The sequence below is a fragment of the Thalia democratica genome, chromosome 1, assembly GCF_965202585.1.
Source record: "Thalia democratica chromosome 1, ktThaDemo2.hap1.1, whole genome shotgun sequence".
Taxonomy (NCBI): Eukaryota; Metazoa; Chordata; class Thaliacea; order Salpida; family Salpidae; genus Thalia; species Thalia democratica.
Genome location: NC_139165.1, coordinates 47662398 through 47734486, shown reverse-complemented (window position 1 = coordinate 47734486; position 72089 = coordinate 47662398). Strand labels below are relative to the sequence as shown.

Below are 72089 nucleotides of genomic sequence, written 5' to 3'. Positions count from 1 at the left end.
AGCTCTATTTTCAGCTAAAATCGAATAAGCTATGGAAAAGTGAAGTTTATATTCATTTACAGTACTTAAATAAGTCACCGATTAATATTTATATATCCGATTTGGCAATACTTTACAAAATCTATGTAATCCAATTCCTGATATTAGTAGTTTTTATAACAATTAAATAGTATTATATATTCTCGTAAACATCTCTAGAAATTAAAAATTACCACATACTTTCTGGTAGCAAACCAAGTATTGCTATTTTTAAACTTTATAATTTAAAAATGCTTCTGATCATTAAGTTTAAATTAATACTTGATTCATTTCAAACAGTCAAAAAAATCATTGTATGTAATTTGTTCAGGTATAACCATTAATGGAAACGATTCTGTCTTAAATAATGAACTAATTTTGGTATGAAGACATAAAAAACTTTGTTGAAACCATAAAATATTTTGTATAAAACAGAAATAAAAATCTATTAATAACAATAAACTTTTAAATAAAGCCGAAAATGTTTTATTTTCTATCTGAACAAGAATTTCTAAAAACTTATCTTATACGATAAACTTATAAATTACATGCATAGAACATTGTTTTTTTAAATAGAACTTTGATTCTTTAGACTTATTTGTTTTCTTTTACTTGAAAAAAATAAAAAGATGGTTGTAATCTTTCTTTTCAGAGAAAATTAACGATTTTTTTCGATGCAGTTCAGTGTTTCTTTTTAATAAATTTTACTAATCATTTGCAAACCGTTATGGAAGTTAATATAACCTACAGTTTATTACACATCACTATTCATTATTTATCAGGAGTAAAAAGATATTTTTAAAATCATAGTTTTTTTTTAAAGTTTTACAGATACAATTGTATAATAACAATACCATTTATAAAAAAAAAGTTTTAAATTTAAAACTATTTCCTTGTCTTTTTTTTTTGTAAAATGCCTATAAAGAAGAAAATTTGATCATTGTATTTTACGGGTCTAGATAAATTAAAACATAAAAAATCAAAAAGAATTAAGTTAGATTGGCAATATGACAAGGTTTTAAAGAATATACTCTTTAAAGAATATGGGTTGTTTATAAAATAAAGTTTTCGATTTCAAAAATGCCGAACACGTTGAATATAAATACTTAGTTAGTTTATTTTGTTTGCATAAGTAAGTTATTTAAAATGAGTTCTTCAAATAGTTCAAATGTGTTTCGGTTGGTTTTTTTTTAACTGTCACAACTTACAATAAAAATCTAAGAGTACTGGGTAACTAAATTAATTTTTCATAACTATTTTTTAGTAGAAGTTAAATCAATTAATATTTTTGTCTAAACAAAAGACTTCTAAACATTTGATAAGTAGAGGTAACGCGAAGCCCGCAGGTCAGATCTAGCCCGCCAAGTAAAACACCTGCTTACGATTTAGCTTGAAAACAACTTGAAAAATAAAACTCAAACTTACTTTAAATATTCTTTAGTTTGAAATTAAATACATATTTATGCCACTGAATTATTTTTCCATTAAAGTTATACTATTATCTAGCTATTTTTTTATTTTTTGGAGTATAATACTCAAGCTTACACCAATTTTTCTAACAATCTCGGCCCGCGAAATTTTGCTATAGAAAATCTGGTCGACCGACTTAAACGTTACCCAACCCTAGTCTAGTAATTTAATTTTTGATAAAAAAATATATTTGCAATAAAGCATCAAAAAAGTTTATAACTTCTAACTACTGCTAAATATTAAGAATTTTATAGTTTTCTTAAATAATTCAAACTCTACCTCACATAACATGAACAACATTATATACTTTTTGCCTAATGTGTTTTAAATAAGTCATTTTTTAATGTAGTCGAACATTAAGTGTGCTAAGTTTACTGATGGAAATTAATAATTTTGTTGTAAATGTTTTCGGAAAACTAAATAAACCAATCTTTTACCTTTTTACAAACTCTGTACTTTTTAGCAATAATATTTTATAATTTTTGAAAGCTTAAATAAAGTTATACAATGAGTAAGATCTGCTTTAAATGAAAAATGTTCGCTAATAATAGAATACTATATTTAAGAAGTATAAGAGAGATTTTAGTATTATGAATCTTAAATGTAAATTGAACACAAAAGGTTAAGAGATCGATAATAATTTTAAGTAAAGATAAACTTCAATAGTATAGTATTTTGTTTTACCTATGATAAAAAAACCTAAAACCTAATTTAAATCATCAAACTATAAAATGAGCACAAAAAAGTGTATAAATAGACTTTAACTTTTTTTAATTAGCTGAACCCTTTCTAGACTTTTAGTAATTTATTTTAATTGTTTGCTAAGAAAAATAATTTATTCTATTAAAACTTATTAAATACTAAGTTAACCACAAACACAGAAGAAATTATAAACAACTAACTTAAAATGTAAGTAGCCAAGCCTAGTTTTGGCAAGTATTTATTAAAAATCTAATTACGATAAATTTTAAAACAACCTAAAAGTTAGTAATTTGTTAGACACCACAGGTTTCTTCTGTGTTATTGTTTTTGCAGCGCCTGTATAAAAGTGTCCTTAAACAAAATAATCCGTACTGAAGAGATTGACCTAGTATCGCAGCACCAAAGCCCATGCCGATACCAATTCCTGCAGCCAACGAAGGATTTTTTGCGTAGTTCAGGAAAGAATAAACTCTAGAAGTGACTCCGCAAACATGCAGTAGATACGTGAACAATATGTACACAAGTCCGTAAAGTATGTTGTAGACAAAAGTAACCAAGTAGACTGGAGTTTTGATGAGAAACAAATCGATAACGACCAACAGTAGAATGACACCGTGAATGTGAACGTTGTTCGGAGTTGCCAAGTAGTCTGCACTTTTAAATGGTGCAAGGAGAGTCCAAAATATTACGGATACTATCATTGAGCTGTTGAAAGCAGCATACTGTAGAAGCAAAATTATTTTGTGATACCATTGACACTCTGGCTCTGCTAATATAAAACAGCTTATTAAACTGATAATATTCTTAAACTATTAAAAAAAAATTCCTAAAAAATATACTTTTTTTCTCCGTTAAATGTAGTTCGAGAAACAGTAATTTGAACAAAATTTTTATTTAAAAAAACAGGTAAATATAAACTGACCCTTGACTTTTCCATTCTTTTGTGTTATAAAACCATGCAGGGTCACAGCAAATGAAAGGAAGAAGTACAAGCTCACGAGCACCACGTTCCAGTGGGTGAAATACCAAATGTACTCGTTTTTTGTTGAATAAACCTCAATATTCACTATCATCCACGCTATCATGTACAGCAGTGACACAAACCGGTAAAAATAGTAAGCTTTTCGACTACTTGACCACTAAAATAAACACGTATTTATATTATCGTATTCCAGTTTAAATGTTGTTGTTGTATTTAAATTAGTTACTAGTTTATGAAAAAGTATATATACTTTTTAAATCAAAGTAGTTGTTTTTCACTACTTTTAAAATGTTTATATTCTTACAACAAATTTATAATGATGGTTTTAAATGGCTGTTACTAAACATTTAGGTAAGCTATTAAAAGAATAATAAATGAAGCTTATTCAAAAACTAAACATTTACAAAACTAACAACGCCTTTATAACTTGCTTAGTAATTTTTTTTTATTTAGTTTAAGCAGTAAAAAAATCAATATAAAATTTTAATTTGTATCAAAAGTACAAGAAAGTTTAATATTTATCTATTTCAAAAAACATTTTGTAGAAAATTAAGTAAACAAAAGCTAATTATACTTACATATTTTTATTAAAAATGTGGTTTTAAAAACAAATTAAACTAAAACTAAAATTTTTGCAGCTTTAAAGAAAAATGTTTTATTTTAGTATTCCAAAGAATTTTTAATATCTTTATAAAAAGTTAGCTTAACAAACAAGTGTAATTTAATTTATTTATTTAAAAATCTACTCAAAACTCGCTTTTATCGTTTATAATAGTATATTTGTTTACACTATTACAGTTTTCTATGCTGAAAAGAATTAGTTTTAGTAGTATTTTTTTTTCGTTTTAGACTTAAAGTAAAGTATATATAATTTTCATTTTTAAACCTTAAATTCTGTTTTTTTTTTGTATTAACAAAATCAGTATTATATTTTACAAAAAGTCTTTAATTAATTAAATTTTTATAAGTTTAAAAATCACTTTTACAAAACAAATAAACTCAATTCTTATTTATTAATTCAAACCTGAAAAGTGTAAAAGTCTTCTGTGCATTCTACATTAAGAAAAAGCTTTGATCTTGAAAATTCATCTTTGCATAAGTTATAAGACATATCTTTCTTTATCTATAAAAACTATGCTTTATTATGCTGCGACCACCTGGTTAATAAAAATATGTTTTCACGTAACTTTTTGTATCTGTTAACATTTTACATGCTATTTTTAAACAAAAGTTATAATTTTAAATAAATTTAAGATTAAATAATGTTAAGTAGAAGTAGTATATAAGTTTGTACAATTTAAATTCACTAGGTTGGTAGTTTAAATTTTTTCATTGTTGATAAATTTCTACTAAATGTTATTTTTAAAACAGTAAGTTTAGATTATGCTAATCTAAAATTTTTTTTTTGCTTTGAATGATATTTTTTGATAAATATTAAGTTTAATAACAAAAATAATAAATATTTTTAAATCTAAATTTATCTGACTAGTATTTTTTTGTAAAAATTAACTGCCTAAAAGTGTTTAATTTAATAAAAAATATATTCTAGTAACTCCAATTTCAACCTTATAAACAAAAATTACTTCTCAACTAAGTATAATAAAACATTTTAGCGATAACTACACGCCAATCGTTAGTAAAAAATCTAAACAAAAAGAACTCAGTTAAACTGTTACAAACTCAAAAGCTGTAAAGCTAAGCGTCACTAAATATGAGTAAGGCATATTGTAAAACAACCACGTGCTAATGTTTTCTTTTAATGATAAAAGTATATGCATAAAAACAAACTTTGTTTCGTTCTATTGGTAATATCGCTTTAAAAAATACCATATAAGGTAAGTATTTAAATTAAATTAACTGTTTAAATATATCTATTTCTTAACATTTATTCATAATTTAATTATTAATAACAAAAACTAACCTATTTAATAGTATTTTTTAATTAAAAAATTCCTTTAATATATATTTATTCCATATTGTAAAATAAAATTACATGCCAGCACTGCTGCTTATTAGTTTAAATAAAATAACTTGTGCTCTTGAAAAAAAAAACAGTCAAATAAGAGAAAAGCGTATGGAGTTTAATTGTTTATGTCATGCTACAGTAATTTACTACATTCATTATGTCACGAAAAGCTTTTATGCAGCTTATTAGTCTACTTAATTGTTTTGTCTTAAGACTTACGTGAAACTTTTGTTCTTTTGTTACAAAAACGTTTTTCATGTTTTACTTTTAACGGGTAAAAGTTGTGAAAATGTTTAAATTTGTAGTTATACTATTATAGCAAACATAGTTTATACAAGTAGGTTTCTTCGTCTTTAATAAACTAATCGTACATTTTTTGAATCACAAGTATTTCACTTTAATAACCAAAAAGTTGAACATTATTTACTGGGAAGCATAATTGAAAAGTTTACTTAAGTTTCAAAAAAAAAATCCTCTAGCTAAGATGTTATTTACCAAACCAAAAAAATCTAGGTCAACAACTAACACATAATAAATAGCTAGAAGCAAAATTAGAACATTTTGTAACAACAAAACCGCAAAAATTTAAGTTTTTTAAGGAAAATTAAAAAAGTGAGATACTATAGTAAATAAATAATTTATAAACACTAAGAATTTTTTTAAAATCTGACCCAACTGTGAAAACTACGGTATAAGTTAGGCTTAATGTCTTTACTGAAGGACATTGTATGTTTGTCAAAATAAAAATAGATTTAATTCAAGATGAAACTTCCACAGAAATACTTAATCAAAGAAAGTTTATAAGAAAACTAAACTTTAATTATAAACACAAAAAATCTGTATTGTATAGTTAGACACTGTTTCATAAAAAATAAAATACAAGTACAAACTCTAAAATTTTCTAGTGCTTATAATGTAAGGTTTTCAGAAGGACTTATCAAGTTAAAATGCTTAGAGACTACATATAAAGCTTATAGATAATAATAAAACAAGCAAACACAAACACCCAACGCAACGCGTGGTAATTTTTGTAGGAGTTTAGAGAAAAAAGCAAAAATTCCCCTACGTTAAAACCTTTTTAAGGTAGTTTAAGATTTTTTTTTTGGTGCTCCAACTGTGTTAAACCGTTAACAAAAAAATTTGTTTTTTAAAAAACGAGAACACTATACTTAAGAAAATTTAAATTAACAATATCGTTATTGATCAACTAATCTTTAAATTCTTTCAAAAAAAGTATTGTCAGGCAGGGTTTCCACTAAAATAAAAAAAAATATTTGAAAGCAAAAATTACAGGCAAATTTATTGAAATAAGTTTTAAAAGACTTTCAATTTTGACAGTGGGATGCTTTAAAGTGGAAGCCAAATTTTTATATAAAGAAGGGTCCGATTTTCAAGCAAAGGTGTTACCCCTAATATGTGCTGAATCATCAATTAAGTTTTTTTTTAATATTTATAACATTACCTAACCCACCTTACCCAAACATACTAAAAACTAATTAAAACATAGAATTTTTATTTATATTTTTGTGCTGACTCAGAAAATATTGGGGGATTTCCGTCACATCAACAAAATAACTCTTCTTCATATACAATTAGTTTTTTTACCGATACGCTTGAGTGAGTTAGTTATTTTTTTCCTTACTTTTTAACCCTTACCCAAAACGCGTTTTCTAAACCTAAAATGTTGATGTACCACTAGGCAAAAATAAAATCCAGGGAAACTCATTGTTTTTTAAGATTTAAAAAAAATTATCTAGGGAAATTCAGTGTTTTGTTGAAAAAATGCAACTATCCAAGGAAATAGGAACCCTGATAAGACTTCCCTTTCTCCGCACAAATATAAACTTTAAAACCCTTTTAAGAACTACCCTTAAAATTATTAGTAGTAGAAAAAAACTTTTAATACATAAAAAAATACAAAAGCATAAAATCTTTAAAAAAATCTTTTAAGCACAATCAAAAAAAAATTCAAGCATTTTGAATCACATTCATGATTAATCTAATAGTCTGGTGTTGGTAAACTTTAAAGGTTTTCTACTTCTGACAATTTGTTTTTTGAAATGAAAGTTCCATTTTTTTAAAAACTGTTCATTTAATCTAGCTGGTTAAGTTTTGCAGTTATACAATCTACAAAAAAGTATGATACAACTTTGTTCAAAAAAATCATACTTTACTATACATTTTACACATTATAACTAGCACAAGAAAAAAAATATTTAACATATTCACTTTAAAGAAAACTCAGTAACTCTTATTTTGTAAACTAAAACTATATTTTACTTTTTAATGTTAAAGCTCGAAAATAGTTATAAAAATATTCTTGATTTTTTTTTAATTTCACCACTCTAATAAAACTATCTATGAACCTTAACTTTTTAAATCAAAGAAACAGAAAAATTACACACTTTATTACTTTTGTATTAAACTTTGTTTTAATTAATGAATTTTTAATTAGTCTGAGTTGACATACAAACTACAAACATAACTTTAATTATACTAAGGGATGTTTATTATTTATCCCAGAAGTATAAAAAAATCTGGTATAAAACCAAGACATTTTTTTTGTGAATGTGTCGACCACTGGGTTTCGATCTTACAACGTTCAACTGATTAACTCAGAAAGCCGTCATTGGGACCCCTACGCCATAAGAACACAAAACCTTAACTTAAGTTTAAATCATATTCTTTCTTATCTGGCCTTAATTTACAACTTAAGACAACAACTTGTTTTAATCGTTTCTAAAAGTTTTTAAAAGAAAATTCATTGTAGTTTTACCTGTATACTCTTTGCAGTAAAAAAAATTTTTTTTTTTAAATCTTAAAAGTAACACTTAGCTATAATAATTTACTTTGATACTAAACATATAGAAACACAATTAATTTATTTTGTTTAAAACTATTTTTGTAGTATCTGTTTACAAAAATACTGTTGTAAAACTTGATTTGTCATTTTAAATCAGGGTTTCCCAAACAAATAAAGAAACTAAGAAATCTATGGCCTTCTACAGCAAAATTTCTCCAGAAACTACCATTAAAACTACCTTAGACGTTTTTTTTTTCTTTTCTGTTCATCATCAACTCCAGAATATATAGTGTAAATTTCAAACTATGACCTAGTGGCCCTCTCTTTGGCCCCTCTGCAGCTTATGGCCCACTTAATTTCTGTAGTGGGCAACTTGGCCCAGTATGGGAAATCCTTTTTAAATGCTTTAGCTTCAAACTAAGTTTAAAATCAAATAAAAATTTTCATTCAAAATTCAAAAGATTCATTAAATACAGGGCTTACAAAGGTTTTTTGTTTTTTTTTTTTCCTACTTTTTTAATTTTTACTAGTTTTTTGAAAAGGTCCATTTTTAGTACATAACTAAACTTTAGGTTACAAAGTGCCTTAAATAGTATTTAAATATTGAAAATATACTGTAATGCTATTTCAAATATGTTTTATTATATTTTAAAAAATTCCAAACGATAGCAAAATTTTGTTAATTTAAATGTAAAAATTGCTTAAAATTTCAAGATTTTTTAGGTTTTTATGTGATTTTTGTTCATTTTTAAATGTTTTGCTAGTTTATTTTTTTAAAGTTTTCTCAAATTCCAGGTTATTCTTGGTTTTTTTTTGCACAAATTTTCAAGTTCCTATTATTTTTAAAACCCTGTAAAAATAGTTTTCTGTTTGTTTTAGCTTTTTCCGGTGTTTCCTCGTAAAAATTTATATTCTAAGACACAAGCTGTGGTCTTAAAATAAAAGATTTGCTAACAAAAAAAATTGTATGCAAAGTGTTTTTATAAAAATTATTGAGCAGGTTTTTGCTCAGAAAACTTATAGAATAAAAAATTTATATTAAAACTTATACAAAACGATAGCATTTAAATTTTAAATATTTAAGTTTTAATTTTAAGCATTTAAATTTTAAATATTTAAGTTTTAATTTTAAATTTTAAATTTTTTATAGTTTTTAGCTTTAAGTGATTTACAAGTATATTAGACTACTTAAATTTAAACTGCATTTATTTAAAATGTTATTACAAAGATTAAATTACAAAATATATTTTGAGTATAGAAAACTATATTAGTAATTATATAACACTTGATTTTAATTTAATGTGTTAGAATTAAAACTTAAAGTTTAAAAATTGTCCAAAAATGTTCATATTCAATAATAGACCAAGTTTTTTTTAATATAAAAATGTAAAAGATCATGGATAAACACCGCTTTCGCGCTTGTCGTTTTGTCGAAGTAGGATTTTAAAAAGCCGGCTTAGTTCGGCTTCGACCGCGGTCGACCGGACTCGCCTTCCAGCTTCCTGGCACCACTGACGAGCGAACTGGTCAGATCTCTGCGGTTTTTGCACGGCACCGGACAGCTGGGCGTAATAACAGACATCCCGCTTTTTGAGGCATCAATTTGATAAGTGATGGCGAACGGACTTTTGGAGCTTTCTTATTCGCCGACTTGCTGCTATTTTTATTTTCCGAGCTTCAAATCGCCAATCAATGGCTTATTTTCTTTTTTTTTCAAGTTTTAACTTCTGCTACGACTTTGCCGTTTGTGAGCTTTTCCGCCAACCCGTGCCTTTTGATTCAACTGAGAACACATTACGGAAATTGCCTTTTTCAGAGCTTCGACTTCCGACTTTACTCGCTTGCTCGAACATCACACCATATCGCTCGGACTTTCAAGGGCCGACGCGATTGCACCGGACAACACAAGAGCTTTTGTACTTTACGAGTTTTAGGTCCCTATCTCAGGGTGAACCAATTTCAGGGCCACCGTCTGTTGCCAAGAAAAGATAACTCTACCCAGGACTCGCGCCAGAGTCTCCGAGTTCATCTGCGTCTCAGCGCTAGGCACCGTGAGGCGCCTTTCTCCGTGTCAAGGTTCAGAAATGCTAACCAGATTTCCTTTCGGCCAACGGGAGCAATGCGAGCACCACTCCGCTTCAGAACGCCGTTCGGCTATGACTTTGGGTTGACTGTTGTTGAAATAAAGTCTTTCTCTACTTCGGACTTTAATTTTCACGTTTGGATATTTCCTTATAGTTTCACATTTTAATTGAATTTACAAGTTAATTTCAGAAAGTATTTACACTTTTTGTAGTTTTAGCAATTTTTTTGGTTTAATTATATATTTTAAATAGATTATTAAAAAGTTACTTTTACTTGTTAAATTCCCAGTAAGTTCCAAATCTGAACTTCTGTGCTAAATTTTATGAAAAAAATTGCATTGAAATGCAGTCTATACGCTAAAATATGCACAGAGTGCGTGAAGTTTTATTTTTTAAATGGTCGAAACCAATAAAAGTAGTTTTATACCTATCATACTCTAAAATAAAAATATAAATATTCAAAATTTATGTTTTTCTTTAGTCTTTTTAATTTGTTTAAGTACTCTGTATCTCCTGAGTTACAAATACAAGCTAAAACATAATTTCTGCATCTAAGACTAAGTGATGAAAGTAAAAAGAACATTCAAGTACTATAATGCATTCTTAAGTTTTATTAATTAAATTGTGTCTTTTACATTAACCGTATTTCGATGGTATAGTTTTTTAAAACACTTTTTACCCGAAAAAAATGTTTTTGAGCTGCTGGTTAAGGTACTTTGATCTTATCTTATACTTGATTGAATTATAAAACTACCTTATTAAATTTAAAATTATTAAAATTATAAGCTTTTAAATTATGTGCCTATTTAGGTTACAGCCATATATAGTTTGAAAAAGAGTTAACTAAAGTACTTGTGTTGCAAAACCAGCTTGAACCATTAAAAACGGAGAAATCCTTGGATTAGCGTTAGAGCTCACAAAAAATGTTTCTTTATACTACAGTTATTTTTTTCTACTACAATTATTTAATAAACAATAATAAATACAGCCTATCGAAGTACTGAAATCTCTTAAATATTATTGTTCAAAACACGTTTGTAAAACTGTTCATTTTGTTAATACAATAAACTATACCTACACAACAGCTAATAGAATTTTTATAAGCGTTTTAAATTTTTTTCCCATTTATATGCTATACTTTATTTATTAAAAACATATAAAAAAGTTAGAAGCATTTGTTTTGATATAAAAATTATTAATATTAATATTTAACATTAGAAATCAAACCAAAAAAATGTCACTCTAAAATCAAACGAACTAGTTATTTTTGGTTTATTAAAAGTTAAAATTTAAAAAGTGAGACAACTTGAACAAGATTATTTTAACAAACAGTAAACAAATAAATACTTTTTATACCGTTGTAATGAAACTATTAAATTTTTCCATTATAATTGTCGAAATTATTGTTGACTAAATAAAATCGTAAATTTAAAAACAAAATTAAGATTTTAAAAACTATTTAATCACAAAACCATAAAGATTTTGCAACTCCTACTGCTGTTTTGGAACTTTCTTCTTTATTAAGAAATTTAGAAATTTTTGAAGACACTTCGATAGTCAATTACATCCAAAAGTAATTAAAAATAATAGTTACGAAACCATATACCTAAACAAAATATTTCAAACAAGTAAACAATCACATCAATTTATAATTGTAATAATATTACGTTATGCACCCGAATATTAAATTCCAAAAGAATGTTTTTACTTAAAGTTTCAAATAGAATAATCTTAAAGGCAACAGTTATTATGAAGGATAAATATTGTAAAATTAAGATGATTTGGATAATTAAACAACAATTTTTTTAAATTTTTTTTAAGTCTGTAATGATTTTTTTTTATTGTTCATAGTACAGTTATTATGCTTTTTTGAAGAAAACTTATTAATATTTTACTTACTAACTGCCTATTGAAATATTTTGTAACAATTTTTTTTCACGTATTTAAATTTTTTTTTATTTGATTTAAACTTTTTTTTTTGTAATTTATATGTTTTAGCAATTATATATTTTTTTTATTTGATAAAGTGTCGTACCTTGTTTTTCAATTATCAGTTTAAAATGTACTGATCTTATTTTTATTAATAGGTTTTAGATAAAAAATAATACATAAAAGTAATATATGATTTTCAAACTATCTGAACAGTATTGAAACAAGTATAGTAAATAAAAAATACTACTAGTATATCATTTGGGTAGAACTACTTTAAGAGAAAACTAAAAAGTTGTTTTTAGAACTTGCTATTGTGTTTCAATATAGTATCTTTTTTAAAGGTATTTGGCTCAAGATCTATTTGATTCATACTATAAAAAAAATAGTTACACTTGATTAAAGTGTTGTTTAAAAGTATCTGTAAATTACGAAGATATTAAAAATTAAAAAACTTAAACTTTAGAAACAACTGGGTGAATAGTCTTATGCTCAAGTTTATTTTTGTAAAAAGCTCAGGTTTTAGTAAACGTGTGTTTTAAATTGTAGTTCAAATTATACAAACTATTAAACCATTCTGAATTATTATTAAAATTTTACCTATTTAAAACTATAATAATAGCTGTAAATTTTGTTTGTTTTTTAGCTATAAAATTATTGCTAGTTCTACACACATAAGTTAGTTTAAAAAAAAAACTATTTATACATAGCATTATACTTATTGATCCTATTGTTATTAGTAGGTAGCTTATTTTTGTTTTCAATCGTAAATCATTTAATGATGTTCTTTAGTTCAACATATCTTTAACATTTATATATAAAATAAATTTTAAGTTAAAAGATCATTTTTGTAACAAGATATTTTCAGGGTTAATCTTCAACATATTATTTTTAAATTTTGTTGTTGAAGATCTTAAGTTATGTCATCGATCCCAAAGCCTTAAAAATATTTTTTATTTACAAGCTCGACTGTTAATGTTTGTTAGAACAGATTCTCATGTCTCTGTATGTTAGGTAGCTGATTTTGATCTGTGATGGTATATAATTTTTTAAACGTGAACTTAATCAATATTTTACAATATATTACTTTAATTTACTATAAATTAAATTAACATAGACTATCTAGATTTTTTTAATAATATAAATAGACATGAGTTGATATTACCTAGTAAACATTTACTTAATATATAAAAGAAAAAAAAGACTACTCATTTATAATTTCTATAAAACTTAATCTTATTCAAGTATGTTATTAACAAAGTAAAAGTTCTAAAACATGAAAAAATAATAATCAAAAACTAACAGTAAAAAAATTAAAAATTAACCTCAAAAGTATCGATTTCCTTGTGGAGACATGCAGTTTGATTGAAGTAATAATTTATTCTGTATCTTTTTTTTCGTATTTCTAACTATGAAAACAAAAATTTACCCATGTTTACGTATGTATTTAAGCTTAATGTATCAGCAAATAAAAACTTAATTGTCAATAAAATATTCGAAGCGAAAAAAACATTTTAAACAACTATTAAAAATTTAACCGTGATATTACAAATACAGTATGAATCACTTTCCAATTTACAAAATTTATTATAACGAAGTTATTGTAATGAACTCTTTGTTTGTTTAGAATTTTTTAGTTCTAGCAAGCTATTTATATGCATTATTATAGTAAAGCTTTTTTTACTTAAACTAATATTTCTTGTAAAACATTTAATCTAAAACTGTGAAAACTGCAGTAGGAGGCAGGAACGTAGCTTTATCAAGTCTTAAAATAATACTTTTTTTATGTCCTTGACATGACGTTAAACTGCTCTGGTGTATGATTCGATAACTGAAAGGTTTTTTCAAATACAAGGTCCTGGACAAAACTTTTTAAGCGCTTTCTGATCGTTCAAAAAACAATAATTTTAGGTTTTAAGTAGTTTAGGTTATCAAAAATGATATAAAATTCTTTTGAGGAAAATATAAATTAAAAGAACTTATTTAAGCAAGAATTAAATTTTAGACAACAAGTCAAAAACTTAAAAATAGAAAACAACTCTAATAGTTTTTTCAACTATTAGGTTTAGTCAAATTTTTAGTATTTAAAACTATGTTTCCTAATAAATACTCTAAACAGTAATCTATATACACTTTTTTTAATTAATCTCAAAAAGTTTTATTATTAATTTCAGAAAATATCCGCAAAAAATTTTTAAGACACTTTTAACAGGTCTTTTAATTATTTTGTAAAAGTATTTACAAAACACTTAATTAACTTTTGTAGTTTTTTTTTGACACAACTATTACAATTAATTACTTACTTATAAATTGTTAAACGTATAAAAATAAAAATTGTTTGTAAAAATTACTCAAAACATAGCTGTGGTAAAGTATACTATTTTATATAAAATATTTCTTTTTTGATAACCTGAAAATTGAAGTTTTAAAGTTTTATAAGTCATTATTTATTTAACAGAAGGCTTTTTGTTGAAAGAAATTTAAACTTTTCGTTAATAAAACAGTAAACTATGTATAATGAAAATATTTCTATTTAAAAATAGGTATATTGTCTTATTCTAACACTAGTTTAAATTTAAAGTCCTTTTTATTACTTAAGCGATTAATTTTTGGTTAAATTTAGTTTTTCGTAAAAATTTTCTAAAATTGATTTTGTATACTTTATTTTGTTGTTAAAAAAAAAATCAAATAATACATTTATTATAAGTATTAGTTCAAAAAAATGTTTAATCTTAACGCTTACTTTTGTTTATATAAATAGTTGTGTTTTTTATATTAGGATTAAATCATTTTTTAACATTTAAAACATTTTTTTTAATCATTGTCGTAAGCTACACGTCAGTTTACAGACAATAAACAATCTCCTCTACTACTACAACACCAAATTTTGTTTTATATATACTAAATCAATTCGGCTGACACACAATACTCACGAGATCTCATATTAAGTTGTACGTAATACGAGCGAGGCGTTAAAAAACAAGCGCTGCAATCGGTGTCAGGAACAATATTAATTTGTGAGCAGGATTGAATCCAGCAGTTGTTTTTCATTAGTTGAAACAACGAGAATTGACAGTAGCAATTGTAAACGTTTTACTGAATAATATATGTTGAACAATGATATGATATTTTTTAAAAGTAGCACGGTTTTGTAACTGTTTTACAGTTATTAAATATTTACAGTAAACTTTATAATAATTTATTCATTATATTTTTATTTAAATTATTTATTTCGATTGTAAAGTTAAAATAAATCAAACAAAACATAAATTATGCATGTTAGTTTTAATATACTTTGTATAAAAAAATTCTTCGAAATAAACTTTAAGACTTAAAGTATTTTTCATAAGCGTTAATGTTTTAATGAAAATGACTTAGACAAAGTTATTTAATTAGAAAACAATAATAATAGACAATTAATATAACTCAGAAAACTAAGCTTGATAAATTTCTAAATCGGTGCTACACTTTAAAATTTTAAACTAGTGGGTTTTTTTCTGTTTAGTTTTATAAATTTTAGAGTTTTTATAAATTGTTGTTTAATTTTTGTTTGATTAATTAAAAGTATAACTAGTTGAAAAAAAGTAAAAAAATAGTGTTTGAAACAAGTTTTCTATCATCTTATGAACTACAAAAACCAAAATTAATATTTATTGCCAGTATAAAAATGTTAAATATTATAAAAAAGGTATATTAAAATCTAATAGGTCGTTTGAAAAGTTTAAGTTGTGTTTTTGATGAGATAGTCAAAAACAAACGGGAAAAGTATAAAATCATATTTATCTTATACTCGTGTATTTTTATATATACATTAAATTTTGTGTAAATATATAACAGTTTAATTAAAATAATATTTAGAAAAGATTCTTTTTTGTTTTTCTTTGTTTATTTTAGAATTTATCTTTTTGATACTAAGAATCTATACGATTCTTAAAACTAACTTGATAACCCTTTAATGGTCTTTATCAACCTATACATAAAAAAAATAATGTGTTGTAGTTTTTAAGTATTATAAAAACAAACTTTTATGATAATATGCCCTTCTTCTGTGTTTAGTTTTAGTTAGTTGTTACCATATAGTAGTAATTCATATTGCATCAAAAAGCATTAATTATGCTTTTCTTCTTTATTTGTAGGTTATAAAATTATAAACTCTAACAAGAATTGTTTATATTTAGTAAAATAGCGTGCCACAACTTTTTTACGAGATTTACTACTACTACTAGAACAAATCAAAATTAATAAAATATCTATTTAACTTTGTTTTATTTATTTTAATTTGTAATCAAGTCTTTTCGTTTAATTACAAAATTATTAAAAAGTATTCATAACGATGTTTCATATTTAATTAGTTGTCAAACAATTTTTTTGTTGAAAAAAAAAACTTGTTTTTTTATAACGAATAAAACGAACAAAGAAATACTGAAATATAAACTAAAATGAATTTACAAATAGTAACTTATAAAATTTAAACTTACACTAAAATACTACGTTACAATTGTGTTATATTTTAATAGCTTTAAAACCTTAATTTGAATTTTTTTTATAAAGTATTCCTGTTTAAAAACTGCCTACCGAGTTAAATTTTTAGTTATTATTTTTTGCAACAACTTAAGATTTTTTGTTTGTTTTATTTTCGTGAAACTTTGTTTAAGTATTTAGATAACAAATGAATTTGTACTTTTAAGTTCTAAATTTTAAATAAATACTTAAGATTTTAAAGTTAAAGACTTCAAAAGCTTATTAATTTAACTTAATCATTAGTTAATCTGCGATTACTAGCAGTTTTTTTTTAGTATATGTTACTAAAAATAAATTACCAATTGAACTATAGAAACTTTATCTAGTTTTAATTTTTCTAAATATTGATAATAAGGAATCTTAAGTATATGTAAATAACAAATATTTTTTGTACTTACTATATAGAAGTATTTATTGTTAATTTTTTCAATACTTTAACTTGTTGCTTTTCAGTTAAGTTTTAAAATATTTTTTTATATAAACAAATGTTTAATTATAGTAAATTCACAAGGTAAAAACTGTATATTTTAAGACAGTTAAAACTTAATAACAAGTAGTCAAGGCTTCTTAAAACTGAACTTGTAATTTAAAACTAGTTTTTTACACTTATAAGTACAGTAAATTAAATACCAAATAACTTAAAGTCTAAAATACTTGTATTTCAAAACCTAATTAAAAATTAAAGCTATTGATATATTACCAACAAACTGAAAAAAACAAGCTAATATCTTAAATCTGATTATTTTTTTTAATTTTAGAAAACTAATCTCCGCATGAAAGCACAACAGTACTTAAAGCTTATTTTTCGTTATGAAATAATAAGCGATAAAAACGAATACAAGTTGTATCGGTATATATTTAGCTTTGTATGTAAGATCAGTAGAAACTCATTCATAAAATGCTAAGAGTGTTTAGTTTAATTTATTTTGTTTTTGTTGATTGTTTTGTTTGATCTAAATTATACATTTTTTGTTAAAGTTTTAAACTAATTCAAATAAACAGTTAGTACTAAATATATCTGTTCTTTGAGAAATAGGTAACATTTTTGTAGGTATGATTTATTAAAACTGTTTTCTTAAGTTAATGCTGTACCATATCTTCTACGATTGCATATATATTTGATAAATATCATTGGTTACTCAAATATTGTTTTTTTATCAATTACTAGCTCTTTGAACATCTAAAAATCTTACATGCGTTTAACCTTTTAAAAGTTATAAAACAGTTATCATTGTCTTTATTTTAAGCAGGTAACTTGCATTTTTTAAGTTGAGTTGGAAAAATTTTCAATACTTTTATAAAAACTCGTGGTAGTTCAAAAGAAGAATCTTTAGACTAGTTTTTATACATAAAAAGAATAAGTACTTTCTATTGAAAAAGAATCATAACTCGTTTCGTTTACAATTAAAAGCATATGTCGACAGTAGAATCGGTAAAAAGCAGTGTCTATAAATCCCCAGTAGTAGAATGAAAATTGTTGTTTTAATTAACTACCGGGGTTTTTTTAGCTCTAACTGCTTTTTACCAAGTCTCGCCTTTGGTAAGTAACATAAATTTTAAATTAGAAAAGGGCTTTTGCGACCGGTTTAATTAAAAAAAATTTGTGGGCTACCGTAGCTTTTAAACATTTTACTAAAAAGATAAAAATATTTTTTAGGCTAGTTTGTATTGACATGACCATACAGTAATCACTGCAGTTTTACTAAAGTTAAATTTTGAGCACAAGATTTTTTCTATGATAGACTAAATTTTTGTTGTTTTGCTCAAGTTGTTTTTAAGCTAAAGTGTACGTCATTTGCCGGCTTGACCAGGCTCGCGAGTTGTAGCTTGCTGAAGCTTAATTAAAAGTGATGCAAAAGAAAATATTTAAAAACTCAACAATTAAATTATTATTTTTTCTAATCAGCTTAATCATAATAGTTTATATTCTCACAACATTGATTTTGAAGTGAAGAGTTTTTTTTATTGTTATAAAACGATTAGAAACAAAATATTAGTTACTAAAGTTTAAGTGTAAGATTTACTTGTAATAAAAAATAAGTCTGTTGTAAAAAGTTTGAAACCAAGCTTTTAAACTGCCGCGATTATACGCACCTGCCGTATATCCTTTGATTTTTAGGTTACACGATAGGTAACAGTATTATACCCATAAAAATACTATCTTAATCTATTTATTATAAATGGTTATAAAATTAAAAGGTATAATCACATGCAATACAAACGTGCCATCACAATACACAAGTTGAGATTAAGACTTTGCTGTTTTCTTATCAAAATAAAATGTGTTTTTAACAAAAGCTTTAAATGAAGTCTACAGCATAGTTTGCGCTCGGTTATTTAATTGTGTAAAAAAGCTTACGTAAAATGACAAACGTGTTTCAATTTCGTTTTGTAAAAAAATAAAATTGTTAACTATTTTGTTCATATTGCTACAAGTCGTTATTATAAGTTTAATTATTATCTGTATTTTTATACTTTAAAGACAGTTAACGATGTAAGTTTGACAAATAACTCTACGTTTTTAATAAATAATTTTGAATATTTAATAAGTATGATTTTCACTAAAGATTTAAATTAATATTGAATTTAATACTCAACCTGTTAAATATTTATTGAGAGTAAGTTAAGTGCTTTTAAATAACTAAATATAAACTTTTTTTCAAAGAAATCTCAGTAAATAGCTGTTTAAACCGACTAAAAGTGAAAATAAATACAAACATTTTCAATTTAGTTCGAAAACTTTAGTCTAAAATTTTACAAAACAAAGTTTATGTCTAACCAAAAACACTCATTGAATCAATGAATCAAACAGTAACTAAATTTGTTTAGAATAGAAATTTTGTCGTTAGAAATCAAATTTGTTTTCTGTTTCTGTTCCGAATGCTGTTTAGCACTTTAAAAACGACTGCATATTTTAAACTTAAGTTAACATTAAAACTAATATACTTATTCTTTTTTATTTAAAGTTGTAGAGCTTCTGTGTAGTGCCTGTCAAAAGTGATCTATTTACACTGCTGCAGTCTACTCATACATGAAAAACTCTTGTAATCCAATATTTTAAGGTAGATATGTTTTAAATAAATTTATCCGACTTTCAATCAAGCTTCATAGCTAATAAAAATACAAGCTTGATTTTATCCTAAACTTCTTATTTGAAGCATAGGATAGTTTAAATTTTAACCTTTAGCTAATATCTTTTAACTTTTTTTGTTTGTAAAAAAAATACATTATCAGGTAAAACATTTAGATATTAAATAAAACAAAATTACTAATGATTAGCTATAATATTAATTTTCTTTTAAAGTTTTTTAGCTTTTGTTTACAGTTGTGTCCATTTAATTTAAAAATACGTTAATAATATAAGAGTAAACAAACTAAAATGTATTAACAAAGAAAATCTATTTAGTTTAAAACAGATCTTATTAGTAGAACTAAAAGTAAGTAGAACTGTAAACTTTTAAAAAATAAGAATCAGTGAACCAAATGTATAATTTGATTATTTAGATTTATTTTTTTTATTGCTTGTTTAATGATAGTTTTACAAATAGGGCTTTAATTTATTATTAGAAGAACGTTTTAATTTTTTTTTTTTAAACAGTTTGATAATATTTAATATTTCTAAATAGAAATTCTTCAATATCTTATAACTATAAAAGAACGTAACTTTTTAAATTCAAAAGGTATAAAATAGCTTTAATCGAAAATAAACTTGTTCGAGACGAATTTGTTTGTTTTAAATTGTTGTTCCACTTTTTTTGATGTCCATTTCACCATCGAATAACCATTAGGCTGTAAAAACGTTTATTGACTAAAACAAAATTTTAAATTTGATTTATTTTTTCTGGTTATGTATGTAAGTATATTATTCATACGCTTTTTTTATTTTTAAGTCATTAAGTTAAAGTTATGTTGAAGACTGAATTCTATTTTACAAAGTTAGAAATTAACATCGAAAATTCATGTATCTAAAAACTACTTTGAAATAATATTTATAAAAGTAACTATTTTATAAAGTTTATTCTAACTAGTGTAGAATGAAAACTGTAGGTAATTTATAAACTGATAAATTTATCAATTAATTAATAATTTATAAAGAGAATTACTCGAGTATATTGTTCTAGTCATAAGTTAAGTGTTTTTAGTTTAAAAAACTATCACAACGGTCGACATATGCTTGATTTAATCTCTCAATATGCTTAGCAATCGCCAAAAATAATGTTCTGCTGTTCGTTAGTCCAGCTGCCAAAGTTTTATCAACGCATAACCACAAAAAAAAGTTTCTTGAATCCTAACAATTTTATGAAGCTTATTAGTTTTTTTAAATTAAAAGGGTCTTAAAATAAGTAATACTTTAGGCTTAAGATAAGTAATCCTAGAAAATTTCAAAAAAAAATTTTTTATTTTTAAATTCAAAAATTGCTTTGTTCTAATTAGGTATCAGAACTTATAAAAAACAACAAGTTTGTTTTTAAGCGATTAAAACTGTATGAAGATTTTCGAATAACTAGTAGTTTGAACTATCTTAATAAATCGAACTTGAACTTGTTACTGTTACATTTTATTTTGAAGGGTCAACAGTTTTTACTAATGCGTCGTGCATAAGAGAGAAGAACACTATGGGAGACAAAGAAACTCTAAAAAGTTTCGTATGAATAAAAAAGGAGAAACGTTGTTAGCAAAAATATTAAATAAGTATATTGCTATAAAGGTCATGTTTTCATTTGTGTGCAGTAGTTAGAGTGAAAGCAACGTTGTTATATATTTTAAGATACTTGATAATAACATTAGTTTACAGTAGAGATGTATTTTAAAAGTATATTTAAAACTATGTTTGAAGAAACATTTATATGGAACCTTAAAAGGTTGGTTTTTATGTAGATAATAAAATTCTATTTAGAACGTACTCTACTTACACTTAATTAGATTAGCGCTTCATTTGGCGATATCAAAATTACTAAGTGCTAAGTGCATAAAATTATCTTCATACGTTTTTGATATATTTAGCTAGTTCAGATTTTTTTGAGCTAAGTATTAGCTTGTTTATACTAGTTGTTAAAAGTGCAGTTACTTAGTAAAATAAAGTTTTACAAGTTTTTATGATGCTTAAGTTATTTATTCAGTTGATGTTTTTTTAGTACAAGCTTGGAAAAAACTAGTGTTATGTGAGGCTGTATCTACATAATTTTGTTTACAGTTAACACTGAGTAAGCACTTTGCTGCGGTCAATTACGAACAGAAAATTAGTTTTCTTATTCCGAACTTTCAGTCTTTCAAACACAAAAGCAACATCATGAAATATAAATTACTATTCTTCCAAGCTTTTCAGCTGTTATTTTTTAATAAGTAAAGTTTTTAAGTATGAAATTAATAATTTATTTTTGTTTATTTTTGTTTCTTGTATTACAAAAGGATATTACTATTTCAGCTCATAAACTAATAAACTTTTACGATTTTAGATGATAGATCATAAAGAGTAAAAATATTTAAAGCTATGTATTTAATTTCATACTATTAGTCAAATAACATGTCCTGGACAAGACGTTAAAAGGTATCCAAGTGGTGCGCAACTCGATAACCGAAGGTTTTTTCGTGCACCGGGTCTTTTGACCAAATATTTTAAGGGTTTTTTATCGTTCTATAAAGAATAATAAATTTATATTATATATCTTTTAAATAGTTTCATACTTAATATATAAACGATTTTTCAAAGCTCATTTGTTAACAATAAGAATTTTTAACTCAACTAAAGCTTAACTGTCGTGACTTATTACTTTGTTATTCTGTTTTATATACATATAAAACAATAAATAAATGTTTTTAACAGAAGTTTTAAGTACTGAAAAATTGAAATACTAATGTTTAATTAAAGATAGTAATATGAAGTCAATTACTTTCGTTATCTCAATAATATTTTTGTTTGCCAAAAGTTCAATAACAGAAGCAAAACGTAAGTAACTCTTATATATACTAACCAAAACAACTAACATTTAACTATTGAAATACATAATATTTATTAGTTTGTCTTTAAATCGGTTACATGATAATTCAAACTCGGACAACTCGAATTCCGAAAATTCAAATTCTTAAAAAAATATTTAAAAGACTATATCTCAAAAGGTATTATTTTAAAATTAAAAAATATATACATATTTAGATATTATTAAAATCTACAAATCACTTTTTGGTTTTTTGCAAAATTATAAAATTTTTTAAAGGTATTTCTTTAAATTACTAAAAACAACTATGTTTTTCACATTATTTAAGCCATATCCTAAAAATATATTTTACGTTTTGCATAAAGAAAAGAGGGCTATTAGGTATTGATAAGATCTACATATGTATTTTTTATATTTGACAAATCTACATTACTTTTTTAGTTGTAACCCTTTCAATTTTTTTTAAAGAATTTGAATTGTCCGAGTTTCAATAGTCGAGCACCCCTTTAAATCTTTTTTAAAGTATTTTATAAATATACAACAATTTTAACAGTCATGAGTTGTACAGCATCGGGGCATTCGTGTGTTCCAAAAAACATTTTTTCAACTTGCTGGGATTATGCAGTAAATGAGGATACGTATTTCAAACACACCCATTCATTTTTCAATTTTGATAACTGTGAAACTCCTGCCATAGAACGCAATCATACTGAAGTAGTTCCATTCATTGACGCTATATGTGACTACTGTCCCGGTTAGTATAAAATTAATTGTTAAAATGAAGACATTTACAAGTTTCAGTGTTGTGCAATCCTTTTTAAATTAAAACATCGACAACTTAAACTATTCTTTTACTCTGGAAGCAAAACAAAAGATCATTTACTTATATTTTCATAAAAATGTGTCTTATGTTTTTGCAATTTGTTCAAGTTTTGGCAAGCAGTGATAACAATATAGTGCTTTAATGTTATATAACATCAGCAAAGCAGCAAACTATTACATACTTAGATTTTTAAAATACCTTTTGTTTTAAAGATGATTAATTACATTTTGAATTTTCTCAATGTTTAAATTCAACACTACTGACAATAAAAATATTAAAAACTTCCTATTGTTTACAAATAAACTTATTTTATTACTTTATAGAATTTACTTTACACCAGGTAATTGCTTAATGTTAATTGATTTTTATTTATATATAAAAAAACATGAATTTCTATATTTTTTATAGTTATATTATGGTAATAAATTTATTAAAAATTGTTTCCTTTGCGTTATACAGGCTTTGAAAATAAAAGTTTGGATAAAAACAGTTAAAAATAGCAGTTGCTAAAATAATACCAAGTATAGAAAACATACCAGTAACCAAACTTTATTTACTTAACACAAAAAAAAATTACTTCTATCTACTCAAAATTCTAACTCAAATCCAAACATACTTTTTTTTGTCGTATTTAAAAAACGACACAACTATTAAAGAAAAAAAAAACTTATTTCAAGACACCCACCGAGTCACTCCCACCAACGGGTCCTCGTCCTCCACGGGTGGTCCCTGCAGAGCCGAGGACGGGTACTACTTGTGCGGTGTCGGGGACAACTGCATCCGCCGGTCCGTCGTCAACCGGCACAACGCGGACTTCCAGTTCCAGGCGTGCCGGTTCCACCACGACAAGAACGTCAGCATGCAGATGAAGGGGACGGCGCTGGACATCAGGTGCACCGATGATGAGTTCACGTGCAGGGGGAACAAGTGAGAATTTATATATATATATATATATAGTTGGTTGTTTAAGAGTAACAAAGTTGTAAAGTTTTGACTTTTGTGACTTGAATACTCATGTGATAAAATAATTGAAAGCTTAATTAAATTACTAGTAAGTTCGTAAAAAAGCTTCTTTTTCGTTTTTACCTTGAAAACTTTCATTTTACATATTAAGTTTCAAACTAATATTAATTTTTTTAATCATAGGCAAAATTTAAAATCATTAAGGTTTTACAGAAACTTTTTTATTAAAACCTGATTTATTTTAACAAAGTTTCACTTGTTTGTTACAGAACTGTTTTTTTACATACCTCTATTGTGATTATTTTAATAAATTTATTTTATAGGTAAAAAACATACGCAGCACATAAAACATTTATGCGTGCAGAAATAAAACTTTGATACTGCAACACACTAGTATATGGTCGCAAAGTTATTTTAGTTGCTAACAAGTATGTTTCATAATTAGATTAAAAACGCATTTTGGCACGGCAGCAAAGAAAATGCGAGGCATTATTTAAACAATCTACACAAACAATTTGGTTCCTTGTTGCAGTTTGAATTTGACAGACATTATGTAAATATTATATTTTAAGAAAAGTAAATAAAAAACTTCATAAAGTATAATAAATTTCTTGCATTTTCGTTTTGGTGTCAATTTATCAAACTTTTCGTTTAGGATATTTTTTAAGAATTAAAAATGTACGTAACAAAAGCTTTGGTGTTCATATTTACCTAAAAAAATGGTACTGAAAGTGTACGCTGAACTTTATTGTAATATCATCGTCTTATTTATAAAAACCTAAGCTACTTTTTTTTTACTATAAAACTAGCTAAAGGCAGCGTTGATTTTTAATAATCGGTCTACCGTAATAAAACCTAACATACTATTTGCAGTCGCTGCATTAAGAGGCACGAAGTAAACACCGCTTTCGAATGTCTCAACGAGCATACCCACTCCTTCATTATTTGCCACGAAAGCACGGACGAGTACTTGTGCCCTGACAGCAACCGATGCATTCCGAGGAGCTGGGTGAAAGACGGCAGTGTTGATTGCAACTTTAACACGGTTTGTGTTAATTATTTGTCATGTTTGCTTTAAAATTAGTTGAACAAATTAATTGAATTAGTTGAGATAGGTACTTAGCTTAAGTTTAAATGTTTATTAAGCTTGAAGTTATTTATTTTGATACTATTACTATAACTATTTGTATAAGGTTATACTGCCAGGTTTTTTTAATGTTTTTCTGATTTCAAGATTTTCAAATACAAAGTTAGATGAAGTATAAAGTTTTTAACTTTTTGCTTAGTGTGTACTAGTTTATTTTAAGCCTAAGCCGTTTAAAAACAATTTCACAAGTTATTTAAAACTTTATATAGGAATACACATTTTTTTTACTATTTGTTTTACGTTAAAATTGATTAATTAGATTTAATTTGTGAAATTTTCCCTAAAAATCACATAATTATTAAAAAATATTAAAACGGTGAGTGCAATATAACATTAATCTTAATTTAGTCTTAATATCACGATATATTTTTGCGGTCATACTTAGTGGCTAGTTTGTATCGATTGGAAACATGGGGTACAATTCAATAGTTCTAAAATTAGTTTTTGATAGTACTTATCAACTGCTTCTAAATTATTTTTAAACTTTATACTATATGAAAACTAGGTGACAAGACAAGTTTAAAGTTTTATGTTAAAAACACCAAGTTTTTTTTCTAATAGTATGTTTTAAAAGAAAGTGAGTTACTTCCTATTAAAGCAAACGCTTTCGAAATAAAAGTTTTAATTACTTTAAGTCGTTGTAAGCTTTTGGCGTAAAACTTTGCTAATGTGAAATGAATGATGACTATAAATCAAAAATTCATGAGGCTGGATAAAAAACGTCGAAGTGACTACTGTCTAGCTTTCTTCGTACTTTTTTTGAGGTTTCAAACTCTAAAAGGTATGTATGGTTTAAACAAAAACTGACTTTTTTATTTAAAAACTTTAAAGTTAAAACAAATCATTACTCACACAAATATTTTTGGACAAATAAAAGTTAAAATAGATTTTTAGACTATTATAATATTTACTGTCAAAAACTGTTTTCTATTTAAACATATTGCGAAGCTTTAAATATTTTATAATAAATTTAATCTGCTACAAACTTTTTCAAGTTAAATAATTTTCGATCAATCGCACTATGTTTGACAAGATTTTATTTTTCACTTGTCATCTGCCGTTGGATTCAACCGTAAATTTTAGTAATCTATAAAAACTTTAAAGCTAGTAATCAATACTTTGTTGAGGAAATTGTTATTTATCACAAAGTTTACAAGGTTTAGCTGAACTTTAGTTTAAGAGAAGTAAACAGTAGAAGTAGTCACAAAGAGGAAAAATGTTTAATTTTAAATTGAAGTGGATTAAAACTTGGTAAAATTAATCTTATTTTCTGTTCGCAAAGTTTCCGTATGAAGTATAAAGTAAATCTTAAAATTAACGAAAAATGGAAATTTATATTATATGTCAATTTTGCTAGTTTAGTTACAAAAATAAACTTCTTTAATTTGAACAACTCCTTTTGACCTTTTAATAACAAACAGTTTTAATTAACGTAAAACTTTAACTATTGTTTCCAAACTCATTTTGATCAAGTAAAAGTTACCCTTTTTCAACTTATGTTATTTATATAGGTGGAAAAAATACAATAAAGCAATTACAATACTTAATTAAAGTTATTGTACTGTAACGTTCTGAATTATTTATTTAGAAAAAAGTTCAAATGCAAAATTCAACTTTGAAGAACTTTTTTAAGTAAAAAAACTTAGTATTAGGTGATTTAATTAAACAATAGATAACTATTTTTAACGTTTTGTTATTTTTAATTACGTATCAAAAAAATAAACTAAAGAGTTTGTATTAAAGACTTAGCTTAGTTTTGAGATATTGATTAACTAATTATACATTTTTTGAAAATCACCAATATTTCTATTTTTATAGATTTTGATTAAATTTTTCTGTTAATTTTAATAAAATTTAACTTAATATTAAGTTTAAGACACAAAAACTCGGAATTTTTTGTATTTTATTGGCTTTAAAAATAAATTAAGTTCATGCTATTTATATTAGTTTTAAAAGACTTAATTTTCAATTCTCAAAAAAATCAATTTTATTTATTTTGTTAGTTTTGTAAGAAAACGATACAGAGCCTATAAAGTACCTTAATTTAGATACTTTTATTAAAAAAACATTTAAATAAATACATAATATTAAAAACTCGATTGGATAGATTAGTTTAATAATGCTTAAAATGATAACAATGGGGGTTTTTACTATACTCGTGACGTCACAAACAAAAAACTAAACAGTTCCACGTGAACGACACTTCGGACGAGGACTTCAGCCTGCCCTTCTGCCACGATGACTCCGAGTTCAGGTGCCCCGGCTCGGGCAGGTGCATCCCCAGAGAGTGGGTCGTGGACGGCAAGGCGGACTGCGTCCCGGGCGGGGAAGACGAAAAGCGGCCTTTTGGGCGGTGCAACGCGTCCAAAGAGTTTCGGTGCGGTAACGGGCGGTGCGTACCGCGGTACAGGGTCCGGGACGGCTATCCGGACTGCCCTGACTCGACCGATGAAACTACCACTTTGGCTTGCAACAGTTTTGAGTTTGAATGTAAAGTTGAAGGCAGGTGTGTTCCGAAGGGGTGGGTCGGCAACAACATCGCGGACTGTCACGATTCGAAAGCGGACGAGGTTGTCGAAACAGTTGATTTTGCTTGCGGTGAAAGCGAGTTTTTGTGTGGGGACCAGAGCAGGTGCGTACCGAAGAAGTTCATGTGTGATGGCGTAAAGAATTGTCGAGATTGCAGTGACGAAGTGGAAGCGTGCGGTTTAAAACCAACCATGTTTAGGTGATTTTAAGTTTTTTTATAAGGAAAGTATTTATTTAAAATAAGTTGTTTTAATTCACTAAGTTTAATAAAACATCGTTAGTATATTGCTATATAATTTTAGTTTGAACTCTAGCATTTTTTATGGGTTTTAAAATTTTTTCTGATAAAAAGCTTAAAACTCAAAATGTTGACCTATTTAAATATAAAGAGATGTAAAGAAGATAAGTAATAGACTATTTTTTTGTGAAAAGTTTACATGCAGAGTTTTAGAATTTTTTTATATAAAATTTTATGGTTTCTTTAATTCTAGTAATAAGATATTATTTGCTATACTATTATTATCATTATTTGTTATCAATGCTAAAAAAGATGCATATGATGATTTTAAAAAGGCAGATTTTGATAAAATCAATGATTACCCAAAAAATAATTGGACCTCATTATTTAACAAGTTAAAAAATCTCCAACATTTTTATGACTAACTTACTAGCTCAATTCAAACCTCAATTAAACGTTTAACACCACTTTATTCTTAAAATAACAAAAGTAAGAAATACCAATCTCACAATAAAAGACTTTTAAAAGAAAAACTTATAAAATAATGACAAATAAATCATTTTTTGAAGGTTATAAAAGTAAGTCAAAAGAATATCAGTTAGCCGTAAAAAAATACAATCTTGAATAAGAAGAAAAATGCTGCAAAAACCCAAATTTAAATTTTTTTTATAGTTACGTAAAGTCTAAACTTAAATTAAGTCCTGCAATACTCCTTTTATATGACAATCACTTAGATAAAACAATAACCTCCGATTTTTAAATAGACTCACTTTTTAACATAAGTTTTAAAAAAGTATTTAAAAAAGATGATATCCACCAAAGTTTTAAACTAGCTCAAAAAAATATAGTAAAATTTAAAGTTTTTTTATAACTTATGAGGACAGAAAATATCCCGCCCTATTAAGTATGCAATTCCATCAATATTTTTTCCACTTTCATTGATTTTTAAATGCTTTATAGAATTAGCTGAAGTACCAAAACAATCGAAAATATCTTTTGTCATTCCAGTTTATAAGAAAAGTAACAAACACAACGCGTTAAACTATAGGCTAAAATCTTTAACTAGTGGCTTTTCTCGAATTTTTCAACACATTATACGTATAAAAATTTTAAATCACCTTTTTGATTATAATTTACTATCTGATAAACTATTTGGTTTTGTCCCTAACCGCTCGTCGAATGTTCAACTATTTTCATGCATACATTCATGGATGGTTCCTTATTTCAAAAACGAATATATTAAAGTAATTTACACTGATATCAAAAAAGCTTTCGATTCAGTAACACACAAACGATTATTAAAAATATTGAATAAGTATGGACTACATGAATCCTTAGTGAAGTGGTTTAATATTTTTTTAGTTGTGAGATTACAAAGAGTGGTTATTAATGATACGCTGTCAGACCCTTTATCTATATACAGTGGAGTACCACAGGTGGTGTAATTGGTCCCCTCTTTTTTTTAATTTACATTAACGTCATTAGTTCAAACATTGATATTAAAAGTGACATGAGTTTATTTGCAGAAAAAAATTTTAGAGAGTCAAATATCTCTTTACAATCTACTTTAGATAATATCTACAAATGGTTAAAAATAAGAAAACTCGATTTAAATCCTACTAAATGTAAGATTCTGAAAATTAAGAAAAACAAACCGTTTGACCCGATTGAACTGTTAACCAATAAAACTAAGATACCAACAGTTAAAGTTTTTAAGGATTCAGGAATATATATATATCTCTGAAACTTTAAAATGGAACGAACACATAAATTATTTATATAATGTTGCACAAGTTTCATCCTATCAAATATCAAAAAGTTTTAAAACTAATTAAGCTACTATCCTGACTAAACTATTTAAAATATACGTTCGTCCTAAGCTTGGATACAATATACAGATTTAGTCACCCTTTTAAAAAAGACAATAACAAAATTTAGTCTGTGCAAAGAAATTTTACCCGGTTGATATGTAGTCATTGTAACATATTCCATACATCACGTAATGATAGATTGGTCAAACTTGGATTGGAGTCTCTAGAGTATAGAAGATGGGAATTTGATTTATTTATGCTTTATGAAATTATTAATAGCAAATATAAGGCTTTTTTCAGTCAAAGTTTTTAGTTTTTCCCATAATAAATATCAACTAAGAGGAAACAATAATAAAAAGAATTATAAATAATTTTAACAGCAGTCAGTGGCAAGGTTCTTTTTTTTAAAGAGCAAAGATTATGTGGAACAAATTACCACAGGATGTGGTATCGTGTGAGAAGGTGGAACGTTTTCGCTCTAAACTAAAAATATTTAATTTAATTATAATATATATATATCAACAAAATTCAGTAAATTTTCACGAAAACAATACAGAACAATAATTAAATAAATTTATAATATCTATCTCATATAAATTAAGTACCGATTTCTTCAATTTTTTATTTGTAATATTGATTAGTCTTATTTCCCTACACCTCCCCCCTAACAGAATATTGATTTAATTTTATTAATTTTGTACAAATGTTTTTGTAAGTATTAAGTTATCGCATTTTATATCAATCAAATAAGTTTAAACTTGTCAATAAGTTTTTATAATTTTAGCTATATTTGATGCTTTGTTTATGTTTATTTTATGTTGAATATAAATGTTTTTATTTTCATTTTTTCAATGTGTTTCCTGATTAAGTGACTCAGATTTTGATGCCTGAGTCCAACATTGCACAATAAACAATATAATAATAATGTTTGACACATATTAATTGTTTATACTAGTCAAACGCAGTTTTCTAAAATCTGTCTAAAACTTAGTAGCACTTCTTCATAATATTACTTATTTACTTTTATCCTTAATAACTCGTGTTAAAAACTTTAGATGCCATCACAGTCCGGAAACTTGCTTGCCCTGGTCACAAACTTGCGACGGTACGTACGACTGTCCGGACAACTCCGACGAAACCATGGACGCCACTCCTGGCTTCAGGTGCAAGATTGAGGGCAGCGAGACAAACTGCCTCATTCCAAACGTTATTTTTCCCCAAACAAACTTCATTTTTCAGTCTCAGAGAATTTGTGACGATAACTCAGATACTAACTTCATCCATTGCTTGCTTGTTGATTTTTTTATTTCGGAAAATCAGGTTTGCGACGGTATAGTCGATTGCCCAGACGCGTCAGATGAGTGCCTCTGTCCTAAAACCACTGATTATTCTGAAAACATTGTACAACCACTGTGTGACCAAATTTTCTATGAAGACGACATAAATGTTATTTCAAACAACTTGATCTGCGATGGAAAGTGTGATTTTGAAAACGGCGTCGACGAAAGGTTTTGCTACAAAAGCTCCCTGAACACCAAGACCAAATGCGAGCAGTTTGATTTTGTTACCGGCTTAACATACAGCCATGTTTGTACAGCAGAACCTAGCGCAGGTATAGAAAAAGAAAAAAAAAATTCTGCAAGCTATTCTTGCTTAAGCAACTATGGAAATGAGGTTATATACTCAAATCACATTTGCAACTCTTATATAGATTGCGTTGATGCCAAAGACGAGACAAACTGCACTAATTTTAGTGAATCAGAGTGGTTTCAGTGCCCTGAGGAAACAAAGTATCAATTTCCTTTAGCAGGAAAATTTTTAAAGCGAAGTTACATAGAAATAGAAAAAAAGTGTGATTTTGTTGCAGATTGCATAGGTGATTATGATGAGCTTGGATGCTCTGATGAAACCCATTTTTATTGTGATCAAGAAATTGAAGATCAGTTAAAGTACATACCTTTAAGCAAAATTCTTGACGGAAATTTCGACTGCTTAGACCACAAAGACGAATGCCCAGAAATTGAAAAAGATGAATACTCATCGACGAGTGAGCTAATAAAATCAAAAGTCTTGAAATACCTCATTTGGTTTACAGGTTTATTTGCTATAATCGGAAATTTGACAGTTTTTTGTTTTACAGCACACAAGCTACACTCGCTCAGATCTCGAAAAAATTCAGTACCATACTGCAACCGGTTGTTAATTGCTCATTTGTCGTTGGCAGACTTTTTGCAAGGCGTCTCTCTCATCACTTTAGCTGTATCCTCGTCAAAAATGTCCGGGGACTACTGTGCAAAAGACTTAATTTGGAGGTCCAGCCATACGTGTTCGGCCATCGGGTTTTTGACCGTGCTGTCTTCCCAAACATGTCTTAACATCTTGGTTATTTTGACAGCGGCAAGACTGCTCGTTGTGGCGAGAAGGCGGCATTTCCAACGGCGAGTCGTCAGCTTTCGCATTTGCTGGCTGCTCTGCAGCGCTGCGTGGCTTTTCGCAATCGTCTTCGCAGCTTTCCCTTTACTAAACGAGCGTTTTTCAACTTCAAAAGTTTTTATTGATCGCAACGTGCATGTAAGTCGAAAACTAAACAGCATCTACTTGAAAAGTTTAGTTGATTATTCAGCTCGACTTACCAACATGCTTAACTACAACAAAACCACGTATTTGACACAAAAGGTAACGAGCGTGGACGAAGTGAAAGAACTTATGAGTTATGTAAGAAGTAGCACTGAAGTTGAAAACAGCTACGAGGTGATGCTCAACGGGTACATTGGATACTACAGCAGCAAGTCAGTTTGCTTGCCTGATTACTACTCGCACGTAGCTCCCAACAATTCGCTTTCCCTGCTCACCATTTCGTACAATTTTTTCGTGCTGATGTTCATCACATTCAGCTACGTCATCATCAACAAAACGTCGCTTCCGGTCCGCAACGACTCCCTCCGACAGTTTCGCAACACGGCCGTCACCATCATAAAAGAAAAGGCCACTTTGCGGCGGCGGACGGCGCTGCTCGTGGCGACCAACGCCGTTTGCTGGACGCCCGTCTGCTTTTGCTCTTTATTATCCATCATCTTCAAGGTGCGCATCCCCGAAATTATGTACCCAGTTACCCAAATAATACTGATCCCGGTCAACAGCTGCATCAACCCCCTCATCTACTCCATGCTGCTGCAGCGCCTCTACCGGAAGCTGCGGCGCGACGGCAAGCTGGTGACGTTTTCGACGCGGTACTCGAAGAACAACAACCAGAGGTACCCGGATGTGACTCTAGTGACGGGCGCGACCAACCTGAACGGCACGAACGGCTCGACGTCAGACAACGGGCGGCCCAATGACATCTCGATAGCGTCCTCGTCGGCTTCTAGCCGTAATTCTCCAGCGAAGGATCTCGACGATGGTTTTTCGGTGACGGGAAAGTTCTTGACTGTTTCGAAGCATGCCGAAACGCAGCTTTGAAAATATTTATAAAAACTTGAAAATTTAAAGAGAAAATTTGATTTTTTTTTTTTTTGAAATAGTTAATGATGCCCAAAGAGAGCTTAAAATCCCGAAAGTAAAAGTTATAATTTTATAAAACTAAACTTAAATTCAGATACATTTTTATTGAGTAAAAATAAAGTTTTTGTAATTTAACAAATTTTTAGTAAATAATGTTAATGTCCTTTTATTAATTTCAAGTTTTAACTAACTATTTTGAGCAGCTGCCCATAGTTCGATTTACTTGTTTTGTTTTTTAACACTATACGCTTTAAAGCTGTAATCTTTTTTTAATCATTTGTTTTCATTTTTCGCTTTTTCCGATAAATCAATCGATCTAAATGTAAATATATCTACGAAAATAATCATAAACTAATAAATTATTGGCATATTTTAATTTTTAGATAAGCAAACGCTGTCTAGCTAAGTTTAAATCTTTAAAATAAAAAAACAGCAAATATCATGTAGTTCTGTATAAAAATATAGATTGCTATTCAAGAAATTTCTTACTCCACTCGCAATTATTTATCTAGATTTTGTATTTTAAAACTAAGAAATGCATTTCTACATTTGAAAATAGTTTTTTACGGCTTTAATTATTTTTAAAAAAGATCGATATTAAAAAAAAACTTTCCAACATTTTATTTTGAACTACTTTAGACAATTTATTTAAAAATTTTATAGTTTTAATCTAATATACATTCTTGGTTTAATTATTAAAGAGTATAAGAGTTAATGTACTGCCCGTATACATTATTAGTTAACTATTTTACTGGAAGTACTTATTTTTATTTATGATATCTTAAACTTTTTTCGATACTGAAACTTTGATTTTAAAAGTTTGATTTTTAAATGAAGCTTTATTTTTAGTTACTTTAAATCTTTTGTACTTTTTTAAAACTTTAGATTTTAGTTTGAACGTTGTATTTTTTTTTTCTAAAAATATATTCTACAATGTTTCATATACCTCTAACGCTTTTCAACTGTTATGCTTTTGTTTATCGTTTATCATTATGTTTAAAGCTTTCTAGAGATTTTAAATCTTTAGTATAACAAGAGATTAGATTGGTTAAGTAGATTTCACTTATTTTTATTTTGGAAAGTGCTGATTTGATAAAACAAATACCGTAGGCTCATTTAAATACCATGCAACCGCCATGACAAAATAACCGGATATCTTTGTTTGCAAAAACATAATTAGGGGTACATTTCGATGTTTAAGTTGATACTGCGCAATGATTATTTTACAACTACTTACTTTCACAATTAAAGTGAAACAGTCAAGTTTTTTGAGGTTATTCAAGCATTTTGATAGTTAAGTCTGACATTTTTTTCTGAGGTGTTAAAAAAAAAGCAAAAGCATTAAATACTGCACACCCTTTGTTTAAAACTTGCGCTAAATAAGCTTATTACAAGTACTCTTAAACATATTTTTTGATAATGAGTTTTTTAAAAAATTTTAAAACTTAAAAACAACTCTATCATTTAATAAGTAGCTAATCTAATGTTTTAATTTTTAATCTTAAATACTTTTTATATGGTAATTTTTTTTTACTAACTAAAATTGTATAACATTCGTTTGTTTTATGTAAATAAGTCAAACCTTTGTACAAAAATAAAAATATTAATTATTGGTGGTTATAACTTTAACTCTAAAATTAAGTAGTTTTAAAAAACCTATCAATCTGCTAAAATTAACAATAAGTTTTTCTTAGATAATTAAAACATCAAGTTGTTTCAAGAATTAACAATTTTTTGATCAACGCAGGCGTTCTTGAACCTACAGTCTGGTTCGGCCGTATTAAATAGAATATACGGCTCTAAGCTTACTTTTCTTTATTAAAACTTTCGCAAAAATATTTAGCTTTTATAAATAAAGATTTACAAGTGTTCTCAATTTAACTACCGACAAATAAATTTTCTTTCAAGTTTACTGTAAAACTTTAACATTTACGCAGGCAAAAACACAGCGACCGGCGAAAATATTGTTTAATTTTTGCCCCTAATTTAAAATAAACTGTCATCTTTTAACTATTTGTACACATTTTAAAGAAAATTATAAGCTTAATTATGAAGTTTAAACTTAAATTGCTCATCATATTTCAATTACTTATAAAAAAACTATTTATGTTCAGCATCAAATGTTTGCATATTGTAAATTAAATATAATGCTGGTTTGAACTTAATTTTGAAATAAGTTTTATATTAAGACCGTTCTCCTTTAATATACTTTAAATAACAATGCTTAACTTAATCATACCTAAATCTATAGTTTCTATACATCAAGCTACTTTATTGTTATAGAAAGATTGTTTATAGACATTTTCTTAAGACATTAGATTGCTTAAAATAAGCAAAGCGCATAACAAAGTATTTTTACTTAAATAAAGTTTTACCAAACGAAAAAAAAATGTACTGCGCTATTCTAGTAACACACATTTGTTACTAAACAAATTAGAAGTATTTATTAAGTATTTGTATACTTAATGTGATGTGACTAATTGATTTTTCTGTAGTAGTAGTACTACTACAAAAGCGCATAAATATGACTAAACTCGAAAGATGATTCAAAATCTGTTTTATTTTAAAACTAGACTTTTGGATAAACTTCTTATGAGTATCACAATTATTGAAGGAATATTATTTACAAACAATGATTTATTTTTTAAGTTCTTTTAATTATTCTTTTAAACATTGTTGACCGGAAGTAAAAAGTATGTTTTTTAATGTGCTTAAATTAAGCAGATTAATTTACATCATAACAGATCAATATTTAAAGTTACAGAAAACTCTAGAAGTAAAATTTTAATATATTATTTTAGAGTTGTAGAATAAAGTAAAACTACTTAAATTCTTAGATAAAAAAGTTAATATAAAATATTCTTATTAATATTAGTTGTATAACTATATAAAATTAGTTTATTTAATTACTTAACAGTAGTATCTTTAAAAGTCTATTTTTATAATTCTTTTATACACTACTTTCGGCTTTAAAATAAAGCTATGTCTTAACTGTTTTATATCAAAACTTTATTTAGCATTTTAGATACTTATGTTTTAGAAAAAAAATCAACAATTTTTTTTTTTTTTTTTTTTTTCGATTTTTATAACACTAAACTTTAGATACTATTAAGTTTAAACACTAACTAAATATAAAACTTTGTTTTTAAAGACTTACTTAATGGGTTATATTTAATAAGACTAATTTGTTTAATAAATTAACCTATGTATAATTGAGTTTAATTTTAATCATTTGGGTTTTAAAAGCATCTTAACATATTTTTTTATCTAGTACATTAGCCATATTTCAGTTACAGTAATGATTGTATTAATCGACAGACTATAAGAACACTAATCTCTGTGGTGAAAACAGGTTATATATTTATTATAAACCATTGTAAATTTTAATTACAAAATATTACTATATTCTAATTTTAGATCTAGACAAAACGTTTGTTGTTTTTATCTGTTTTATTTTTTTTTTCAACTAATAGTTCTTTTACAATTGATAAAAATAGCTTACAATTAATCACTAATATACCTTATGAACAATAAATTATTGTTAAACTTTATGAATCATAGAATTTTTTTTTATTACAGATATTCTATTAATTCAGAATAACTGAACAGATAACGCAACATATTTTCGTGAAATAGTTAACATTTTTGTGCACTTTTAAAAGCCCTCTTCTAAGTCAACTTTTTTGATATTTAAAAATCCATTTAGTAAATCATTATGAACTTGTCGATTATAAAACTTTTATCATTTTTTTATTTATTTTAGTTCGTATAATTTTTTGCTTTAATTAGCTAATTATAAAAACCATTACTATTATTTAAATACTATATGCATAGAAAATTATAATATTAATAACATAACTACTTTAGACTTTTTAACTTTATTACAATAAGTTAAAAATTGTTTTTAGTTAAATCTTATTTTTGTTATAAAGCGAATACAGCATATCAAATTTAATTATAATAATTTAAACCAAGTATTTAAACAAAACATTTCATATATTGTTTCTGTTATATTTTAATCATTTTAAGTCACCTTACTTTAGCTAGTCTCTGATTATAATTACTAAAATATTAATAATTACTATAGTTATTAAGAGGTTCAACTAGTTTAATTTTCATCTTAAATACATACTAAGACAACAAAATCAATGTTCTACTACAACAATTTTGTATAAATAAAGCAAAAGGTTTATATGCTCCTTTTAATGTCAATGAAGTTATACATCAACATTTTAAACTTCAAATTAACAACTTTTAAAACCTAAAACAAAAGGTTAATTTTAGATAACAATTAGCACAGAACAAAATTTAAAGTTATCAAAAACGAAAAAAAATATGGGTACTAAACCAACAAATTTACTTTACTAAAAATATTATACTTTATTACTAAAGTATGTTGAAATAAGAGTATTTTCTTATATATCTAAAACATTAATGTGTTCTTAATATAACCACGTAAACCACAGTTTACGATATTTTTCTCTAAACATATACAAACATTAGTTATTTTTAAACAATTCATGGAATTTTATTTTAGATAATAAAAGCTTTTATTTTCTTTCCTTGCAAATGTTGACTAGTTTAATTTATGTATATAAATGAAAATACCGGAGAAGTTTATTTAAACTATATATATACATTTAAATAAAATTTTATATTTTAAAAATTCAATTGCACTTAAAACAGTCCGTTTTTTTAATAAAATTTTCCAGACAAACTTTTCTTTAGTATGCTTTAAAAAAATCTGTTTTAGTTTGAGTCGTTAAATGTTGATTTTAAATATTTTCTAAGTGTAGACGTTCTTAAAATTAAATGCATTATTTTTTTTAATAACTAACTGTTATATTAACTGAACTTGTTATATAGACGACTTTATTGTACTTTTTCAAACAGTATAAACAAATATTTTAAATTTCATTTGTTGATGTGAGTATGACTGGTTTAAATCTAAAATGTTCAAATTTTGACTTTACAAATTAGTTCGAAAATAAATTATTTTATTGTCGAACGAATATTACTACATAAAAACTTTATAATAAGACTAAAACTTTACTTGAAATGATTATTAAAAAATTAACAACTTTTTAAGGAGTTTGTAAAATTTACTTTAGTAAAGCTTAGTAAATTTTTAATTAATCAAAAATTGTACTTGTTCCAGTAGAATACAGTTGCAGCTATAATATCCCAATTGTTAACTATAATAACTTTAAATTTGTTATTACAAAATATCATAACAATAATATTTCAACTTAATTGCCCTTATAATACTAAAAATATCTGTCGTAAAAACAATTTTAAGTATACGTACCAATTATCAAAAATAAATACATTCACATCTAAGCCTTTTTTTTCAATTAGAACAAATTTTACAATAAAATAGCCGAACACACTGTTGAATATATAATCCTACTTAAATAGTCAAGTAAGTTAGTTTAGTTTTAATAAGCCAGATTTATTTAATTGACACTTTCGTTTTTTTATATAAAAAAATTTATTTTTGAGAATCGGTTTATACAGTGTTTAGTTTTTTACGTTCGTTGAAATTGATTGTAATTATAAAGGGAACGATAGCTTCTGAACTTTTTAAGCTTATATATCAAAACATTATTATTTAAAATTGTTTATATGATTGTTAAGAAAAATCTACAAACTTTTATTCCTCAACATGTAAATTAATTAAAAGTGCATTAAAAATTTGTCGATTTTTCTAAACAATCATTTTACATCTTAATTTTTGATGCCGTAGCAACATCACAAAAAAAATGACTGTGTTCTGGACTGATTCAAGCGTTATATTTAGTATATAAATCTTTTCAAAACCTTTTTAGATAACTCAAAACTAGGTGACATTTTTAATTTGAAAGTTAAAATCTATTACATAATTTACAGTTATTAAATTTTACGGCTTAACGGATTTTCACACAAAGATTCTTATTCAAAAGGAATATTTAAGAAACTTATAGTTTGCTGTCAAACCTGTTTACAAAAGTATTAATACTTCGAAAAAATTTAAGCATGTATATAATATAAGAAGATCTTCCTTCAAAGCATAGCAATGACTTACTGTAAAAACTGAAACTATTCATAAAGTATAGATGTCAGCAGGCATTTGGTGATCGCGGGCCAAATTTTGAAGATAATAATGTTTGCGGGACGCATTCATAGTTTCAGTTTTTACTCTTCATAACAGAATCAAATTTTAGAATAACCAGAAAAGGCTGCAAACAAGTCGGAGTTTTTTTATAACTTCAAACTAGCCTTAACTTGTGGCAACCCTGCACACAATGTATTTTATACAACAAATTTAGTTTTAAAGTTAAATTGTGTCGGGTCTAATTTGCTTCAAATGCACAATGAATACACCTTTATTTGGGTATTTTAGTAAAAAGGAGCATATTAGTAGTTTATAAAAAGTATGTGATAATCAACTACCTATGCAAAACTTGTCTCGAGAAGATTACAATCAACTAACGCAGAAAAAAAAAGTGATTATAGTAAAATTGCAATACGTTACTACAGACTAAGTTCAGTAAATTAATTTATATTTTATCAAAAAAAGAATTTTTAATCGTGGGTTATTTTTACCAGATCTCTATAAAAAATATCGAAAATATATACTAGAGATATAATTTTTTATACGTTTTGTAGACACATTTTCCTATTATGTTTATCGGTTAACTTTATTAGCTAATAGCTTCATTGTTTTACGATTGATTTTTAGAGTAATAAAATATTCACCATAGTTTGAAATAATTCATTTACTTGGATATATGTTCATTAGTTATTAATGCACATCTTGTTGTTACTGCAAATACTTTTACTTCTTAACGTGCATATGTGGAAGCTAAATTTATATAACCTAAAATTTACCTTGTTTAATCGTTTTTTTTTTTAATTAAACTTGAATAAACTTGAAAGAGTTTATTTTGTTGATTAATAACTGTTAAGCTTTTAAACAATTGTATTGATTACTTTAATTGAAAAAAAAAATTAGCTTTTACAAGGAAAATAGGTTGCTAATTGATTAAAGGAATTAATTTGTAATTTATATCTATTTACAAAACTATTTAAAAATTAGAAAAAATTATAGTTTTAATCTATATATAAGTATTTTTATAACATTTTGAATTGTAAGTTAATTTCACAAATCATTTATAAGTAATTAATACGAATTTATAAAGTAGCTTTTAATATGTAACTACTTAATTGTATTTGAAAGATGATTGACTACTTTAATGCTAATTAACCAAACATATTCACGCTTGACGAATCAAACTAATACCACAAGTGTTAAAATGTCAGTAGTCGGTTTTTGTCTTGATTTGTAATTGTTGTTTCAAAATTACGTCATTTTTATTAATTACTTAAAAGTTTAGTTCGTAATTCAAAATCCAATGATTTTGAAACGTTATAGTCCACTTTTTACCTGTGTAAGTATTTGTCTTAAAATCTTAAAGTTTAAGTAACTGAAATATAAATACATATATGCAAGAATGTAGATGAAAATTAAATAATTTAAAAAGTAAAGTAAAACTTCAAACTAATAAGTTTATTTTCAAAAAAGAATTACCTAAGGAACATAAACGAAAACACTTTTGTAATTAAAATAAAACTTGAAACTTTTATTAAAGTATTACAAAACTGAGTTTGTTTTATATGTTAGTCTTGAAAACAAAATGTTGAGGTTAACGTGAGTAAACTTAAAGTAAAATTCTTTAGTAGTTTACAGAACAAACTAAAACGACAGACGATTAATATGTCATTTAGCCAAATTGGTATTCAGTTGTTAACAAAAGGTATTTAACTACAGTTCAAAACTCATAAGAACTTAAATTGAACTTTTTGTTGCATTGTAAACAGGTTTAAGTATTAAAAAAAACTAGCATACTAGTTTTGCTTACAACTAAAGAAAAAAGGTGTTTGCTTAACAGATTTTTTTAGCAGAAATTACCGAAGCAAAGTCACATTTTGAAGTTGAACATTTTTTCGCACATTACCTTTTCAGCCTTGTTGCAGCTCCGTTCGGTTTCTCCGAGCCTCGCGAGCTCCTTCGCGATTTCTTTCGAGTTGGGGTTGAGCGACAGCGCCCTGGTCAGGTACTTTTTGGCTTCCCCGAATTCCCCGCAGTGCCGCTGGCTCACGCCGAATATGTACAGCGCCTTCACGTGGTCAGGTTTTCTGTTTTTAAAAACTTACCAGAGTAAAAACTTTACAAAAAAACTCATTAAGCATGTATTAAAGTAAATAAAACAAAATCAATTATACTATTTTTTTTTTCAAAATTGTAACACATAACTAATATTGTAAAGTGATTTGAAAAAAAATTGCATTTAATAAATCATTTGCTCAAATAAACAATTCAAAATTTTATTTTTTTCATGATAATTCAAATTAGATGTAACAACTATTTTAACTTCATTTTTACCTTTCCAAAACTTTTCTGGCGCACCAAATGGCTCGCCCGTAACGACCAATTTTCAAGTAGCTTTGGGCCATGTTGTGGTAACTTTTCACCAGAACTCGGCCTATTTCAATCTCTTCCTCTTCGTTTTTTAGTCGTGCATTTTCGATGACCTTAATAGTTCTAATGTATTTTTTAATCGCATTCACGTAAGAACCTTGCGAGTAGAACTCATTCCCTTCTTTATTTAACTCCAATGCTACACTTTTCATCTGTTTTTGATTTCTAATTTGATTTAAATCTACTTTAATTAAGTACCTTAAAACAATGGTCAGCAAACAACGGCCAACAAACCGAAAATTTGTGTAAATTACCCATAAAACATCTAACGCAGAAGAAGGAAAATTTAAGTTTTTTTTAGTCTTATTTTTGTTTATAAATGGCTGTGTTTATTATAATATGTTTATTTCATTAAACAAATAAATGCTTTTATATACCTAGTATATTATAATTATATATGTTAAGTATAATTTATTCTAAATACTGTTGCATTTAAGAATATTTTTCAGCATTTCTTGATCATTCTAAAATCTAAATATAAAGTTTCCAACCTCTTGCCTAAAAAATAAATGCTTATAAAGGTTTTCTTATAGTAAATCTTTATTTGAATATACCATATTTTTATTATTTAAAATAGCCAAACAATCATAAATAGTTAAGCACATAGGAGAGAAAAGTAAATCACTTTATTTAGACCTTTTTCTAGTATATAACAAACATTTTTGGGCATATAGGCTTTATCTCATTTGTAGAGTTTAATCTTAGCTATCAGAGATGTTTTAAAGCTAAAAAAATTCCAAGTAATTTTTGATGTATAAGCTATCGAAAATGGTGAATTCAACATGTTACTAACAAAGGGTGTAAACCAAAAATGTATTAAAAGACTGTTTCACTGCAAAAAAAATTCTCTTCATTTTTTAACTAATCTTCTTTAAATGTTTACATAAATTCTATTAATAATATCTGATTGGTTCCAATGCAAGGTTTTTTTTTTTATTTATTGTAAAAAAATAATGACTTTATTTATGTTAAATTTTTTTTTTGATAACTGTAAAATTACAACATTTAAAGTCTTCTAAACTATATAAGGAACTTTTTTTTGAAAATGTAAGGTTTTTAGCTTAAAAAATAAAAAAAGCGAGTTTAAATTTGCAGGAAAATTGAAAATAAAAAATTTGTGGTTCATACTTTTATATTGGAATTTCTTTAGAAAAACGAATACATTTTGAAAGTTAATTTTTGCTATTTTTGTACTGACTTATAGTTTATACTTCTAGCTTTCATATAAGACCAAATATTACTTTAGTAAAAAGAATGTACTTACCCTATATGCCCTTATTTTTGTTGTTTTAATTTTAGTTACTTAAGTAAACTTTGAGAATATTATGGGTTCCTTATGGAGGAGAAAAATGAAAAGGCGAAAAAGGACTATTTCACTAAGAATTTATCTTTTTTAATGTTTAAACTACCTTTAAAACTTTATTAAGGCCATAGGGAGGTCCAACATTTTTTTTTTTAAATTAACTTTGGCTTTTATATGAAAGCTTACAATATACAAGCCAGTTTTTATAGAATTCAAATATATCATTCAACTTTTGATATATTTTATATTTTGTAAAAAGTTTCCGATACAAACGAATAGACTGCAAATTATTCAGCGTCGATTTTTTTAAAAATTTTAAAATTTACTAGAAATCTACCTCCTCCTTCATTTTTTGTCAACCTTCTTTAAATTTTCAGGAAATGTTCATTATATTATAAGAAAAAAACGTTACTTATAAATTTTAATAGTTAAAAAAAAATTATTATTTATGACAAAAATTAAATTTTTTTTTTTTTTTGAAAATAGGTATCTTTACTTTTAACTTTCTGAAGTCCAAAGTAACGTTTTTTGGTATTGTATAAAGATTAGACTGTTAAAGTTTGAAGAAGATTGCTTTAAAAATGTAGGAGAAGGTAGATTTTAATTAAAATAGTCTCTTTTCGCTGTTTTAGTTTTCCCTTCCCATAAGGAACCTATTATGCGGCCCGATTTTGACCGGTCATATCTCATAAAGTAATTAAAATTTTTTGAAACGGTAAAAAGCATCTTGAAGCTTATAAAAAACTATATCAAAAAGATCAACTTGTAAAAAATGGCTTACGTCATAATACTTCTTATTGGTTTATCTACTATAATTTCTACAAAAGAAGTTTACAATTTGAGAACTTTTTTCATATGACACCCATGTAGAATTTTCCTAGAGGGAGTCATGACCAAAGACTTATAAAACTTTATATTCTTTTCTAAAGCAAACAAAGGTATCTTAGCAATATTTATTCTACAAAGTATAAAATTACCTTAGTTTTCTAATTTAGCATTTCCTTAAGATTAAACAAAAACTACATTGAATTTAACAATGTCTACTTTCCAAAAAAAATTGCTAGTTAATTATAATTATTGTTCTAAAATTTTCTAGTAGTTAAACTTCATATATTAATAACAATATATAACAAACTATATAAGGGGTAGGGAGTACAGCACATTTTTTGGTCATATTGAAAAATTCATATGAGGAGATACAATTTGGATGTGATTTGGCTTTATTAAGAAGAATTTTAAAATAAATTTGCAAAAAAAATGCTGCCCAAAAACTGATTTTAACCCAAAAAATTAGATATTTTCATTATCTCTGACTTAAGTAGTAATAAAGTCACAAATACATGTCCTATAGTTATGACTGTAAAATGGTGCTTTATGGAAAATTAAATAGCATAGTTGGTTGTTAATTCTAATTTAAAATTTTTATTGTAAAACAAAACTTTGTGGGTATATTTACTTGCCTTTAAAAATTTAGGAGATATGGGATGTATATTAGCAGGTTATCTGATGTCATAATTCACTTAGCTATAAGTGTTTAAAAAAAACCTTAATTATTCAATTTGCATTACAAGAAAATAACGAAATATTAAAAAATTATAATTTATTATAAGCAAGATAATGTTATGGCAATAAACATTTGTTAATGATTGCAAAATAAAGACTACAATAAAGAAATAAAAAACATTGAAGTGTATCATTTAGTATTAAAATTTAACATTATTGAAAAATTACTGATACTTATAAAAATATTAGTATGAAAAAAACTGTAACATGATTGATACAAATCTAATAGACTATCTGTTTGAAATAATTAGGTAAACATAATAATCTTAAAGATACAATAAAACTATCATCTAACTTTCTGTTAATGACATCTGTTCTACTAAATAATCTATTTAGGTAGGGTTTTTCAGTAAAAAGGTAATAGATATTTCATTAGAAACATTCCATTCCCCTTTAATTTTGCAATCAATAACAGAATCTATATGCAAGTTCAGCAAGTTATGTTTAGGTAGGTGTTTCCACTTCAAATTATTTCCATCTCGAACTCTTATGAGGTGGTCCATCTTGTAAGTCCCACCATCATTACCTTCACAAGTAACAATATACCAGGTGTTTGATGACCCTTCACTAATTAATGTGGCATAACAATGCCCTACCACAATATTTTTTTTCTTTATTATTGGGGGAAGAAGCTCCTACAATCAATGCTGCATCAGCGTTTGTTGGTAATGAACACGGAAACTGAGAGCACCCATCATCTTCTGGAACAAGAGCACATAAATTTAGGAGTCTTTCCTCGTGGGTATTACCATTTACTTTGAAAGGTAATGGTTTGTATAACACTCCAGATATGTTCGACTCTATAAAGTAAATTAACTTGTATAAACAATAACTTCATTTTGATCAGGATGAGATTTTAAAATAGTACGCAGCTCTTTTACGCTCACTACAGGCCCACCCCAGCTTTCACTTAGTTTGAGACGCTTCTGCACAAATTAATCCCTTTTCTTCCCCTTTACAATTTTATCTTTTATCTGTTTAAGCTTTAAATTTCTTTATTTTGCTACCCACTTTTGCTAGTCTCATTCAGAAGTTTTACAACTTTTTTTTTCCATGTTTAGTTTGAAAAGAATCAGATATAAGTGCTGTTATCATTTTGTTATCCCTTTTGCTGTGAAGCGTTTGTTCTTAAACTTTGTCACTGCTGCATGCTATCAAAATTTAGCAAAGTGCCTTTCAAATTCTAAGTTATTGGTTGGAAGTCCTGCCAGTTTTTCATTAGTTAATAAGTGGAGCTCAGTAGCATGTGGTGGATTTGACTAACAAAAGTTTCCAAGTCCATATTCTCTACCTGTTTGACAACCAAAAACAACTTGGGCGGCATGGAAACATATCTTGTTAAGAATTTTACAACACATCTCAGAAGTTGGCTTTAAGACCTTAATATGTGGATAATGTACCACAAAGGCATCCTAAGTATTTATTATTCCAAAGCTGAGATCTTTATACAGCTTAGGAAATACTTTGAGAAGGTCTTTTTGAGAGCTAACCTCAAAAAAGTGTAAAAAAGGTAGTGTCACCTTGTGAGTAAAATAAGAAAGTGCCTCAAGTTCAGTCACTAGAAACTGTGAGTCAATTAGTAGTTTGACAACTTCCACATGCTGGTTGCTTAGATGTGTTTCATTTAATAAACGGAAAGAACTATTCAAATAAACGGAAGGCTTTGCAAAATAGATGCAACACAATACCCAAGTTTAGTAAACCTGAGTTTGTGATAAATTGCAAGGCAATTAACTTGGTTCTCTATGTTTAGAATTGGTCAAAGATGCTTGATTTGTAGAGTGCGCTGATTTTTCATGGCTGACAAAACTTAATATGGATGTAATTGCATACTCAGTTACTTTTTTTTCCTTGAAAAAATTTGCAGCTTTTTTTCAAAAGTCTAACTTGGATTCTATTTCAGCCAATACTGTCAAGTTAGAATGATCAAAGGCCTCCACTGTGTGGGATTTGCACAACAAATGAGTTGACTGTTTTTGATTGACAGACTCCACACATTTAACATTAAAAATTAAAAAACTAAAAGTAAAAAAACACAATAGCAGTAGAATTTGCTTTCTATAATATTAATAAAAAAGTATCATTTTATAGTCAAAATTTGCATATTATGTGTGATTATTTTGTGACGTCATAATTTTACAAGAACAGTTGAAATGTATTTGAATGTATGGCTGTAACCAAACATGTTAAAAGGCACTGCTTTGTTTACTAGAGCGTAAAATTACCAACATAAAACTAGCCAAAGTTTAAAAGCTTCATTGCTGAATTACCATGGTAACTATTAGTATTTTAACAACTCTGGCTGTAACTATAAACTTTTATTTAAGACAACAACTATAAGTCTATGACATGCCTTTATTACTCTTTAAGTCAAAAAATCATGAAAATATATGATTTTTGTGGTTTAAATCAGCTTTTTGGGCAGCAATTTTTTTGGACAAATTTATTTTTTTAATTCTTCTTTATGAACCCAAAACACATCCAAATCATACCTTCTCATTAAGGTAATTTTGTTTTTCCAGCTGAAAAAAGTTTTATGTTTCGGAAATATCATAAAAACACTCTATACAAAATTATAGATTATTTGAAGAAACTTACACCTTGGCACCAACCAATTTTCTAAAAACCACCTCAGTACAAAATGTAAGGGGTCTGAAGAATTAAAACTTGGAGTTTTAAGCCTAGATTTTTTTTTACATGTGGCTGATTGTCAAACAAATGCACTGTGAACAATTCAAAACGATTTAAAGAAAATTATGTGGTGGAACTTCTTGGTTTTATATAATTTTTATCTATTTTTGTAACTTTTATTGAATTTCAGTTGTTTTTTCTAAAAACAAGAAATTCCACCATATAAATTTTTAAACTGTTTTAAATTGTTCACAGTGTGTTTGTGTTACAATTAGCTAGATTAAAAAAATTGAGCTTAAACTACATTGTTATAATTTTTGGATCCTGTACAGTTTGCATTGGGGTGGTTTTTAAAAAATATGTTGGTGCTAAGGTGAAAGTTTCTTCAAATCATCTAAAATTTTGTACAGATTGTTTATATGATACTTCTGAAACATTTTTTTTTCCAACTGGAAAATCAAAAGTTGCTGTAAAAATAAGCACCCTACTCCTCATAAGTCCAGCAAACATCACCCAAGTACTCCCTACTTCTCCGCAATATAATATACAGCAACTAGTTTACTACAATGCTTTAAATAATATTCAAACTCTTTATACACACATAACATTAAAAGTGTTGAAATAGCACATAAAAAACTGAATAAAATAATATTATACTTAAATTTTTCTTAAAAAACTTGATGATACAATAATTTAAAATAACAAACTTTGTGAAACGGAAGTCTTTCACGTTCACCTTCATTTAAATCTTCATACTCCCCTAGATGAGAATTTTCTAGCACGCTTAATAACTCTACCTCATACAGTATTGAAGCATTTGGGGGAATTCTTGGAGGACAGCCTAACAGCCCGTAGGCATATTTTGGGGATATATGAAATCTGGAAACTTCTCCTTTTTTCATAGTTGACAACGCAATATCAAGCCCTACAATAACATTTCCTCTACCTTCAAAAATAAATGTTTTTTTTTGTTATTACCAATTCAAATTGTTGTTATATCTAATTTATGTTTTAAGTATGTAGTTAAAACTTTATTACCTAAAGTTATGTTAAGAGGTGTTTTTCTTGACCTGCTGGAGTCAAAGGCTTCATCTAATCCATCTAAAAATGCATTGTAATGAGCTCTTACTCTACCATTGTCTCCTACAATTGAACCAACTCCAGGCTTTTTGATCTTCTTTTTTATTCCACCATCTTCTGTTACATTTGTCATGTTCAAGCATGCACGCTGAAAAAAGCTCATGTCACTGTCTCCTGCACAATTAATTTCATTTTCATCTTCTTCTAAAATACAGCTAGAAAACTCTTTGAAATATGGGTCTTCATCAATGAAAGAGTCCATCATTGGTGAGTCTTCATCAATTGAAAATGTGAATCCTTTAGTGTTACTCAGCTCTTTTCTTGTTATAGGCTCTTTTAATGGAACTGCATTATCACCTGATCTTGCCATTAAGTCTTCCATTATTTTTAATAAGTATATGAAAATAGATGCTTTAAACTAAACAATACTATAAAAAATTATTTATTTAGATTTTAAGATTTATTATTTGAATCTTTAAATAATGCTTACATAAAACTTTCTTAGTTTCTTTATATTACAAATTTATATAAACTTAGACAAGTATGAAAAATTGTGTTTGTGTAGCATAATTTAACTATAGCTCATTTTACAATATATCAGTGTTCATTTTATATATGTGGGTTTATATTTATACTTATTATCGCTTCACATTTTTTATTGTTAATAATATATTTAAACACAAGGAGTTTTTCTTAAGTTTGGATATTTTTAAATTCTTAAAATAAACATTGTTTTTATTCTTTTTTGGTTGTAGTTAAAGTTAACCACATTAAGGGCATAGGGGAGGTGTAAATCACTTTTTCACAATTTTGTCTTACTATAAAAATATTTAACTTAGCTAAAAGTTGCTTTTTACCTTTTTGTAAAATTAAAATTAGTTTCTTTAAATATGAGGGTATAAAGTTGGGAAGCTCAATAGGTTCCTTAAGGAAGGACCAAAGTAAAAAGACAAAAAAGCTACTTCATCAAAAATTTATCTTCTCCTTAAGTTTTTAAAAAATATTTCTGAAACTTTCTCAAGTTAATCTTAAGTAAATAATAAACACTTCTACTGTAGGAATTTTTTTTTGAGTAATTTTTTCAGTGATATAAATAAATAAAATTGTTGGTCATGAAATTCTAAAATTAAATTTTTTTTTTATTCTTACAATAAGAATTTTCTATTAGTGCAAGGAATATTTCCTGAAATTTAAGGTAAATTTACCTAACAATGAAAGATTTTTAGTGAATATTTTAAGATTCTGAGAAAACTAGCAACAATTTTTTTTCATCCATGCATTTGAATCAGAAACTTTTTACACAACTGACAATATCTCAAAAGTTAATAAATATTTTTCATTCTACTAAAACTATATTATAGTATTAAATTAGAGCTTTAATATAAGGTCCTATGTTAGTTTTTGTAAAAAAAATATGTTGGACCTCCCTATGCCCTTAAAAACCTTTAAGACTGAACAAAAAACTTTTTTAATTATATGAACTCATTTTATTACTTACATTTAATTCTTTTATATATTTTCTAATACTTCAAGTAATCTTTTTTATGTACAAACTATCTTAAGTTAAGATATACTTATGAATTTTTTTCAAGTTTATATCTCTATTTTTTAGCTTTTCTTAGTTAAGGGCATAGGGAGCTAAACATTTTTTCACAATTTGATCTTAATATATAGAGTTTTAACTAAGCTACAAGATGCTTTTTACAGATTTTAAAAATTCAAAATACCTTTTGAGATATATCAGGTATAAGTCGGAGGCAACAAAAAGTTCTTTATTGGAGGTGCAAACTATAACGACAAAAAAAGACTATTTCACTAAAAACCTATCTTCTCCTATGTTTATTGAGATAAAGACCTCAAACTTTCAGTAAATGTTCCTTGCAATATTCAGAAAATTTTGTTGAAAAGAACTTTTAAATAATAAAATACAAAAATTGTTTAAGATTTTATTTGTTTTGTCATAAAATTTTAATTTTATAAATTAACACTCATAAATCAACAGGTTATATATCATATGTATCAATAAAGTTAATACTAAAGATACTACTTTTTAAAAAGTGATATTTTATTTAATCTAGTGTGCACAAAATAAAATTTTCATTAACTTTATGTGCACAGCTTTTGAATAGATTGAAGATAACTGGCTTAGAATATATATATTGGATACTCAGGTCCCATTAGAAATGTTTTCTTTTGTTGTAGAAAAACATCAATTTTCCTCTTCCTTTTACAACATTGAATATTTTATCAAATTAAATATTTAAGTAATCGTGAACTAAACTAAATATTATATTTTCTAAATTTTATTGGAAATTTAGATACAGTAAAATTTAAAAGTCACTTAATTTTTTTTTGAGAACATATATGCTTTCTTTTAGCAATATTTTTTACAATATTTACAGTTACTCAGTTTCACTGCAAAACATATTTTTAAACTGTGATTTAGCATTTAAAGTTATTAAAATAATAAACAGTGTAAAAATTGATAAAATTTTGATAAAATTATAATTAAACTTTATAAAAACACATTGTTATATTTTAACTATGCTTATACCAGTTTTTTATAAGCTTTTGCATAGTTTGTCATTTTAATAACTTTTTTATTGCAGAATCACAGTTTAAAATTTGGTTTTGCAGTGAAATTGATTAACTGTAAATTTTGTAATAAATTTTATTTTTAAGTATAAAAATTTTAAATTTCTTCGACTTCATTCCAAATATTTTTTAATCAAATACTTAATATGCGTTTTGATAACCTTGTACAATTGTTTCATGACCAATTAAAACTTTAATTTGACTTAAATTAACAGTTGTTATTTTTTTGTTTATTCTGAAAAAGAATTAAGTGAATAATTTATTAATACAGAGAGAGAAGAAATACAGTGTTTTACCAAAAAGCAGTATGCAAAGCAGATTTTCATGTTGTAAATCTTATTTAAATAGAATATAGAATTAAAAATCAAATAGGTTACTGTGTTCAAATTTGTTTTAATCTCAAAATTTATATGACATAAAATTTTAAATACTTACCTTAACCAGTGTTTCAAAAATGTTTTTTTAACAAAATCAGAATAGCTAGTAAATTTATTGTATGTACTTAGTTTGCTCAAAACTTATTTCTGTTTGGTTAATGTCTCTCTAAAAAATTGCTTAAAAAAAACATCCGCGAAAGTCAAACAGAGCCTAAGCCTGAACTTTTATGTGCCGTGAGGCTAGCTTTAGATAGCAAAAAGATTTAACCACGATGTGTCGATCATCAAACAACAACAAGCCTTTGAAACCCGGGTTTAATTCTACTATGAGTTGAAACAAAAATAAACTATAAATATGACGATAACCAAATTGTTGAAAAAACATTTTGCTTTTAAACTAAACACCTAGATACTTTAAAGTTTACAGAAGTGCGTTTTTTATAAGAAATAAAATGTATTGCTGTAGTGAACAACTAAAAACTTAAAAATTTGATAAATCTAAGAAAAAACAGAGTTTTTTTAGAAAAATTTAATAGTTGGACCAAAAGAATTATTTTTTGATTATAAAACTATTAATCGTCTAAAACTGTATTTACAGCATTAATACAATAGTGTTTTAGATCCTCATATAATTTTAGTACGTCAACAACATTTCTATAACTTTGCCTGAGTCATGTACATCATGTCTTTTTTATAACGAAACAAGTTTAAAGTTCTGTTGGCTGACAAATCACAATTTGCTTCTGATTAACTAAAAATTGTTTCTGTTTTATTATCTTTAACTAAAAACTCTCCTTTTGTGTTTTATTTATTATTCGTTTTGATAAGGTAGGTTAGTGTTAATGGTTTAGATATAAATCATTAGGTAAAATTTGTTATATTTTTTTCTTTACTGCTGTATTATTACCTTATCTCATTTGTAGAACAAAATGAATTAAAATAGTTTGCATATCTTAGTACTGCGGCCGACCCAAAAACTTTTTTTTACTACAAAGCGAAATTCAAATTGGGTAATTCCCTAAAAAAGTGTAGTTCATAGCAACTTTTAAACTCTCTAAAATTGCTTTTGGAGAAATGAAGTTTAAAAATATTTTTCTATTAAGGTAGAAAAACACCAGAAGAACTCACTCCCCCCTCTGCAACGATAAACGTTTTCTGAATTTGATATTATGGACCACATATTATTCAATATGATTTCATGAAAAAATTTTGAGTAAATTGTTTTTTTAACAAAAAGTTTTATGTACTTTTATACACTTTTTAATTAAGTTTATTATTCTTTTTTTAGATTTTATACAAATTGATTGTTGAAAATAGTACAATCATTGAATTTACCCAGAAATTATTTATAGTTGGAATGGGTAGAGTCAAACTGATGTTTTTTATCATGAAAAAAACAAATTCATATCACTTTAAGTGTACTGCTTTTTGGTTTTTAGAAATTAACTATACAGATTTTAATATAATAGATAAATTGGTTTCCATAAGATAACTTGTATGTTGATATTTATAAGCCATTAGATATTTAATTTTTTGATATTATTTTATTTATTTACTAGATGTAACAACATATGGATAATCAATATACTTTGCACTTTCTATAGTTGATTCAACTACAAAGCGCTTAAAAGTTTGGTCTAAAGACCTGGTGTGAGAAAAAACCTTTTTGTTATCAAGTCATACACCACAGATACCTTTTAATGTCTTGTACAGGACAGAACGTTAAAGCAGGGTTGCCACACAATCAAAATAACTGATACTAGTATGAAAATTTTGAAAATTTCAGTCTAGTTTAAATAAAATTGTTTCAGTATTTTTATGTATTTAACCTAAGTTTTTTTTTCATTTTTTGGCTCAAATTGATAATTTTTAATTCTACACATTTTTTTCCAAGAATCTATAATAGGATAACCATTTTAACTGAAAACCTGGAATTTGAATATTTAGGCAAAAGAAAACCACGTCTTCTTATTAGAATATAGTTTTTTATTGAAAATCAAAACAGTTAATTTGGCAAATTTACTGCATGCATGAAAATGAAAATTTGTTACTTACTAATGATAACCTGATTTAAACATTTTTTTTTAGTTTCTATGTGATCCATCAAGTATCTATGATGTCACAACAAAACTTATTTAAAAAAAAAGTTTTTCTCTGAATTAAAATACATCAAAACAAATGAAAAGTTTTAAATTTGATACTTTTTACAAAAACTGGAAAAACTTCTAATTTTGAACAAAAATGCATCAAAAACCTTGGAATTTTGAGTTGTTTTTCTAAAGTTAAGGTCAAAGGGGAGTAAATAATGTTTCACAATTTAATGTTATTTTATAGAGTATTAACTAAGCTACAAGATGATTTTACTGCTTTTAAAGATTCAAAATAACTTTTGAGATATAACAAGTCAAAGTCGGAGGCAACAATAGGTTCTTTATGGGAGGCGCAAACTAAAACGCCAAAAAAAGACTATTTCACTAAAAATCTATTTTTCCAATGTTTTTTAAGATAAATACCACAAACTTTCAGGAAATGTTCCTTGCATCACTTAAAAAATTCTGTAGGAAGGAACTTTTTAAAAACTTTTAAAAAATAAACAAAAAATCTCTTATTTTTTGTTATTTGTCATAAAATTTTTATTTTGAAATTCTGTTCCAACAAGTTGATGGATTAGTGTTTAAAAATATCTTTAGAAAGTATAAGTTTTTAGTTATTATTCCTTATTATTATTTTTTATATTATTAAAAACTTTAGTTAGATAATATTATTTAGTTAAAATGGGACCTTGATTTTTTGTTTATTAAATTATTTACCAAGTCTAAACAAAACTGTAAACATTTTATATTTTTGCATTGTAAACAATTTTTTCTTTTTAGCTAACCAAAAATAACTAAAAGTATAGCAATAGTACAGTTTTTTATAAAATTAAATCTGTAAAAGTAAAATAAAAAGTACACTTTACTATTGGTTTTATGCATATAAGTTGATGAATAAAAGATCTTGGTCCCAATTTAAATATAGAAATTATGTATTTACTTTTTTTAAGCAGAAGTTGATGATAAGTAAAACAAAAATTCTCACCAAGACTTGCCCTAAATTTTGATAATATATTGTGTTTTATATATTTAGTCTTTTTAAATCTAAATTATTTAACAATTTTAACTTAAAATTAGTACTTTATTTCTTTTAGTAACCTTTAAATCGTTTAGGTTGTTAGAAACATTAAAAAAGTATGGTTTAAAATAATACATAAAAATGATTTGGAAAAATTGATGTAGTTTATTTCCAGTGAAGATGAACCAAACTTCAAGGAAGCAACATACTGAGAAATTTTTTCCTTCAATTGTCCCTAGAGCATTAGATGAATTTACTGAACATTCAAAAAACAGACCTTCCGTTCCAAATCACATTGTTGAAACAAAAATATACAATCAAGTAGGAGGAAATGATATTGTTCAAGTTACACCTTCTATATTAAACTTTTCTGGTTTTCAGCCTAATAAAGTTTACAAAAAAGTAATCAAACTGTGCAATGTTTCTGCAGATGTTCATGTTGTACACATTATACCACCTGACTCTAAGAATTTTTCTATAAGCTATAAGAAATCAGGACGTTTTATTCCAGGGGTTGTAATAGACATCAGTGTTAAATTTAAGCCAGACGCTTGGAGGTATTTTTATGACTGTGTACGAATTCATTGCAAGGGAGAAGAAAACTTGATTATACCAATAAATGCTTTTCCCATAGTTGATATTTCAAAGTTTCCTACAAAACTCAACTTTACATCTCCTAATAACCACTTAGGGCATGTTGTTTCAAAAAACCTTTTTGTTTATTCTCGTTGCCCAATATCTTTTGAATTTGAGATAGCTATTTTACAGTCACATCCTGCATTTACAGTATCACCATTAGTAGGTTCTATTCCTGCAAATGGAAAAGTTAGTATCAAAGTCGACTATTTTCCAACTGAGTATAGTACAGCGCACATGAAGATGCAACTTATAACTTCTCAGTTTGCTGCGTCACCTAAAGTTTGTGAAGTTGTTGGTGTTTGTACACCAGATTCATCTCAAATACCATCAATTAAAACCTTGATTAATAATTTAGAAGATGTGTTTGAAGCACCATCTGCGCTAAATCCAAGAAAGCTTGATCCACTGCAAAAGGCAAGAAAGAAACAAACTCAGTTAAAACAAAGCAAAAAGTCTTCTTCAAATGTTGTTTTGCAGAAAAACGGATTTGTGGTTCCAAATAACATTGACACTCAACATGGTGTTAATTTAGTTCTTAACCAGACTAAAGGTAAACTTAAAATAAAAGATATGAACAAACTTTCACATCATAAAAATAGTTCAACTAGAAAGACAGACAATGAACTGAATAATGCAAGACAAATTAAGCAAGCTGCTTTTTTGAAATTTCTTCAAAATAATGTAGAAAAAGAACGCACAAACAGCTTAAAATGGCAAGTACAGTTAGGTGATAACCCAATGACTGAATTAGAAATTCTTGCATTGTATAAGTTACGTGAAAAAGATTTAAATGTTTATGAAACATTAAAAAAAAACTTACCTCAGAAAAACAAAGAGTTAGCTCGTATTGAAAACTCACTTGATGATACAAAAACTTGGAGATTTGCTGATGATAAGCTTGAAGCAAAACCTACTTTTGATTTATATTTAAATAGTCCCTGGTCACAAAAACAACATGCACTTTTTAGATTTAGACAAGCAGTCAATACAATTTTAGTTAGACAAGAAGCAGACAGAAAAATAAAACAACTGAGAAGTTATCTCAACTCATTTAAAAGTAATGGAAGTATTGATGCTGAAAGTCAAAGTAAGAAGTCTGAAAACACAAATAAAGCGAGCTCCCAAAACTTATCTGTCAAAGAAAATGCTCAAAAGGTTTTTAAACAGTATTTTATTGAAGAAAATGTTCTGTGTAAATCAAACGATATATACACTGATGCTTTAGTCTCTGATAATAGCTCTGCTTTAGTTCAGAACAAACTTATTTTAGAGACTGATGTCTCAACATGGCATACATCAAAGGAAAACTTTAAATTCTTTGAATTAAGTGTTCCTAAGTATTATGAAAACGCACTTTATCAAGAACAAGATGTAGATGAGAATTTTCAAAATTATATTCCACCAAAATTATGTCGCAAATTAAAATCTGGGGCAGATGAGGAGTTGCTGTTAGTTCATAAACCTACGCTAATTACTAAGAAAGTAAAAGAGGATGTTGAGGATATTTTTAGAACTGACACAAAAGCTTCTTATAATAGTTTTGATTTTCATCCACCAAAAGTTCTCATGGAAAATCCCTCATATCATCCACTCCATATTTTCAACAGGTCCCCAGGAATCACTCTTTGGAACTTACCTTTACCTCTGTGTGAAACTGATCAGGACTTTTATGTTGTGCCAGAGCCAAAAAACAGAATAATGTCCAACTCAAACAAGTTTTTAGATCATTTTGATGTTATAAAAGGACTTGCTTCTTGGAAAAAATTCCCTTCACCTGGATTGAAATCGTTATCAAATTTTCCAGTTTTAAGTGATGTTTGGGTGGCACGTGAACAATCTCCATTTTCAAAAGAAAGTTTACCTCTAGATCTACCAGAAATGCTGAAAAGACAGCCTGAAGACGATATTTTTGCAGATGATTTACAAGACAGTGAAGACTTAATAACTATCAGCCCTCAATTAATTTCTGCTAATTTTGTATGTGAATCACAAATAAAAACAGAAAACAATGAATCTGCTCAACAAGATAGTACTGAATTAGCTAAGCAGTTTTTACCTAATAAAATGCAGCTTCCAGAAAGTAACATTGCAATAAAGGATACTGGCCTTGTATCAAAGGATGAGAGACTGAACGACTTACAAAAATTCTTACAAACAAAAACATTAGAGATCATAGCCACAGCTTCTGATCAATCACAAATTGATGTAAATGAAACTGATTAAAAACAATAGAAATATATTTATTTTGTAAGGTTTTATATTTTCTTATGCACTGTGTATTTAGTTATGTTTTGTAATTAGACCATTTAAAACTAACAATGAATTAATTTTAAAACTAACTGTGTTTTAACAGTTAATTAACTAAATGTGTTTAGTTTTATTCTTCTAATTGTAAATAAATATGGAAAACAATAATGCCAAAGAGCAGGCTCAATACATATGGAATCGTTTAGATGACTTAGCAAACAATGACCCTTCAGCTTACAAAACATTCATTGAGCAACAAATGAAAGAGAAAGAAATTTATATGTCCAATCCAGAAGCAACTTTTTGTATACACACTACTGCACAAGTACTAATATATAAATATCAAAGTACATTTTAATAATATAAGTTTGAATTTAATTTTTATACTATTTTAAGACTAAAGGTAGTTAAGACAGTTTTTTACAACTTAATTTTAGTTTTCAGATGTTTTTCTAAGCAACTAGTTGCATTTTTCCATGGAACAAATTTTTATTTGAAAATTTTAATTTTTCTATGGCTTTGTTCTTAGATAAACTTTTTATGTTATAAATTTTAAATGGTTCTATAGAAAAGTCATTAAATTAAAAAAAAAAAAGTTCTAATTTTTATATTAATGTATTCAAAGTTTATATGGTTTAAAATTTTAACTTAAAATCTTTCTGAAAACAAAGTTTTATTTTCTGTTTGATTTATAGATGACATTAACATTTATAAATAATTTAAAAATACATAAAATAAACAATGTTTTACATATTTTAATTTTTTCGTTGAAAATCTTTTATAGAAAAAGATATTAATTTTTTATAATAGTTTCTAAACTGAATTATATTAAAGTTTTTACATTGAACAGTTAAACTTACTTAACAAATAGGAAATAAGTGTAGATTTTATAAAAAGTTTTATACAAATTTCTAGCAATTGTAATAAACTTGTATCAATAACATTATGCATGTCTCAGTGGTACACCTTTCAGTTTTTTAGTTATATTGTTTATACTTAATTATGTTTACTTTTTTTAAGTTTTTAAAGTTTTAGTTGTTGGTTACCCTTAATAGACATTTATTAGCTAAAATTTATATATATATACATGAGTAGTACGTTGTAAAGTTTATAATAAGTTCAATTATCAAAAAATATTTCATTATTTTTTTTTAAGTACAACAAATGTTAAAGTTTACAAAGTACAAGTTTCATTATATTGAAACTTGTAACCTATAAAAATAATTATCAGTCACATTTTAGATATTAGCTTTAACTTACTAAATATACGCTGATATCTTACTTCAATCATAAAATTCAGAGAATTTTTATACTTTGTCCACTTATATAATAATTAGCTTTTTTTTATCAAAAATATTACTTGATTTTAAAATTTATGTAAAAACTTATGAGTTTTGTTTTTCGCAGTTTAAAAAATCTATACATAAATTTCATTTTTATCTAGAAACTATAATATGCATTTAGAATACCCTAGCATCTTTATATAATGAAAGATAGGGGTCTTATTTAAAACTAAAAAGCCATAATACTCAATAGTTAAAATTATCACAATTATAACTTTCATTATATATAACTTATATAATTTTATTAATCTAAAAGTTTATTTTTACTTATACTATCATATTTAATTTAAGAATAAAATCAACAGCTTGGGTCAGAAACTGTTAACGCGTACGTCAATGTGATGTCGTGGAAGCGAATGCCAGATGTTAAAAGTGACAATGATCCTGTTCAAATCATGCCAGGAAAAAAGTCCAAGTACAGAAAGAATATAGGTACTTTTTTTTAATTAAACGGTTTAACAAATTATATATGTTGTTTCTATATTTATATATTAAAATAAAGTGTTTTTATTTTTATAAGTTGAAAACTCTAACTAAATAACTTTTTTTATAATTTTTGACACAGTGCACTTAATTTAAGGTAAGTTTAACATAAAATATTAAATAAACTTTAAAGAAAAACTACTAATATTATGTATTTAATAAGTATCTGCTAAACTTTTTAATTATAGTCTATAGATTTTAAGCAAATACTAATATTGTTTTTATTTATTTTAATAAAATGTGCAACTACTAAAATATGTTTTATTTTGTATTTTTACTGCAATCTACTACTTAAATGCTTATCTTAAACACCTTTATAAAGTTTTTTATACAACCAGTTTTTAATATATTTTATAATAACACACTTATGTTATTTTTTCTGGTTATTCCTCATTCTTGTAATATACTTAGATAATCAGCGTAAATTTTAGGAAAAATACTTTTAAAACAGTAAATATACATAATTTTGTAGGTGATAAATTTTCTATGTGTTTGCCAATTGCTGTCAACGATAGATTCCTTGGAGAAGTTTGTAAAAACTCCTTTTTAAAAGAAGAATTTATCAACTTATGTATAGAATTAGTACGAAAAAAATGCAAGGTAATTTTTTTTTTGTGTTGAATAATTAAATTTAAAGAATAATCATAGTAACTTTACATAAAAAAAAATTTTTAATTAAATTTTTCATATTTTTAAAATTATTTTTTACTTCTAGATAAACTTATATTTAAGTATAGAAAAATTTTTTGTTCTAGATTTTTAAATTTAGTTTTACGGTTTTTTACAGTTTTCGTTTATACATTCTTTTTAAATATACTATTAAAACTTAAGTAAAAACCATAAAATGTTCAAGATTTTTTTTCTGAAACGAGTCTTATATTCAAATTAAAACTAGGAAATATAAATTACTTTTTATAGAATTGAAAAATCTAACTTGACTTTTGAGTATCTTAATGATTATTCAATTAGTTTTTTTTGTTTTTTTTTATCTATTTACTTTAAAGATTTTTTGTTAAATTTTAGGGGAAACACGTTTTGACAGAAGTTCAAAAACTACCTTATATTTATTTATCTCTCATACTTTAAATGTTTTTTTTTGAAATTTTGTTATAAAATAATATTTCAAGTATTTTATTTTGCTCCACACTCCCATTTTATGACGTAATCAGGCGTTGCTTATGTTAAATAGCTCAATTTTTTAGAAAATACTCCTTGAACAAAATAATCAAAAATCTCGAATGTAAAATCTTTTAAAAGGTTAAAAAAATTAACTGTTGTATAATGAAAATTGCTTTGTTATGTAATAAAAAAAAACTTTTTTTTAAATCAAAGTTTTCTCAAACTCAAGAATAAATGTAAAAATTTGAAAAAAAAAGAGATCTCTTAAAGAATGTAGAATCTTAGTGAAATAGTCTTCTAATCACCTTTTTAGTCTGCCCATTCGTTATGTAACTTATTCAGTCTACTTTTCTTAAATCACTTATACCAAAAAACTCCTTTTTATCAATTGTAAAAAGTATCTAACATGTAATACAAATGTATATAAAATAATGCCAATTTTAAAGAATCAAGATAGACATCCTATGGCTTTTATAGCAAACATGGTTTTGAAGGATATATTTTATTTTTTGATAGAAAGTTTATTAATTAAATTTCTATTAATATAGTAAACTCTTAACTACAACAATTTCAAACGTTTTGTTTATGTAAATTTTGTAATGGTAAATACCAAACTACATAATAAGCTCCTTAAAACTTTAGTTTATAAACATTTTTAATGTGGTAAGTATTTACTTTGTTACTATTTTATAGTTTTTCAATTTGATTACATAAAATATATGTACATAGTTCTAAAAGTTTTATCAAGCGTAATTGCTTACATTAATTTCTTTTACTATACAGTAAACTTTAGTTTGAGCGTTTATTGTGTCCTGTTGATGAAAAACTTTATGTCCAAATGTTTAAAAAAAAACGTAATGAAATTTTCTAGTCAAAAAACAAATAAGCATATGGCATTTCATTATAGCTAGATGCTGTTGAAAATACGTATAAAGTAGTAAGTAGTTTTTTTCGGGTTTAGCATACACATTTTTTTGTTATAATTTTTTTTTAACTAAAAGCGGATTGTAGCTTTCCATAATTGATACAAACAGCAGCTTGCATTTCTGCTAAAGATAACTCTCCTTTAAGAATGACGGATGTTGTTTAAACGTTTTCAAGAATCTTGTAGTCTTTGATCAGTAATATCAACAACCGTCGGCTTATCCTCATCTGAATATTGACTAAATTTTAAAGATTGGCAATTAGAAAAATTACAAGTTTGTACCAAATTAATATAGTAAAAGAATACTCAAAACCTCTAATAGTTTGAAAACAAAGAGTTTTTATATATTTTTAGGAATTTTTTTTGATTATAGTATAGGAAGGAGTAGATTTCAACATATTTCAATTATGTCTAATCAATGTCTATTAGTACTTTACTACGCACTTTTGGGCTGTGTTTAAGGTGCGTACTACAGCGAGAGATAGTTGCATATTAAGACGGGTGACCTTTTCATTTTTAAATAGTGTTTCGAAGTTTGGAAATAAATTAAGTTTTTGTTTTAAAATATTTTTTTACTGTTTGTTTAGTACTATGTATTTATTAACTAAAGTGATATCTACTGCTGGTCAATATTTAAAACTTGATATTAATTCATCGCTACCTTACACCTACTAACCTTTTAATTTTTTCAATTTTCAGACTGTTTACTAACATTGCAAAACTGATGCAAATAATTAAGTTTTATTAGTTTTCAAACTTAGGTTCCTGTTTCGAAGGAGTTCAAACTACATAAAGAGTTGTTTGTTGGAATCTTACCAGCGAACCCACGCTCCTTGTTTCTAAGCAACGAGCAGCTGCAAGACCCCATGGACATGTTCACGAGCAAAGATGGGGGCGGGGAAAATATTGAATCACTACTGTCGTCCCCCGAATCTCTTTTACAAAAGCTGAGTACGGAAAAAAGTAAAGCTACAAGCTCCGTCAATGACAGTGACAAGAAGTTAATTGATGAAATGCTTTCCAATTCGAAAGAAAGCTCGAACAAAAAACCAGCTAGATTAATAGAAGAAATAAGTAAGTTTTTTTAAACCAGTGCAAATATCTGATCTTAATATCCTTTTTAATACATATTGTGGTTTATTTTTTGTATATACAATATTCTAGCTTATGGTAAAATAGTTATCATTTTCTTAAGTTAATTTGAAGTTTTTTTCAAGAAGAGTATTTTGAGTTATTGACGTATTATTTTGAAAATAAATTGTAGTTCAAAAATTATTTTTTTAATTATAATAGTTAAAAGTATCACTTGTAATACAATTTGTTACATGTTAATTGTTGAAATACTAAATGCTTTTAAACCTTACATCTAGAAACTTATGAAATGCGCTAAAATCAATTCAAAACATAATTTTTTAACCTAAGCTAGATAAAAAAATGAAGCTCACAGGAAAAATTCTTTATATTAAAATTTTAGTTTTCTAATTTATTTTATTTAGTTTTATAGCATATATTTACTTTTCTAGATACACAAATAAACGCACCAGATTATCAATTTGTAGATGGAGACGGCATGAAATTGAAAATCAACTTGCCTTTTGTCGAAAGTTTTCAGCAATGTGATTTGAGCGTCTCAAAAGTAATAAATAAGTTTTTAATATCATCTAAGTTGTAACCGTATAAAAATTATATGAAACTCATCATATTCTTTTTCTACTAGTAGTAAAAACCAAAATTTTATAATTTTTTTAAAATACTGTATAAAAAATATTTATAAATTTTGAACCTAATATAGTTTTAAAAAGAACTTTGATAAGAAATCAAGCGGTAAAAAAGTGTTTTCCCCTATTCCCTAATAACTATACTTTGATACCCTTTTTACTCCGGTTGTTGCTTTTTGATTTAAGTATTTTTACTTACTGGTATAAATAGGTAAGTGTTAGTAAATAAATATATAAATTTTAACATAAAATATAACATTATATTTGTTGTGTTTACTGTTTTTTAAAGCTAAAAACGTTCTGTAGATATAAGAAATTACTATTTATTCATTACATGTTTTTAGATCTATATTTATCATACAATTTGATTACTTAGCATTATTACTGCTTAAATATTAGTTAGTAAATCAAAGTTAGACATGATTTTTTTAACCTAGTGTGGTTAGTACCTCTTTTTTTAAGAGCTTAAAATCATTTTTATAGTCATCAAACTAATAGATATGCTCTAAAACCTTATTTTAGAGTCTTCTTATTTTACAATACAGTATAAGTAGAGTGATAAATAACATACTGTTAAAAAACTACACAGTTAAAAGAGTACACCTGTATTTTTAAACATTTTTGAAATTTTTGTAATGACTATTGTTTTAAATTTTTGTCTTAGAAAGATTAAATATTGTATAAATCAAAAAGTTTACAATGTAAATTGAAACAAATGTTTAATTTAGATATGGTTAAACTGTTTTAAAATGTTTATAAAACCCAACTATTTTAAAGTTACTTATTGAAATACTTTTAGCATTTATACACTTGTGTTTGCTATATATTTTTACAGCTTTTAATATAACTTGTTTGCGATTTTAACAACACATAAACGTGGTTCCATTAATTTCAGGATAAACTTATTCTAAAGGTTGATCCTAACTACGAGTTGAAACTCGACCTACCGAAACCCATAAACGATAGCGAGGTAAGAGCGAGATTCAGTAAAAAATCTTCAAAGCTGACTTTATGTGCACCATTTTTGTAACATGATAATAATAAACTTTTTTTTTTTCTTTTAACTTTATCAACTTTGTTTGAACATTTTTTTTTTCAAAGATTATGAGGCTGTGTATTTTTTACTTGTAGCTGCTTTTTATTTATTAGTTATATTTGTTATATTTTAGCTAAAATTTTTAAACTGTTTTTGCTCTTGATTTAAGTTTTCTTTATTTAATAAACAACAAATAAGAATGGAATGTCTTGTTTTAACTACAATAGTACATTTTTACTCTTTTATGATAAGTTTACACTCTATTTTTTATTAAAAATTTCTTAATCTTTCTATGCTAAAAGTTTTCATATTGTTAGTAAACCAAAATTATGCAATTTTTTTTTACCATAAATTACTTTATCAACAAAAATTATTGGTGTAGGTATTAAACAATAAAATTTTTTTTTTGCTTCATATAAAATTCATTATTAAAGTTTTACATTAAAAAATTCAATATTATGCAAAAAATAACTACTAGACACCGTACATAATAAACCTAAAAAAGTTAGTTTAGCAAAGTAAACAATATCACTTTATGAAACACAAAAAAAATGTCGCATGACAATTCAAATTACGACAAACTCTTATAAACGTATAAAAGCAATATACCTCTATATGTAACTTGAAGTTTACAAAAATATATTTAATTGTCAATTAAGTAACATTTGATGGTAAAAAACTGTAAAAGTTATTAAATAAAAAAATTAAAGTAACTAAAAAAACCCATATTTTAGCAAGCTTTAGCACTTCTTTGAGCTATATCTAAAATAATCATTCAAATATTAAAATCAATGTTACTGTAGGCCCAATTAAAACCATCATGATGTTAAGACAAAATTGAGAAAAATATTTATTAAAAGAAGCTAACTCACAAAAACTCACAGTTGTTAATAAATGTTCGAATTTGAATTGCCGTGCGCCCTAAAAACCCCCGCGGAAACATTTGCACATCACGTGGAAAATGTCGAGTCGAACGAAACCCGCTTGGGGTCGTGCTGCGACACTTCGTGGACGGGCTTGAGGTACCCGAAGCCCGCCAGCAGCTCCCTCGAGTTCTTCCACGTGACCCGCAGCAGGTCGTGGGCGGCCCCCCTCACCTCCTCATCGTCCACCTTGCGGTTCTTCGTGGACAGGAACATGACGACGTGCACGCCGCAACACTCCGCGAAAGCTTTGACATTTTCGTTCCGGTTGATGGCGTTGTTGAGCAGCTCGGCGAGGGTCCGGAGCGTCTGCAGGATGCATCTAGGGGATTCCCGGAAGTTGTCGCCCATCAGCAGGATGCCCACGAGGTCCCTCATCAGGAACTTGGTGATGAGCGGCTGGTTGACCACCGACTTGTTCAGGTTGCTGATCAACTTCACTGTTCCCATCACCACCTCCTCGCTGCGATCCCTCCTTACCAAACTCGCCAGTTGCCTCACCACCTCCTCCTTCGCCATTGTGATGCGGTGCACGTGGGACCACGTCTCGTCGCCTTCCGTCAGCGCCGCCAGCAGCCCGACGACGTACGCCATCAGCTTGTCTCTTCTTTTGCTCGTGACGTCATAATTGAGCAGCTCGCAGCAGAGCGAGGTGAGCTTGCAGTCCTTCAGCAAATCGAGCCCTTCGTCGACCGGTTTGCTGAACGACTTGGTGCGGAGCGCGGAAAGGAAGCTTGATTGGGAAGATTTCAGCTTCTTTTTGCGGATCACCACCGCCTCATTGCTCAAAATGTTGCAGAAGCTCTTCTCTTGTAATTTCCGTATCGCGGGTCGCATTTTGGAGGCGAGAGCCGTCATGAAACCGACGCACTCCACCAAGCAACTTTCAGAACAGTTTTCTTTTTTGGTTGACAAGTGGAGTTTTATGTAGTTTATAACGTCCTCGATGAGGTCGGGCTGAAACAGAACCCTCTGTTGTTTTTGTGTTTCGCAGACCCTAGCCATTCGGTGCACTACAGCCATAGAAGAAGAGAAAAGTTTCATTGATCTGCTGTTTTTCTCTACCTTCTCAATTTCTTCCACAAACGGTGATATGATGTTTTTGTAGATTTTTTCAACAACCTGTGAAATAGTTTCGTCGCTTAAGTTTTTGTGAGAAAAAAGTTTTTCTGACAACGTTTGCATTGCTAGCTGTTTTGTTTCAATGTTTGTAGGTTGTTCAATTAAGCCGACTAGATCTTCAACGTTTGAAGAATTTTCTTTTAGATTTGAATCAATGCTTCCGTTTTTTGCCAGAATTGGTTTTATGATGAGGTCAAGAGCTTCAATATTTCTGCCTTTAATGCATATGTCTTCTGGAGGTCTATTTTTTTCTTCAAGTTTTATAGGCTTTTCTTGCAGTATATCTGGTTTACTCATGCTTAAAGTTTTTAAAATAGATTTTGCTCTCTATGAAACTTGAATCGTTTTAATAGATAGAAATTAAAAAGTTTGATTTCAGGCTTTATTGCATAGAAAATGAATGTTTAGGTTAAATATCAAAATAATACAGTATACCATTAACATAATTTTTGTAGTAGTAGTCGCCATACATTATATAAGAAAAGTTTTGTTATTAAGTTCACAATAAACAAAATATATCCCTACTTAAAAAGCTATATTGTTTAAACAAACAAACCAAAACTTTTTGACTAAAAACTTTTACTTTAGAAGTTAATTGTGCTAAAAAAATACACATAAAATTTCAGTCTTTGGTATATTAAGTTTAAAAAAAATATTTCATTGAGTAAGTATCAAATAATAAAGGTCTACGACTCTTTCTACGTACATAAATCTAAAAAATTATACTAAAATTTTAAACTCTTAAGATTTATACAGACCATAGAATCTTCTTAATTACTGCCAAAAAAATTTTGTGCACACCGTATAGTTTATATTTTATGACTGAAAAAGTTGTTTTATTACGGTTGTATTTATTTTTTATTTGATAAGTTTTTTATACCTAACAAAAATAGTTTGATAGGTGTAAAAACCTACTAACTTAGAGACCTTTTATTCCTCCTCAAAACGTTTGTGCACCTTTAGGAAAAATGATTTTGAAACGTAATTATTCGGAAAATGTTATAGTTTTGTTACTATAAAACCTTATAAACTATAATTTTAAAACGAACCACTATAGTATATTTATTCTTGCAAAGTATTTTCTAATTGATTTACTTAAACTTTTCTTTTGAAGCTTTTTATAACTGTGCTAAAAACTAAACTTTAAATTAATTTTTAAAACTAATAAATTTGGAATTTCTTAAAAAAATTTAATACTTTAAATTTTTTAATATACCAAAGTATTTGATAAAAAACTAAGTAAAACATAGCTGTATTAAGTAATAATAATACATTAATAAAATCCTACAAATTAAATTACTGACTTTTAGAAATGTTTATAATCATATAGTTTTAAGCTTCATTTTACTAATTTTAATTTCCTTGTAAAGCAAAATTAAGTCTTAAAAAAGCTTTTATTAACATAATTTATTTTTATTGCACGTAATTAAAAGCAAAGAAAAAGACGTTATTTTTAAAATACTCTAAGAAAAGAAAGTACATTACTTTTCAAAAACATTCTGCGTGTTCCTTATTTTGTTCTAAAATATACTTAAACTTCATTTTAAATCCAGCTGTTCTAAAACGTTCTCTAAAAAGTAAAATATCTTTTGAATTATAAAACAAATAACTTATCACAAAAAAAAATATTTAAGCCTTTTGCTAAACCTATTGTTTAAGCAAATAAATGCCAAGTAAGATGTTTATCAAACTAATCGAAGCAACGTTGTTTAATTGACTCAACAACTGTTGCTTAATTACACAACATTGACAGATAGCTAAAATGTGAGTAATTCTAAGTAACATTTTGACAATTGCTTTTAATTTTATTACGTTCATTAAAAAAACTTACAGTTAATTCAATAAAATAATTTTTGAAACTTAAAATGCCTTGACTACTAAAAGTGTGTAATTAGTATTAAACATTTAAGTTTTTTTTAAATTAAATAACTTTTTTAAATTACATTAGCTTTTAGTTCTTATTTTTTTAGTGTTTAACTAAGTATAAACAATTTCAAATAGTATTATATTTGCCTATTAAAAAATTTTCTTATTTTGCATGTATGATATATTTTAAAGTACTTAGGTCTGTTGGTAGTTTCAGTTAGGTTTATGGTAGAAAATCCAGTGTGCACTGAATTGCTATTAGTAGCTAAATGTACTCAGTTTTTAATTTAAAATATTTGCTAACTCAAATAGTTCTTAAAAAAAAGCATTCACTCAATCATACCTTAGAAATTTTATATTTAAACTTTAAAAATTTACGTAAATAAAAAGAGAGATTTATTTTAGCTAATAGTTTTTATAACATTAAAAAAAATGATAAGTAATAAATGAATGCTAAAACATGATAGTTCTTATAGTCACACAAGAAAAATAAGATAACAAAAAATGCACGTAAGCAAAACTACAGCAAACGAATTTCTTATTCCGTTTTTGTATAGATCATATTTCTATTCAAGGATAAATCTTCATTTATAAAAAAACGAGATATCAAGTTATTTAAATGTGAAAAAATTAAAACCTTTTTACACTTCCAAAATTTTTTTTTTTCTCGTAACAAAATAACTAACATAGCCATCTGTAGTACACCACCATTTTAACAAACAAAATGTTGAACATCATTTTAAACAGCAATTAAGCTTTCAGTCTAGCTAACTTTTAGATATCATCATAGCGTTATTGTTTTAAATCTACTTTTAATCTAAATCCACTTTCTTAAGAGCGGAAGTGTATAAAAAGTGTTTTATTTTTCGTGATTTGACTTCATGAATAATAAATATACGTCATGTAAGCTTTTTCGAACGTTTTAAATGTTTGTATTAAAGTTTATAAATTTTTTACTTTAAATTTTAGTTTTTATTACTTGATATAATGATATATGAAGAACTTAATCTACCATATTTCAAATATATTTTCATAAATAGATATTTAAAGTACTTTAAAGCTTATATTAAAACGATTGAAATATAAAATTACTACTTTTAAAATGGGATTATAATCAAAACACTGTAAAACTAAGCTGTTTTACAACTTAAAAAAAAAACAGTGAAATTAGCTCAAACTTTTTAACTAGACCTTTTACAAGAAATAAACTAAAAAATATGTTATTCCAACAGTCTTGACAAACTAACAAACTTTTAAATCAAACAATGTCTGTATTTACAAAAAATATTAAAACAAGCTTATCTCAAAAAAACAAAAGCTGTAAAACTATTAATTTACAAAACGTGCAGTGTAAGTTTTTACATACATGTTATTTGTCTTTTGTTTTCAATCTTTTCAAGCTTTAAAATTTTTAGACTGCTTTATAATAAAAGTTCGATTTTTTTTTCTACGTACAGTTAGGTAAAAAATTGAATTTTTTTTTTTTTTGCATTAAATTTTATTTTTATATTTTGCATACTTTAAACTTCTTTCTTTTTGTATAGAAATCTGTTAACTTATAAAAACACTTAAGTCGTCATAAAAAAATATGTTGTTTTATTTTGAATAAGCATTAAGTAATTGTTTACAAAAGTCTGACTACAATTTATTTTTAAATAAAAAGATATTAAACACCAAACAATGAATATTAAAAAATTACAATAACTTGTAAACAAATTATTCTTTAGAATATTATTGATTAGTTACAAACTTAAACGATATTTTTAAAAAAGCTTGATTTTTATTAAAATATATCGAAAATATACAGTTAAGTACCTTTTTTTTTTTAGAAATTCTGACTTACTTGAAATTTATTTTATGAAGAAAAATTATTTCTCAAATTGGATAATTTTATTTTAATCTATAAAAAAAGAAACTTTTTTTTTTTAAATATGTATAAGGTGTTAGAAAATCGTTTCTAATTGTTTAATTTAAACTAATCAACATTAGTTTTTGTCTATTTTTTAATTTTAATGCATATTAGTATTCTCAATGACTTTTAAACATATCTTTTAGAATGTTAACTAAATACAGATTAGCTCATTGAGCAAAACTTTGTTCACTGATTAATATTTGGAAATAATAAATTGTTTAATGAATATACTTGAAGATTTTTATTTTATTTTAGGTATGCTTTTAAACTTTTTAGTATTGAAAATAGATAACTTAAAACTGTTCACTTAACATGATTTTTTTTTTATACGACAAAAAATAAGTCGCTCAAAAAGTTTGGTCTAAGGACCTAGTATACGAGAAAACTTTTTGGTTATCGAGCCATACAGCACGAATTATAGTTTGATGTCTTGTGCAGGGCTACAATAGATTCAAAAATACGGGAAAAAAAGTATTGGGAGTGTTTAAAATATTTAACAAGTGTTGCAAAAGCTACGTTTCACAACAGAAACTAAAGTTACAGTTACTTTTAAAAGTTATTACAAAAATTAGAATAGTTTCTGTATTTTCAAAAAAAAAATTTAATAACTTTAAGGTACAGCTGACGAAATGAAAGTATTTTTTGTGCATTTACTTCTATTGTTTAGTATAAAATAAAATCCTATAAACTTAAACTTAGTTGCAAACGAGATATTTAACATTAGTTCAAAAGCTAATGTTTTTACTTTTTTATAAAAATATGAACTTTTTTTCTTTATGAAATCATATCAAAGTTACACTTGTGATTTTTTATAAATAAAATATTTATTAATCTTGAAAACTACATCTGATAAATACTCGCTTCTCTTTAAAAACTTGTGATAGATCGAGAAATAAGAATTTTGAGTAAATATATATTTTGTATGTACATAACAATAAAAAAGTTTCGTTTGAAAAAATTAGAAACGTTTTTAAATAAAATGTTTTATACTTATTCATTGAAGACTTTATTATACAAACTGAGTTTTGGTCAAAGACCTCGTCAGTGATTATATAAAAAATATTATTCAAGTAGAAATTTTGTGTTTAAATAATTTAATATAAAATACTTTATTCGGCCAACAAAATATTTTATAATAAGAAATTAAATGACTGTTTTAAATAATCTACAATTTTTAATGCGTAAACATAAATAATTTTAAAACATTTTCATGTTTACAACCCGTCCGCAATAAACTAATAGAACTAAGCACTTTAGAAATACATTTGCAATTCCAAAATACCATTGGAGTGTTTTCAGTATTGTTATTCAGAAAAGAATATACTAAACAAAATTTTGTTGTCATGATAAATATCAACATTGAACATGTTTAAAATAAAAAATCCAACAAAGCAGCTATAAAAAATAAAAACTGCTATATTACGACGAAGGTTCGTATACTTTTTAAGGTTACATAACTTTTTAAAGTTAAACCAGAGATTTATGTGTTTTACAAAGGAACCACTTTAAAGAGCAAATTTTAAAGAAATTAATACTTTAGTTTTCATAAAACCCGTTACTAACTCTTTTTCTTCCTCTTTAGAGCAAAACATTAAAAGTTGTAGAAAGGTTTCATGATAATTGATAACAACTTCTGCATTTTCCTGAAAACATTAGCTCTAGTACTTAAAAAAATCAAAAGTGGTGAGCAGCAGTTTTGTAAAAAAAATATTTACTAACTTGTTAAAGATAAATGGTTTTTTGTTTGCAAACCTTAACTTTAGAGATATAGTATTAGTTAACTATAAAACTACTAAACTACCTCAGAATCCTCTAATAAGTATTGGTATTAAATTTCTGTTAAGAACATATGTAATTCTACATTTTAAGGTTGACTTTATCAATTAACAGAAAACATCTACATTGTTTCAGCTTATTACTAGCACCTTAACTGAAATAAGAATGTTATAAGATATATTTCTTACAAGTACGATATTTTCTGCCAATAAGTTAAGCGCTTAAACTTTAAAAAATTCAGAAGGAATTTTGATTGAAATTTAAAAAGATAAAACTTGTTTGTAATATTTTTCTAATCAAGATGTCTGTTAGAAATAAAAAATATTTTGCTCTATTTTATATAAAATTTTACTTACACTGGGTAATCAACATTAAG

The 72089-nt window shown here is 26.3% G+C and overlaps 5 protein-coding genes across 5 annotated transcripts; 3 read left to right on the top strand and 2 right to left on the bottom strand.

Annotated features, from left to right (window-relative positions):
- Positions 1-2359: 2359 nt before the first annotated feature.
- Positions 2360-4326, bottom strand: LOC145843117 (protein rolling stone-like). Its single transcript, XM_082950582.1, has 3 exons — positions 4197-4326; positions 3113-3329; positions 2360-2956 (listed from the first exon to the last, which is right to left on the bottom strand). The coding sequence occupies exons 1-3, from the start codon at positions 4281-4283 to the stop codon at positions 2484-2486; spliced, it is 777 nt and encodes a 258-aa protein (XP_082806708.1). The 5' UTR covers positions 4284-4326; the 3' UTR covers positions 2360-2483.
- A 23630-nt stretch (positions 4327-27956) lies between these two features.
- LOC145836861 (uncharacterized) lies at positions 27957-33381 on the top strand. The gene is made up of 2 exons (XM_082944638.1): positions 27957-28072; positions 30978-33381. The coding sequence occupies exons 1-2, from the start codon at positions 27996-27998 to the stop codon at positions 33379-33381; spliced, it is 2481 nt and encodes an 826-aa protein (XP_082800764.1). The 5' UTR covers positions 27957-27995.
- Positions 33382-41384: 8003 nt separating this feature from the next.
- Positions 41385-48903, bottom strand: LOC145836850 (inactive peptidyl-prolyl cis-trans isomerase FKBP6-like). The gene is made up of 4 exons (XM_082944625.1): positions 48480-48903; positions 48149-48387; positions 41849-42096; positions 41385-41601 (listed from the first exon to the last, which is right to left on the bottom strand). The coding sequence occupies exons 1-4, from the start codon at positions 48901-48903 to the stop codon at positions 41385-41387; spliced, it is 1128 nt and encodes a 375-aa protein (XP_082800751.1).
- A 5809-nt stretch (positions 48904-54712) lies between these two features.
- Positions 54713-57510, top strand: LOC145829428 (cilia- and flagella-associated protein 221-like). Its single transcript, XM_082937214.1, has one exon. The coding sequence runs from the start codon at positions 54785-54787 to the stop codon at positions 57464-57466; it is 2682 nt and encodes an 893-aa protein (XP_082793340.1). The 5' UTR covers positions 54713-54784; the 3' UTR covers positions 57467-57510.
- A 123-nt stretch (positions 57511-57633) lies between these two features.
- On the top strand, positions 57634-64187 carry LOC145843809 (PIH1 domain-containing protein 2-like). Its single transcript, XM_082951047.1, has 6 exons — positions 57634-57815; positions 59139-59265; positions 59789-59916; positions 62122-62434; positions 62884-62996; positions 63974-64187. Exons 1-6 carry the CDS (start codon positions 57645-57647, stop codon positions 64106-64108), a joined length of 987 nt encoding a protein of 328 aa, XP_082807173.1. The 5' UTR covers positions 57634-57644; the 3' UTR covers positions 64109-64187.
- The last annotated feature ends 7902 nt before the right edge of the window (positions 64188-72089 follow it).

Coding starts and splice junctions, on each gene's coding strand:
- LOC145843117 (XM_082950582.1), bottom strand. CDS start 4,283: ATGTCTTATAACTTATGCAAAGATGAATTTTCAAGATCAAAGCTTTTT. Junction 3,330..4,196: donor AAGACTTTTACACTTTTCAG/GTTTGAATTAAT, acceptor TGTTTATTTTAG/TGGTCAAGTAGTCGAAAAGC. Junction 2,957..3,112: donor AAAGAATGGAAAAGTCAAGG/GTCAGTTTATAT, acceptor TTATATTAGCAG/AGCCAGAGTGTCAATGGTAT.
- LOC145836861 (XM_082944638.1), top strand. CDS start 27,996: ATGTGTGATGGCGTAAAGAATTGTCGAGATTGCAGTGACGAAGTGGAA. Junction 28,073..30,977: donor TTAAAACCAACCATGTTTAG/GTGATTTTAAGT, acceptor TAAAAACTTTAG/ATGCCATCACAGTCCGGAAA.
- LOC145836850 (XM_082944625.1), bottom strand. CDS start 48,903: ATGGAAGACTTAATGGCAAGATCAGGTGATAATGCAGTTCCATTAAAA. Junction 42,097..48,148: donor AAAGACTTCCGTTTCACAAA/GTTTGTTATTTT, acceptor AATCAAAAACAG/ATGAAAAGTGTAGCATTGGA. Junction 41,602..41,848: donor GCCAGAAAAGTTTTGGAAAG/GTAAAAATGAAG, acceptor TTTTAAAAACAG/AAAACCTGACCACGTGAAGG.
- LOC145829428 (XM_082937214.1), top strand. CDS start 54,785: ATGAACCAAACTTCAAGGAAGCAACATACTGAGAAATTTTTTCCTTCA.
- LOC145843809 (XM_082951047.1), top strand. CDS start 57,645: ATGGAAAACAATAATGCCAAAGAGCAGGCTCAATACATATGGAATCGT. Junction 59,266..59,788: donor CAAGTACAGAAAGAATATAG/GTACTTTTTTTT, acceptor ATAATTTTGTAG/GTGATAAATTTTCTATGTGT. Junction 62,435..62,883: donor TAGATTAATAGAAGAAATAA/GTAAGTTTTTTT, acceptor TTACTTTTCTAG/ATACACAAATAAACGCACCA.